Consider the following 72,089-nt stretch of genomic DNA (forward strand, 5'->3'; position numbering starts at 1 on the left):
ATGACATCTAACAGATGTAAAAGACAGGGATTTAGCATTAACAACTCACACATGTCTGTAGCACACTGACTACAAAACTCTGTATTTAAGGCAAGCACCACAATTCAAATCTGGCTTAGAGAGTGTCAGACAACAGTTTATAGTTGATGACATCAGCAGTGTCTTGTGAGGGGAAAATTCTAATAACAGTGTCCCAGATGCTGGTGTAAAATGCTCAAGTGCACATACACACACACACACACACACACACACACACACACACACACACACACACACACACACACACACACACACACACACACATTGACTGCAGTGAGAACAGAATCCCTCCCTATCTCGAAAGTGCTAATAGCAATGTCCCACACAAACACCCCAGTGAAATTAGAACTCCTATCTAACTAAGGACACAGACTACAGAACTCAGTATTTTATGCAAGAGCCCTGGGATAAGTCTGACTTTTATAAGGCTGCAAGACAACTTATAGTCGATGACATCAGCAGTGGATGTTGGAAAAGCAGCATGAAATGGATGTGTAGGCATGTGCAAGTGTCAAGGAATTGGCAATACATAGGATTGGAGTGGTAACTGCAGGATACACACTTATGCTGTTCTGATTAGAGAGACACACAGACCTCCGAGTTGACTGCAGTGAGAGCAAACCCCCACCTTAGCACACAGGCTAGGGAAGTCTGTACTTTACACAAGAACCATGGCACAAGTCTGACTTTTACAAGGCTGCAGGACTACTTATAGTGTATGACATCAGCAGTGGATTTTGGAAAGTCAGCATGAAATGGATGTGTAGGCATGTAGAAGTGTCAAAAAACTGGTAATAGATTGGACTGAAATGGTAACTGCAGGATACACACTTATTCTTATCTCACTTGATAGACACACACACCTCACTGTTGACTGCGGTGAGAATAGAACCCCTACCTATTTATGATGCATAGACTGGAAAACTCGGTACTTTATGCAAGTGCCACACCACAACTCTCACTTTTTCAAGGCTGCAGGACAACTTTTAGTGGATGGCATCAGCAATGAATGTTGGAGTGAAGATGTTGGGAGACCAGCATAAAATGGATGTTTAGGCATTTGCAAGTGCCAACTACTGGCAATCTATGGGATTGGAGTGGTATATGAGTGTGTGTGGATTATGTGGTGGTTGTGTTGTGTTCCAATGTGGTATATACTAAAAAGAGTCTTACAAACTATTTGCAAACATGGTATATCACACAATATTTCTTATTATTTATGTAGAGTAGTTTATATATTTGTGAACAAGTAGAGACACCAGGTTTACAGTGCACTGGGGAAGGTAACACATGGCCGCATTGTAAATATGTGACATATTCTTAGATAGGGCATATATTTTTTAATGTTTCCACATGTAGTTTCATGGCATGAAGACTAAATGGACAGTAAACAGAACTAATACTTGCTATTATTTACAAAAAACACTAACACAGAAGAGATACTAATGAAAAACCTTAATGTATCTGGCAATTCAGCCAAGATTGCAGGAACATGTCAGAGACATTGAAAGAGGTCATTTGGAAAGCCCTTTGTGTTTGCATTTTCAAGATTTTCATGGAGGTAATGTTGAAATACTTAGAGGTTGTGTTTTGGAACAGGGAGTGTTACATGTAGAGAATATGTCTACTATAAAGGAAATAGTTTTAGATTAAAAAGTTACGTATATTTTGAAGTTTAACCTTCATTCCTAAAGGATTAACACTGAGTACACTTGGAAGCATTTAATCAATTACTATGTAATTGATATGTAATTGATGGTTAAGCTTGTTTTTTCGGTGTTATATAATGTGGTGGTTTGTTATAATGAATTGTACTCTTTGAAAGCTGTTTAGCTGAGGCACTAGATACATTAAAGTTTTTACTAGTCTCTCTTCTGTGGCAGTGTTTTTTGTGATAGTATTCTTCAGTCGTTTGATATCTCTTGGACTTTGATGGCCCCAGATCCTTCCTGTAATTTGCATTGTATTTTTTGAGAATAAGGATGGAAGAGTCCCAGGGTACCATGGACCATTACATTCTACAGACTGATGAAAGGTCAAATAGAAGTTCAGAAGTTCAGAACTGCCTAACTGTTTTTGGGAAAGGATTATGCTTAGGGTTGCACTCTTCTGTTTTTTTTCCAGACTATCCGGAAATCAAACTGATTCTCCGGTAGCCTGGAAAACACTGTACAAACTCAAGTATTCTGTTTCAAAAAAGGAAGCAGACTATCAGAGTTTGTAAATCGGCTGATTTACTATGCTTTTTTAGAGAAAAGCATAGTAAATCAGCCGAAAACAGGCATCAGGAACAGAAAAAGAGGGCATTTCCTTCCATGTGATGTCATTGTGATGGCACAAAATGGGTAGATTATGGGTGGGAAATTGGCTGGGGTGGGTGGGGTTATTGGTGATGCAAGGGGTGTGGCTTTACTCTGGTTTTAGCCACAACAAAAGGTGACAACCCTAATTATGGAAGAAAGACACTGATGGTCAGATAATTCCTTTGCTACTATTGGTGCCATTAATACTGCATCTTTCTCAACTGAGCTACAGGATATGTGCAGTAAGCTGGAGAACTTACTTTTTAAAGAGATTAATGTGCACTTTAATATCTTTAATTTACGCAGATACATAGAACTGGATGTAGCTCCCAAGAGCTTGCTACTGTTTATGAGCCCTAGCACACCTTTTTTCTGAGTAAAACTGTGCTGAGTACAGAGAATATAAGAACCAGCAGATAGTGGCAGCCCATTGCTGTTCACTTGAATGGGTCATAGGATCATATGAGGTTATTAGGCTAATGGCCCTGGGGCCCTTATATGCATAGCCAATAGGTAATCTCCAAAAAAGAAGCCTAAGTCAGCACCGGTTGGCCCTGTCAGTGAGGGACAAAGGTGGAACCCCTGGGACAAATTTGTGGTTTCCAATCCACTCATCAAGGTTGCACTTGAAGAGGGTCAGCAAGGTAGTCTGTTTGACATGTATGGGAAGTCTATTCCAGAGACAGGGCAACCTCTGGGAGATTAACCTGTCTCTTCAGCAGGTTTATGTTTGTTGATGTTGCATATTAGATTTAGGCCTATCGAGCGGGTAATGCGCGAGGAGTTAGACTTACAGATATGGAGCACTCTAGTAGGGCAGGGTCTGGTATTCCCTTGTAGGTGAGACACAGATCATCTCTGAGCAATCTGTATGATACTGAGTAGAGTGATATTGATTTGAGCCTATCCACATAGGAGAGATATGGTGGCGATGAATTCTCTTTGTGAGGTATTTCTGTGGCCATTCCAGTTGGTGCAGGTGTTTGGAGAGATACATACCAAATGAGGCATTATACTCAATTATAGGCCTAATGATGGAGGAATACAGAGAGGTAATAACCTCCATTTTTTAATGCAATTCTTTTACTTATGAGATGAACCAAGTAAAAGGCTTTTCTGACCACTGCTGCCACATGAAGATTGAAGGTGAGATTCTTGTCAACCTGACTACCTAGGTCTCTCACCACAGGTTGTGTGCTTAGGGGGTTGCTGTTGACATGATTAGCAGTATGGGCTGTATTTTTGCTGAATGGTATGATAAAACATTTTTTTTTTTGTGTTTAACTTAAGGCCATGATTTGGGCACCAGTTATTTCTAGCTGTGAGACCATCTTGCAGTAGTTAACATCATTTGGGGAGCCAATGACAGCACCAAACTTACAGACATCTACAGACTTGGTCAGCCACAGTCCCTTTGCCTGGACCTCTGAGAAGTAGACACCAAACAGTAGGGGTCCCAGGACAGATTCCTGGGGAACACCACTAGTGACGGGTCTGCTGTCGGAGGTGGTGGTGCCAATTTTGACCTCATGGGTCCTATCAGTGAACCAGTTGGCCATCCACCTGATGAGATAAGGATTTGCACCAAATTGTCTTAGCTTTTTGATGATGCCCTAGTGGGCGATTGTGTAAAAGGCCTTGGCCAAGTCAAGGTAATCTGTATGAACTGACTTTTCCTCATCCAGGGCCTTGGTGTCAATCTCAAAGAAGTCAACCAGGTTCAATAGGCAAGATCTGCCCCTGACAAATCTGAATTGGGTAGGGCCAAGTGCTTGGAGATTGCCTATGTCCTTGTTTATGAGATCCATAATAATACACTCCATGGCTTTACAGATTAGACTTATCACGCTAATGGGTTGATAGTTTCCCAGGTCAGTAGTGGCACCACCTTTGTGCAAGGGGGTGACAATGGCAGTTCTCCACTCTGCTGAAATGAAGCCTACAATTAGGCTGTGGTTGAATAGGATGCTCAATGGCGAAGCTAGTTCTTGCTGGAGATGGTGCAGAATACAGCCTGGGATACTATCAGATCCAGATTTTAACACTTGATCTACAGAGATATGAGGTGTGGGATAAGTAGTGGGGATATCGAATGGGTCTTTATGGTCAAAGTTCTTATAGACTGAGATATGGTTAAACAGCGTCAACTAAGAGAAGTTCATAAAATGTGCTCTGATTTGATTATACAGTTAAGTTCTCCTCATTTTGATGGGTTTTTGAAGCTATAAATGACAAATTGAGAATATACAAAGGAGACTTAATTGACCGCAAAATAGAGGAGGTTACAACACATGATCTCCATGACTATGGTAACAGCAGGGAATTCTTGTGGCATTTTAAACCTAGAGGGCAAAACATGTCGGTACGTCAAATCGTATGTCTTACGAAGCAAGCTACTGTGTTGTTTGCTTCTTCTGAAAGTTTGGAAAAGTGATGAAGGAGCTTTCCCTCCCTTACCTGCAGCTTCAGATCCTGAGGGGCATGACAGAGATTTCAAAGAAGCAAATAGGATAAGGAAGGACAGCCAACATATGGAAGAAAAAGAGGAAGAACTGAACAGGGATAATATTCCGCTGCAAATGGATGTAAACAGTATACAAAAAAAGGTAGATGCCACTAATGAAATATGCATAGAATACAGTTTAATAATTAACATCTTTGGTCAAGAATTATAACATGCTGCTATACTGTTTTGAATTTAGGTTTAAAGTATGTGCTTACGGTCTTACCTAGGCTTCATGTTTTGAAGTGTGAAGTTTTCTGGTTGGTATGGAAACTCCATCTTGCATATTTTTTTTAATAACACTATGACTGACAATGGGGAATTTGAAAATAGCATGTCTAGTTTAAAAGATAGTTTTTATTCTTGTACCTCAGATGTTGAAAATGAAGAACACGTTTTTAGTACTTATTGTAATTTAGGGGGGTTGAATGTAAAAGTTAGTTCATACCCTCTTTTACTAATAAAATGATAAGGCAATTTTCAATTTTTTTGGGGATTGACATTGAAAGGTTATGCATGGATTTTGACAAACAAAGATGAAATGTGCAGTATAATTTAACTAAGGAAAAGTGGCAAGGTCTAAGAGATTTAAGTACAAACCAACAGTGATAAAACTGACTGATAAGGAAAATATTTGTTATTATGAACTATAAACAGTATATTAAAATGTGTTATGATAATTTAGACAATATTAATGTGCATGAGAGATGTCACATTTCACAATATGAGGAAGCCCTTTTGGGATACCAACAATTGTTGAATAAGGGGTGTAGAGTGGAATATCTTAATAAGAGGGATGTTGAAAAAAGTTTGGAATAGCTGAATGTGGTATGGTTATGTTATATTCGCCACCAAAGATACATTAGGGCTTAAACAATTTAAATGGTCACCCAAAAGTATCTGCCTGCAGATATTTTTTACACAATATTGGAATATTTTTACATAAATACCTTTTGCCCTTTGTTTTAAGGATTCCTTCTTACATAAGGGACACGTCAGATTTTTTAAGTAAAATTGCTGGTGTTAGATGAGAACAAGATATGTTTTGGATGACACTTGATGTTTAAAGCTTTTATACCAACATTCAACATAGACATAGGGTGGAAGATTTGCAATATTTTTTTAGGAGACACTACTTTATCTCACTTTGAAATAGAAATTGTATTTTGCTTAAATAATATATATATTTTTGTTTTTAATAATGAACTTTTTTTTACCAAAAACAAGGTACAGCTATGGGGGCCTCAATTGCCCCATGCATGCAAATTTTGTCATGGAAAAACTTGAAGTTGAATATTTGCATTCACATGATTTTTTTTTTAGAAAATATGTGATCAAATATTACCGTTTTATTGATGATTTGATTTTTTTTGTGTAAAGGTAGTATTAATTTAGTTGACCAATTTGCCACGATTTACAATGTAATAGGTTTCAGTTTACATTGGATGGTTTACAGATAGATCCACAAATATTTTTTTTAGATTTGACATTAAAGTGGTGTTTAGAAGGGAGGGTCATTATTTCAGTTTACAGAAAGTTTGAGGAATGGACTGTTTATTTGCATGGCACTAGCTGCCATCCCTGGCATCTCATTATCACATTGCCATATGGAGAATGTTTAAGACTCAGTAAGTCGTATAACCAAGATGCAGATTTTCTTGATGAAGCTCCTAAAACAGTAGATATGTTTATTAGTAGGGCTTATGCTAAAGGGGTTTTAGACTCCATGGGTAGAGTTATTGCTGCTAGAAATAATTTGGTGATTGATAATAGAGAATGTAAGAAGGATAGATCCCCAATAATTTAAGAATATTATGGAGATTATATTAGGGAAAGGTATCTTTATGATGGAAACCAGACTCAGGGGGATACTAAAGATATTTATATTGTAACTATAGACAATGTTTTAAGTGATTACATAGTTAAATTGTTAAAATATTATTGTCCCCTATTATTGAAGGATAAAAATCTGGTTAATTTAATTAAGCCATGTCCTAATATTTCCTTTAAGAAAGGCTGTAGCCTATTAGGCTTTTTAGTCCATACTAAACTTGTTTTTCCTAGTATGAGTATTCAAAAACCAGTGAAAGTTAAATTGGATATATATAGTTGTGGTAAGTGTTTAGTATGTAATTTAGTGACACATAATTTTAGTAACATTTATGGAAAACTTGTTTTATATTGGGGAAAGCCAGAGGGATTTCAAAATTAAGCTGCAGGAACATGTCAGAGACATTAAAAGAAATAATTCTGGAAAGCCATTTAGGTTTGCATTTTAAAGATTTTCATGGAGGTAATGCTGAAACACTTAGAGGTTGTATTTTGGAACAGGTAGTATTATATGTAGGGGAAGTGTCTACTATAAAGGAAAAACTTTTAAGTAAAGACATTATGTATATTTTGAAGTTTAACACCTTTGTTCCTAAAAGGTTACATACTGAGTGCAATTGGAAGTATTTAATCAATAAATATGTAATTGATTGTTAAGCTTTTTATTTGGGTGTTATATAATGTGATGGTCTGTTATAATGAATTGCACTCCTTGAAGGCTGTGTTTGGCTAAGGTGCTAGAGACATTAAAGTTTTTTACTAGTATCTCTTCTGTGGCAGTGGTTTTTGTGATTGTATTCTTCAGCTGGCATCACATGATATTATTTACTTTGCATAGTGCACCACTGAGCAGTGGGTTTGCACGATGATTGGCAAAATGTTTCCACATGTGAGATGCACATGTCTACTGTTTTCCATTTGTGCATAGTTAAGCAGTGTGCAAACATGAGGCTCATTGCTAAAATTAAGAAAGTTAGTACTGAGTGTCTGAAATGTACCTGCTGCTTAGCTGAATCTGTGGCAGCAGGTGTAAATGCACTGACACATTCTTATTTTTTATCCCAGAAGATATTGGGTTTGAATCCAGGTGTATGTAATACTTTTAAATAAGTATTGACAATGCAGTAAAATTTTACTTTTTGTACTTTCACCATATATGTTAGTGTATTTTAATGAAGTGCAGTTTGTTTAAGTGGCATTGCACAGAGGTAACCACACCACAGAAGAGACACTCACCATTGCTTGGCATTGGTGAGCAATGCCAAACTCTGTGCAAACATAGAGGCCCAAAGGTGAAAGGCTACATTTTTTTGGTACTTATGTGTGTTGTGTGTGATTCTATTTTTGACCAGATTATAGGTGTTAAAATGGAGTAGCTAGAAAGTGGTGAAATGATGGGCAAGCAGGGGGAAGAACAAAGGGAAATCAATACAGTAATGTGCAGGATGAAGGTAGAAAACAACCACAGTTATCCATTTGTTCAACAGGTAAAATGAGAATATATACAGAATAGTAGCTGAATTTGAACTGTCACCTAAAGGGAGGGGGGATGACAACAATGCAATCATGTTGTATAGGGTATATATTATATATATGAAGTTTCAAAAATTTGAACCTTGTATGTTCAACAACAAATGAGCAAAACTTGAACCTTCAAATATATAATAAAAACGTAACAAAAAATAAAAAAAACTTACCTTAAAAGTCTGAGCATGGGGGCCAACCCCCTGGCACCCCCCTACTTAAATATACCAACTCCAAGACTGCACTTCAGTGCAGAAAAGGGAAATGTTCCCATTTTGCATGTATGGAGCCATTGCCTTTCACCTTCGAACTTTTCAAAGTTCGATCATATGGTGTCGACCATATGACATTTGAACTTTGAAATGTTCAATAATTTAATACGGACCTGTTGTATAGCCAACTGGACCAAATCATTTGTGAATAAGACCTTTCTGTAAAATGAAGATCTTTGTTTGGGACAATATATATATATATATATATATATATATATATATATATATATATATATATATATATATATATATATATATATATATATATATATATATATATATATATATATATACATATATATATATATGTATATATATATATATATATATATATATATATATATATATATATATATATATATTTTTTTTTTTTTTTTTGGTTCAGTAAGATAGGAATGTTGGGTAAGGGATGTTGGAATTTCTACTTCAGGTTAAGTTGGGTAAGTGAGGAAGCAAATGTAAACAAACAGAACAAACAAGCCAAGACCCAGAGATGGCGAGGGACACAAAAAACTGGGGGACACCATGATTTGTGTGAGGGAGAGGGCAAAGTGAGCTCATGCCCATCAAACTATTGGTGTGCCTGCTATCTTCTCCTCCTACAGACCATTGTAGAGCAGTCTGTCTATCTGCTGTAAGCATACACTAATGGCGCAGTGCACGACACTATGCACCAACCCTAGCATCTCCTGGCAGGTGATGAAATCCCTACCTCCACCAGTACTCCTAGAGGGTACCACAACATCAGTTGCTAGGATAGTGCTATCTGAGGGTGCAGGTAGTGCAGGGGCAGCAGAGGCAGTACTGCCAGGTTGGGTCCCAGATGTGCTGGACATCAGTGCTGGAGCCGGTGGATTGGGGGCTGGCTGACCCGCTGGGGTTGGCCTACCTCACTGTGCTGTGAAGCATTTAGTGATTTGGTACAGATGGATGACATGGAGTCATTTTGACAGCACATAACAGAAAATAAAAAAGATAGATAAGGGTTAGTGAGAGAGAAAAAAGAGACTGAGAGATAATTAGTACCATCATATTTATCTGAAGTATTATATTTAAGTTTATGTTCTAACAACTACACACTATAATTATGTATTGCTCAAAATATTCCTTGAATGGCTATACACTGCACATATGTTTCATCCAATTATATAGATTACAGTTAACAGCAGGGCCTTTATGCCACTTGTATAGAGTTTAATTTATGTAATATTATTAAATAAATACAATATTGTATAGTTGTTACTTGTGGTATTTGAACCTACAACCTCTGACTATAGTCATGCACTTGACTCCTAATGTTGGTTTGTGCTACAGACTCATGCATGCATACTTGCTTTTATAGTTAGGATATTAATGCTCAATTTGCTACGAATGTATAGAAAAAAACTGCCTTTAACTTTGAAACCCACAATAATACTTCTCTTGTGCTGCATACATAACACTTGCTTCACTCAGTCTCTCCAAATGATCAGCATGAGAATTCTGCATACTAGCTTTGCTAATATTAAGCTTTCTATGTATTCTAAACTCTCTTTATTAGCATACTTACACAGCTGTGGAATTTCACTGGTTTGAAACTCATCCAACCACTGGTTGAGCATATCCCTCTTGCACCTTTTTAGGTCAATGAAATGGTGCCTACATTGTTGTCCACTGTATGGGATGCCAGTTGCACTGGACACAGCCTTGGCCAGACTATTCCAAGCTTTAGACTTATACTGATAGTCAGAATAGTCCCCCTGTAGAAGCCTTTGGCTGTTGCAATTTACCAGGAGTGCAATAAATATCCCAGACTCCTGAACACCCTACCTCTGCACCCTAATATCGGCACTTTCCCCTCTAATGCCAGACATGTCTAATCTCAAAAGTAGAGCAATGACAAAGGATGGTTTCCCACCAATTCCTATTATTGCATTTCTTGATAGTGTGCAAACCCGGGAAATGATGTCAACCATGTTTGCAGAGAGCAACAGTGCCAAGCAGGTTGGAAATCATTTTTTTTTTAATTGGAAGGTTAATCTGATACTTGACATTAATTTGAGAGCTGTCTGCTATTGTAACTGTCAGGTGACTTAACTTTGCAGACATGCACTAGAGGCTAAATTTCATGGAATTGCATATTTTAGTTTGGCTTTATAGACTGATAAAATTGACCTTTACAGTGTGGGATTTGCATAAGGGACAAAATATTTTCTTCCACAGCAGTGATTTTCCACCTTTGCCACAGAAGAAGTGCTTCTTAGATGCAGTCAAGTATCATTCATACATACAGATGACAGTTTCAGGTGTTAACCATGCATGTGTGTGACCTGACAAGGTCCTTATATATAGATTAATTTGTGTATGTGTCTTATTTAAGTTGTGAAGGCCATCCAAATCCATATAGCAGAATTATACTTACAAAAATATAGTAGACAGTATACCCTCAGTCATACATCTGAAAACACAATAAGGGCATCTTATCCTTTATAAATATAATTCGTATCACCTCCACTACCTAAAAGTATCAGCAAATAAAAACAACGGGAACCATGAACAATCTTAAAAAATGCAGCCAGACACTTACACTTGTTTCCACAAGACTGTTGAAATAATAATTGTATATTTTGTGTTCATTACTATAAACTACACTGTGGTGGTGGTGCTGCGGTATCGTTGTCGCCTCACAGTAAGACGTTGTCCTGTTAGATTCTCAGCTAAAGTGTCTTCTGTGTGGAGACATGCATGAATGGGTGTACCTTCATTGAAGGTTGTGCGTCAGGGCTGGCAACTCGGTATGTAAAAATCTATTGCCAATTGTTAGCGGACCGGAGTTCCGCTGTGGTGACACCTAACCGGGAAAAGCCAAAAGATACAACTATAAACTAGACTGTCACAACAGTAAAAATATGTTGCATTTCCTATATTAGAACCTAGGACCATTGTATTACAGCTCTACACTTACACCTGCTACCACAGGACTAGTTAAATGACAGTTGCATAATTCCCTATTAATTTTTAAGTACTATTTGTTAACTTCCATGCAACGCTGCTTTATGTGTTTGCATGGTGCCTAACAGAATTAATGGCATGCATCCATTTTAAATTGTTGGCTGTCTGCATCCTGTCTGAAGGTGCTCAATGGCTGAAGGTACTGGGGAAGCTTGTTAACTGCCATGCAACATTGCCTAGCGGCATTGCCCTATGGAAAGCAAAAACTGCAACAATGTATGCTGAACTTGATGCTATCTATGCCCTGTTTGCAGATGTTCTGTCTGCTTCCTGTTTGGGCCAGTAGTCCAGGTTTGTGTACTGCTAAGTATCGTGCAAAGGATATAAGCACAGCTAAATCTGAAATTCATTGTTTTTCTCCATTTCCCTTGTTTGCGCTAAGCCACTCACCATGCAAACATTGGCAATTAAAAAAAAGGAAAATTAGCTGAAATGAAGAAAAGAAATCTATGAAATAAACACTGCCACATTTCTGATGGCACACATGAAATATTTTTTACACAGGACTGGATTTGAACTCTCACTCCAGTGAATCTTCAAAGCACAGTAATGATGTCTTATTTATTGTTGCCACACAAAGAGTTTTGCAGCAGAGAACTGAAATTGTGCACACAACCATCTGCAACATCATCCACAGTACTAACAAAACATATGACACTTATTTGTACATGCATTAATTTCAGATGTAGTACACTGACTGACCACACAACCATTTATGACTACTGCTTGCAGAAATGCAGGTCTGTCTTATCTCTGTGTCATTGTTGTGCATTCTTGTCTTATCTGAGCAGTAATGTGAGACATGCAGTCTGTAAGGCTTTTTGTATCTTTGTGCTTCAAATGAATGAGGATATTTAATGGCAATAATATACAGTTATGAACAAATAAAGGGGAGGTTGGATGTTACTGAACAGAAACTGTGAAATGTGTACTGCTTAATTACATTTAAAACCTTGATACAATTCCTTATACACTTTGTAAGTCTAACCTGGCTGACACACCCACTGCAGGTAGAGCAGGCTGAATTGCTGTTGTGTCTTCCTTCTCCCTACCAGTAATCATTAACAGTTACAATCCATTATCAGCAAACACTGAGGGAGTGTCTACACTATTATACATCTACTACATGGAGTCAAGTAATTGGGATTCATCAATTCAAATGAGTTCACACCTCATTTGCATATTCACTGCGCCAACAGTGCTGAATCTACACCATAAAAAGGGAACTTTGTAGCTAGGGAACCTAAAGGTGAGGAGACTTGTTTATGTGGATAGTATAACAAGGATATTACTTTGGGATCTATCTGCACAGAGGATACTAAACTTGATAAGTTATGCTTGCATTTTTCAGCTATGTACTGCATATGGTGAAATGCTGTTAAGAAAAATATGTTAAAAAAAAAAAAAAAAATATATATATATATATATATATATATATATATATATACACATATATAGATATATATATATATATGGTTCTACCTGACATAGCCGAAACCACACAACACCGACAACCACATCACCGACACCACATATACCCATACAATGCACACACACACCTACAAACCACACACACAACAAAAATTAAACCAAAACACATCACTACACACACAACCACACACACAAACAACACACACAAGCCCACACTAAACCAAGCCACAACACTAAGGCACACTAACCTTACCCTCACACCACTAACCCCCGCCTACCTCACCTAACCCTAACTCACTTTCCTACTACTTCCCCCTCCTAACCTAACTCGCCCCCCCTAACCCCTCCCCCCCTAACCTACCCCACCCCCACCCTAACCCTAACCTACCCTACCTCCTAACCATAACCTCCCTCCCTAACTCCTTTAACCCCATAACCCCTTCTCCTTAACCCCCCTAACTCCACCCCATCCCTATCACATCCACACACCCTGCCTCTTACCAGACTCGCCCCTTACACTACCGCACACACACAGCCTTTCCTTCACCCGGCATCCGGCGGGTCGGTGTTGTCATCCATCGGTGTGTCGGTCTCGGTCGGTCTTCTGCAGTTCACTTTCTGCCACTCCCACTCGCGTCTTTCGTTTCGTTCTGTTTCTGAGCGAATTCTCGCCGTCGGTCTTCTCTGGCGCTTGTTCGGTAAGTCAGGAGTAGAACCATATATATATATATATATATATATATATATATATATATATATATATATATATATATATATATATTAAATATATATGTGTGTGTGTATGCATAAACACACACGCACACACATATGTGTGTGTGTGTGTGTGTGTGTGTGTGTGTGTGTGTGTGTGTGTACATATACCATATGTACATATACCATATGTACATTAGCAACTTTTATCTTAATGCATTTCTTAGAAGTGTTTTGATGGCATGGGCATGTTTGTCATGGTATTTCATTTTCTCAGATACACAGCCTAGTTAACTGCCAAAACAAGTGCTAATGTTACAAATGATTTTTTTTCTCAGTACACTCTTCTATTGTTATTTCCATGAAATGTAAATGTCCTATATTGCCAATGACACAGTGGTGTTAGCCATCTAGAATTCACCATACACACCTTTAGGGGAGTGTTGGCTCCAGGTAGACATGGCTGGCAATAGCTTAAAATGGAATGTTCTATGTTTCTAGCATTTCACCAATGGTTTGTTAGCAGAATGTGTTATTTGCCTTTTCTTTTGGGGGTGGGAGAGCAAAGTTGCATTTCTGTTTTGACACAAACAAGATTTTTGCTATTGTTATGCTTCTTGTTTTTGATTCAACCTTGCTTTCTGTGTAATTGTAATACAACACAATTCCTTTTTTTCATTTTTGAATATTCTGACAGGTTTATGTTTCTCCAGTAGGTAATAGTGAAATGCTATTTTTTGTGTGTTATATCAAAACAGGATTTTAAGTTATGTGATACTTATATGTATTATACTTCTGTTGTGTTTTAGGTCAGTTAGGACTATGGCACTGAGGTATCTCAATCCCTGAAACCTTCCCCTTCAGTGACCCTGAGAATAAGGTCATTGTGGAAGCTTTTAGGCAAAATGCTGCCTTTCTGCTTGAGAAGGGACATGGAGATATGTCAGCCAGAACGCAAATTTGGCAGCAGATAGTTGCTGATGTGAACACAGTAGGCAGCCACAGTAGGACATATGATCAGGTACTTCATAGAGCCACTAACATCATTTCCTCTGCATGGAGGTGAGCAGCTGCAGTGGCCCATGAGCAGATGGGTCCTGGGGGTGGACTGCTACAGAGGCACCACTAACAGCAAATGAAGGTTTCCTGTCCACTGTCAGGGATCCAGACAGCTCACTGCAAAGTGCACAGCATGTCATTGATGTTGGCGCTACTGTTTCAGGGAGAACAAGCATGTCCCAGAATGAGCTTCCAGGTAGGCTTATCTGTCTCAACTGTATAGTAAAATATTGACAGCAATACTTAATTTCTGTTTAACATTAAGTTTGTTTGGGAGGCATAGTTGTAGACTGATACAGTTATCAACACATTCTGGTTGATTACACATGGGCGTAGGGTGGACTTGTCATCCAAATTCTTGTTAAAAGTATTGTTAATGCGCAAATAAATGGCAAAATGTTTTAAGGTGGAGGGTGAGACACTCGATCAGTGAAGTGTGGTTACTGCAGTTTCAGTGCCTGTTGACTCTTGCCATAGCCAAAGTGTGGGTGAGGTGCCAGGCAGGATGGTTGTTAGGGGTACTCAGAGGAGGCCTGTTGTTAATCCTCCACCTAATCCATGTGTGTCTTCCTGTGCCACTCAACATTTGTTTAGGGCAATCATGGAGGTGCAGGCACATTCCTATTGGTCCTCCAGATAAATGCTTAGTGTTGTAGATGTGGCACAAGTGGACATGCGTGACTGCTGAGTCAATGGGTCAGATGAAGGACGCATTGGTATGGGCAGTGTCTGTGATTGAATGTCTGCTGGGAGGGGGACAGTATCCTCATGGGCATAAGTCAGCCACATCATCTGCTTTTATGCCATGTGCCTGTGCCCAATCACACTCCCATGGTGCCACTACTTCAACTGCTCCATCAGTCGTTGAGGTGTCCACACACAGAAATGGCAGGCTATGGGGTTATGGTTCTGGGCATCCTTGTGAGGGGAACTTGTCCAGCAGACATCAGTCACATTCAGGCAGCAGCAGTGCATCTGACCTTGGGAGTGGATGTGGCAATGCAACTCCTGGCAGAGCCAGTTCTTGTGGTCAAGTACAACAATGATGAACTGCCACCTCTACCATGAATGGTTCACACCTGTCTAACATAGCAGGACATAGAGCTACCACAGAGCTTTGCTGTGTTCCTACAACACTCACACAGACATTTCACCCGGAGGACCCATACAGACACACATACACAATGGTTCAGCCATGAAGATTAAAGTTAATTTTGTCTCACTGGCCATTGGTTACTTTATCCGAATGTCTGCCTGCTTCTCTTTCATACTCACACACACTCACCTACCTTTTGAATCAGCCTAGCCTTCCTGACCCCCACCCCCCCAACACCCTGTGCAAGTGATGATAACTGTGCCAGAATCTTGTTTTCTATCTTTTGAATTCAGGGGTACACAACATTTGTGTCTGATGTTCAGGGTGCATAGCTGACTTAGTGCTTAGTACATCTGCATTTGGGATGTTGTATTGCTAATTGTACTTTTGATGTATTCTGGTCTTAGAAAGTTAGACAGCTGACAGAGTCAATCTGTTTTTGCATCAGTATTTTTAATAATCTTCTGATGGTTGTTTAGTCTGAAACTGAAAAGTGTCTCATTACTTACTAACTTCTCTCTGTAATGATTTTCCAGTACAAAAGTATGATGCCAAACTGAGGACATTCGGTCACTATCAGTACTTCTGAGGAGCATGAATGTGTGAATCCTTGATGCCTGAGGCCTACTACTTGATAGAAGGCACATATATTCACAAAAGTCTCTGCTGTCACATGTTAAAGTAATTTCTGTACAAATCACCTACCTTTTACTTGCTTACATTACCAAGTAACAACATGCAAGGAGGAAATGCCATTCATTCATATTATTAAAAAATATTCTCCGGGTTCATCACTTACCTTGTACATCCAACATTTGCAACAGTTTTAGTTCAGGGCTGACTCTGCCTGATGCTAACAGTGCACAGCCTTTACATGGGTAGGTGATGGTTGTGAGTGTTGCCTGGCATCAATATTATGATATGTGTGTGCATAGGATAAAGGTTTAAGTGGTGAGTGAGTGTACTAAGCTTTGCCTCTTAGGCAATGCAAGGGCATATTGAGCATGCTTATGTCTGTCTACACCCACAGAAGTTTCTGGTTCCCCCTCTGACTGATCACCTGCGTGTGGCTGTGGTGCCCATTGGTGATGGGATGTGTACCCCTCCCCCTTGTTGATCATGCTGATGCTGCTTTCTCCGGATAATATTGTGTAGCATGGCACAGATGGTGAATATTTTAGTACATGTACATGGATTTTACTGCAAGGCTCTCCCAGATGTATCTAGGCAACAGAACCATGACTTCGGCAGCCCAAACACATGCTCTATGATATTCATCACAAAAGGTTTCTCATCCAGGAAAAAAGAGGTCATTGTTCCCCTCTACTCGTCACTCATTAGACCCATTATAGAGTACGATGCCCCTTTTGGTATGCACCTCACAAGACATCTACAACAACTGGAAAGGCCACAGAAATACCTCACAAAGAGGATTACCGGCCTCAAAGAGATGCCCTATGCAGACCGTCTCAAAAAACTGCAGCTTTACTCTGTTGCATATCGCCTACTCAGAGGCGATCTCTGCGTAACGCACAAAGCTATGTCAAACCCAGAGATTTTAGACATGCTCCACTTAAAGAAATCCCAATCCTTATGAGCTACATGCTCTAGGGACCTAAACCTCATCACCACAATAAACAGAACATGCTGGAGGGATAGATTCCTGTCCCTGAGACTTCCCATACTCTGGAACAAACTACCTATCTATATCAAACAAAGCTCCTCATTAGCATTCTTCAAGAAAAATCTTGATGACTGGATGGGAGATAGGAAATTCACCCTGGGGATCACTTCTGTGGCTCTGCTCGACAGTGGCACAGGAAAATAATTTCCTTGGGTGGCGAAAGCCAGGGTACCTTTGGCTAGGCTTATATAGGCCCTAGGGCCAATAGCCTAGTACCTACCTATGAACCTATGAACCTATTTCTGGTTTGAGCATGTGCCTCATTATGGTGTTCTTCAGCAGGTGTTTATGCATTTCTGATGGGCGTCATCAGCCATGGTTCCAGTACATAACTTGCATCCATCAGTAAATGACCTTATGAGATATCACCCCTAGTGAGCATCTGATACAGTTGGGAGGTGTGCCAGATATCTGAGTCATGGTAACTGCCTGGTTTGCCAGCTCATGATGATTATCTTGGCATTACACATGACTTGGCAGTTAATAGAGTGGAATCCCTTTCTATTTTGTAGAGCCTTCCCTATTCCATGGGTAGTGCCTTCATTTCTATATATGTACATTCTATGGCACTCAGTACTTCAGGGTAGTATGCTACAGGGTAAAACTCCCCAGGAGTACAGGGAAAATATATGTGATCACTGGCATGTTGGTGCATAGCATTCAGAAATTGTTGGAGGATCCTGGAAGCTGATCCCTGTGACACCCCCAGCATGTGCCTGTTGGTCTCTGAAAGGTTCCTGAGCTAATATTCTAAGTGCTATACATTTCTCCATCTCCATTGCTATGGGTTCCCTTTGATTTGCCCTGGGTCTGAATTGAGGATGACAGAGGTTTTAGAGTTCCTGTAGTGTGTCTCTAGACACCCTGTAGCACTCTATAATTTCCACATCATGCAGATTGTGATAAGTTAAATGGGTTTTGAAACCTTTTCTCCTTCTTGGTCATGGTCTTTGAGCAGCAGCATCCATTTCAGCCTGCTGCACATACACCTGAATTAAAACAACAGCAGCCCTCTAATTCTGTCTGTGTAGACTCCTTTCAGTGGCTGCATTCCAGTAGGTTTTGGAATTTGCAGGGAAAACCAGCACTGAGTCTACATGATTGCTTTATAGCTTGTTAAATAGCTCCTCCATCTTGGATTGGTTGATTAGTATACAATTTAGCTAACTTATGCTCTAATTAGCATGCCACAGTGTTTACCATGGTTGCGTGGCTCTACATACCATGTAGAGCCACTTACTGAATATGACACAGTGCACTACCATGTACACATCACTGGGTGATGTGCACATGGTCTTAATGGACCATGTAGGGTTTATTGAGCCTGCCTGTGTATTTTATATGGCATATATCACGGACAGAAGTAGGTTAAACAATAAAAAAGACAGCTGGGTGCATAAGTCTCAGGGTTCCATTGTCGTCCCTCTTTTTTTCAGTATTTTTACTAATGACCTTATTTCTGCCACCCCCACTAGCATCCATAATCCAATGCACAGACAACTCTACCCTTATATGTGCAGCATCTACTGTACAACAGCTTTAAAACATAACACAAATGTTCTTCAATGAAACTGAATCATGGTTGTTTAATTCGCAGCTCGTACTTAATCACAAGAAAACCAAAATGATGATCTTTCATACCACCAGATCCCTCCATCTTCTATCTCACTGCTATCAACAATACAAAAATTGTTCCTGAACCTCAAACAAAACTACTAGGCATTATGCAGAAATAAAAAAATTCTAACAGATAGTTCGAAAGTTGCTATTGCTAGAACCCACCTCTTGTCAACTGTCTTCTATGCCTCATCCATCCATACCAATCTTAAAAAGACAGACTTAGACAAACTAGGAACATATTATAACAAACTAGCTAAATTTGCCACAGACTCTACTCATAGGGCACACCACTGCCTCCCCCTAAAAACTCTCCTGGTTAGAACTGCCACAAGTGCTTGCTTGTAACCAGTTAACCATGGCTCATAGACTACTTTATCAGCCTGAGAAAACTCCTGCTGTCCTAAATATACTACAACCTTATTTCAACAGATGTATGCTTTGCTCAACAAATAAATCATTATTACAAGTTACCAAATCTACAAACATTGTAGCTGATTCTCTATACTCCTGCCATGTAGCAAAAACCTGGAAAACACTTCCTCTATCTATTAGAACCACTATAAACTTATCTCAATTAAAAAAAAAACGACTCAAAAATTATTTATTAGATTCATGGCTCTTTTCATGTAACAGTCCAAGCTAACTATGAACAACTATATCCTCTTCCTACCTTACTCATAAAACTACCACATTAACATGTTATTATCTCATCCACACATTTTTCTTCCTATCCTACCTATCCATTACCTTAATTAACTAAATAAAAACACATATTCACTAACTAACGAGTTCCATTTTTTCTCAGCCTGACCTCCTTTCTTCCTCGCTTTACCTTCTCTCCAATTCTTTAATGTAATTGAACAGAACATGATTACAGCATAATTTTGCTTTAATTTTGCTTATTCTAGTTTTTATTCACTAACAGTAAATACAACTTTACAATTACCACTCTAACTCTGCTGCCAAATGCAAGCCACATGTTACAATAGATACCACTGGACTAGTCTCTCACTATATATTGGATATCTGAATTGTTGCAACATCAGATAAACTCAGCCAACTGTAATCTATTAGCTCTTGCATTAGTACTATAAATTATGATATCATTGTCATGGCTTTTACCATTGTATAAAAAGTGTTATTATGTCTATGTTTTTTATATATTGTTACTATGTGCAGCTTTACTTCCCGGGCCTCTGCTGAAAATATATTCTGCCCAGTCGGACTTTCCCAGTTAACAAATGTAAAATAAATAAAATAAGATAAAATAATTGCCCAGTTCTGGTAGGCACACTGGTGTTAGGACCAGAAAACTTGACACTGTAGAATCCTCAAGACATATAAACATTATAATGCGGTTAGGCCAGGCTTATGGCACCCTATTATAGAAGGAAGTAGCAGTCCACAAAAAACACAAAAACTGACAGGCCAAAAGAAGAGACATAAAAATGATAGTGTGGACTATTGAAGATAAAGAAGATATTATTGTTACAATTATGCAAAAAAGCCCAAAATTTAGGGATAGAAGATACACAAAAAGATTAAGAGAAAAATTAGAGGAAAGAAAAATAATGTACAAGAGCTGTCAAAACTTCAAATGCAAATTTATGTTCATTAAAACAACATATTCATGAAAAACATTATAAAGACCAAGAAACCTTGGGCTGTTTTGAAAAAGTCACTGTTGAAGTGTAAAAATGTAAAGAACAAAATCTAGAGATTTTTGAAAAGTATAAAAAAGAAACATGGACATGGGAAAGAAAGATCTCATATGGTCCAATATGGTGCAATATTTATGCAAAGGATAAAGCCAAAGTAATCAATAAAAAAAGCTCCAAAGATACATAAAGAGAAATTCAAACAAAGGCACCCAGATATAAAAAAAATTCACAATACAAAAAAATAAAATCACAAAGAGGGGTGTAGATTAAAAGATTAGTAAAGCAGAAGTTAAGCAAACAGAAGCCAAGTTAAAGAATACCTATAAAATGAAGGATTTCATGTAGAAAGCCTAACACAGGTTATGTCACAGCATGATGGAACAATGACTCCCCAAAGTAAGGAGAAACATGAGGAGCTGGAGACATCTGAAGAAGAAATATGGACATGGGAAAGAAAAAGAGATTTAATATTGGGCAATATTATGCAAAAGAGAAAGCAAACCTAATCAATATAAAAGAGCAATACCAATGATCAAGACAAATTCATGCAAAGGTATCCAGATATGGAAAATGTTACAATATAAAAAAAATAAGAAAACAAAGAGAGCGTGTAGAAATAATTAGTTATGAAGAAGTAAAAAAAAAAATAGAACATGAAAAGTTATTGATTACCTAAGTGAAGGATTTAGTGTATAAAGATATGTTGTAGCCTTCAGTAGGAAACCTATACAAAAGTTCAGTTGGAGTTGAACAGCAAGGGAAGGAGTAGGAGACTGTGGCAACTCTGAAGCAGTGAATGTTGTGGAATGATAAGCCAGTTAGTTCCCAAATAAAAGAGCAGCAGATGACACAGGATAAAGCTGAAGAGAATACATCACAGGATGATGTTCTGGAACTTTTTGTAGAATGCCCACAGAAAACAGAGAACAAAGAATGTGCCCTTAGTTTAGAAGAAAATGATCTAAGTGAGGAGTTGCTTGATTTAATACAGATGGATAGATTTATTAAGATCAATGAAAGAAATAGAATACAGATAGTCAAATAAGACCCAAAATGTTAGAAGTCTGATAAAACACATGAACACAATTATCAAGGCTATTCACAGAAATTCACATGATATAACAGAAGTAAATATGATATGTTATAGTGCAACTAAATTATTAACAGATAAAGTTTTACTACAAAAACACTGGGCAGTAATGGAAAGGAAGGAAAGAAATCAAATGCCATAATATAAGTATCAAAAACAGAAAACTATAAAGCAGTTAAGACAAAAGTGTCACTGTTAAAGGAGTAAAGAAGAGGAAACATATTAACAAAAATACTTAGATAGACAGATATGATAAAAGCAAAGAACAGTATCAGAAAAGGCCAAGATTTATCATATACTACTGCAAATAAAAACATGAAGATATCAGCACAAGCAGAAAAAACTTAGAAGATACACAAATAAATATGAAGGAAAAGTACAAAATAAGTAATTCATTGATGACCCTAAAACATTTTATAGAGTTAAGAAACAAGGCAAAAGGAATAGAAATAAAACAAAAAAAAGAAGAAATAGACACATTTTGGAAAAATATCTATGAAGAGCCTGTGGAACATAACAAACATGTTGAATGGATAGATGAAGTAAAAGAAACAGCAAAAAGTTCAAATGTACTGGATATGAAATTAGATGAAGTAATGGCTAGTGAAAATGAAACAAAATTAGAAAACTCAAGGCCCAGATGCAGTACCTAACATATGGATAAAAGTATTAGCATTTTTACACAAAGATTTAGCCCTAAGAACTATGTATATGCTCATCCCAAACATATACCAACCTGCTTAACAACAGGAAAAACAATACTCCTCCTTAAGAACAAACCTTCAAGCTATCCAAAAAACTATACACCAATAATGTGTCTTCTATTGATGTATAAACTATATACTAGAAGTGATGCTGATAGAGTTCATTGTCATTTAGAAGAAAACTCAATCATGGCAATAGAACAAAAGGGTCATAAAAGAAAGTAATATGGAACAAAGGATCATTTGCTGTTAAATAAAGTCATAACGGAAAATTGTAAGAAGGGGAAGAATCTAAGCATTACATGGACAGATGACAAAAAAGCATTTGACAGTGTCCCACATTCCTGGATAAATGAGTTCTTACAGATGTAGAAGATACATCCTACATTGATCAATTTACATTACAGTGACCATAACATAGTGGCAAACCACTCTGCAGCTAAGCCATAATAAATGACAAATTATTACTCAAGGTAAAAACATTCAAAGGGGGATATTCCAGGATGACTCTTTGTCACCACTCCTCTTTTATCCCGCCTGTAACCCATTAAGCTGTCTACTTAACAGATTAGATCATGTTTACTATTTGGCTTCCAGAAAATAACACAGTTTAAAGACTTATCATCTTCTTTTTGTGGATGATTTAAAACTCTATAGTTCATTACATGAAGAACTGAAAGCACAACTGTAAGTGGTCAAGACATTCTCAGATGATATAAGATTGTCATTTGGTCTTGATAAATCTACAAAAGCAACCTTTAAAGCAGGAAAGCTGTAGCACTAAGAAAATATCAGTCTGGGACAGGAATGTGATATAAAGGAGCTTCAGCAGGACTGTATAAATATTTGGGAATTGTTGAAGAATCAACATTAAAACACGAATAAATTTGAACAAACTTACTAAGGGATATTTCAGATGACTAAAATTAATACTGAAATGAACCATGTCAAAGCTATAAACCAGTTTGCTGTTCCTGTTCTAACTTACAGTTTTGGAGTGATTGACTGACCACAAAAGGTATTGGATCAGTTGGACAGGAAACCAAGAATAATGCTTCATGTTTATCAAATGATTTATAAAAGTCAGTGTGTATACCAAGATTATATATTCTCTCTTCAGAAGGACATGTACACCTTCTTGAAAACGACTACATGTATAGATCTGCAATAGGACGGCATACCTGATGGGTGACCTCCCAAGATCCAAACATAGTGAAAATTTTAAAATATGAGGAGAACATGTCTAAGATGACTTTCCTGCTTAGTTTATCAAAAGCATATCAGTGTCAAGTGGGAAAGGAAATTAAACCAGTAGTAGACAAAAATCAGGTTGCAACTGAATGTGCCATCAAACAAAAGAAAGAATATGACATGAAGGATCAGATGAGAAGGCAAGATATGTGGAAAAGTTATAAATATAGTTGTAAGTACAGAAAATGCTAGGAACAACCTCATGTTGATCAGGATGTGACACAGGAATGGTTAAGGGGAGGTGAATTTAAACCAAAAGATGAAATGTTAGTATTGGCAGCCCTGAACAGTGGACTATATACACACTGGTTTACAAAGTCAATTGAACATGTCAAAGAAACAGACAGATGCAGGATTTGGAAACAGTCGCACATCTTGTTGCTGTCTGTGATGCACTAATGGCAGAGTGTGTCAGTGTCTGAATGATTATGCATTTGTATGTGTGTGAAAAAAGAACATAAACAACACATATACATAAAGGAAAAGTATTTAGTGATTTGAAAAATAATGTGGAGAATGGTGCATGTTGCAAGTTTCCTTTAGCATAATTCATATAATAAATATAATAGAATTTGTCTGTGTGAAACAAGCTACATTTACTTTACTAAAAGGGAATGCAGAGTTTTAATGGACTGTCAGTGCAAATTTTAGTTCATGAATATCAATTGATACAATTCTGTGTTGGTTCTGAAGAATCTTGTCTGAAGCCTTCACTTTTTAACCTAAACTGTCAGCCAGCTCCTTGTAATGCATTTGTGTCATTTTAAATGAACATAAAGCATCATTTTTCAATTTTGCCTACTCAGCTGCTGTTTAAAGCAGGAGTCAAACAGCACAGTTTCTTCAGAAGTGGAAATACGAATAATTAATATCCTGCCATTTCTTATAGACTTTGGTTTCTCAAAAAAAAAAAAAAAACAGGAAAATCCTACATTGCTGCAGTTGTTTCTTACTTGGGCAGACAACATGAACAAAGCTTTTGCTTCAAATGCAACTTTAGTTTGCTTGTATACCACAAGGTATGGTTGTTTTTTTCCTTTTATTTTACTTTCTTCTATTCTTTTATGTTATTTCTGCCCTTATAATAACTCATATAATTGTATGACATGTATATGCATTGACTGAAAGAGGTATATATACTTTACACTGCTTCAGTTATCATAATGAAATTGAAAATTATAGTCAATAAAATCAGCTGTGCGGGTATACGCCCTTAATTAAAAAAAAATTATGTTCACATTGTTTCATTTATATACATAGCCTGTGTCTGTGACCTCTAGGCATATTATAGAATTGCAAGAAACATGAGATAATTCAACTGCTTGAAAAGAAAATATATTAAAAACAATGGTCTTGAAAAATCTGTCTTCTTGGACTGTAAGACTGGCAAATTATCCTTCTTTTAAATAAAATTGTATTCTCATAGAGACAGTGGTATATGCTTTACTAATGCAGGCTCATTATTACTATATTGACATTCCTTTGCCCATACAGCATGCAATTGTGTGATGTATCAGCATATGAAATGTTTAAAATAGTTAAATAATGACATATCAGGGGTATAGATTTTTTGTTCTATATATTGGCTTGTCAACACAAAAATATGAAATATGCAAAATATATAGAACTGTGCAAAAAGTCTCACACAAATGGTGAGCCTGTTGCACTATTTTAATATCTTTCTAATAAAAGCACAATGTAACGGTTTAGATTGTACAACCAGTAAAGAAGACTGAAACCTTTTTTTTTTGTAAATAACGTTTAGCTAGATGCAAACCAGAATGTATATGTGGAAATAAATTTGGTGATAAAGTTGAAAGGCATTATGTAACAGTGGGGATCACTTTGAAAAAAAGCAAAGCATAGTATATCCGGGTCTATGTTAAATATTCGAACGATTAAATCTTTGGATCACTAAAGATCGACCTTTAGTGATCGAACATTTAAATGTTCGAATATTTTACAAAATTAAAAAAAACTAAAGGGTGTAAGCAGGGGGGGCAAGCCCCATATACCAACTCCAAGATCATGCTACAGTGTAGGAAATGGGAAATTTTCCATTTCCGCACTGTAGCACACTGAAGTGCAATCTCAGAGTTGGTATATTTATATAGCGGGGGGTGTGGGGGTGCAGGGGGGCTTGCCCCGCTGCTTACACCCTTTACATGTTCTTTTTTTTGTAACTATTAATTTTTTATATGTTCGAACATTTAAATGTTTGATCACTAACAGTCAATCATTAGTGGTTCAAATAATTAAGCATTCGAACATATAACATAGACACATATATCCATGGCTAAATATGATATGCAGAACATAGATCTGAAAACACTGGTATCATTCCATTCCATGGAGTTAGCCTGGTGTGCTGGAAGTATGAAGGACTGAAGTGGGTAACCACTTACAACAAGTTGCTGGTATTCATTGCATATCATGCGAAGTGTAATGCTTTGTGATCCATACACATTAAGAGTACCTGGGCAGGTACTGCATGGAGATGACAATATTTACAGTAGTTCTGATATGAGCAGTGCAGATGTCACACACAGAATACACCATTTGTGGCCTCCCCCAATGGAAATGAAAAAAACAAAAGTAGTTTTCTGTGTAAGGTATGGGAGCATTCCCAACACAAAATGAGAGTTCTGCAGAAATTTCAAAGACCACACTATTCACATTTCTGAAAAACTGAGAATATAAAATGTGCATTCCACTGCATGAGAAAGAACATTATATTCCTAAAAGCTCAGTATCAATGGCACAGGCCCATTTGGAAATTTCACATGGATACAAGTCTGCCAGCTGGGGCAAGTGCCATAGGCTGAGCTGATCTATAAATAAACAAGAATGTAACTGTTCCAGATAACTTAAGCAGAGCTGAAGAGGTGGCCACATAGAGTATCCATGTCCACACTGTATAAGAACCTCAAACAAACAGGTTTGGTCTCTCGTAATCTTGAATAATAATGAGTTAAGAGAAATAATTTCCATGTACTAGTTATAACAACTGTTCACTGACTGAGGGTGTGAAGTGTAACTTTCTCAAAAGCTTAGTTACAGTTATATATTCCGCAATGGATGCATTATGCACAATTCATGTCTTTTGTTACATGAGTAAGTACTCCCTTCAAAAGGCTGATCTATTACATGGAAAAGGAAAGGAGTATATCAAAAGCAGGAGAGGGAAGAGGTTCTCGGACAATGACTAAAGGTTGAGTAAAGGGAACAAACTGACACCGAGCATAGGAGAGAAACAAATAAGGATGATGTGAAACCTACCCTAGGGTTATTACTATGCAATGCACGGAGTTTGTAAAGGAAGATTACGACCTGCAAATAGTGATAAAAGAATGGATCATGAGCATTGCTTGTATCTCAGAAATATAGAACACTAACAAGAGGGTTTGGAAAAGCAGGCACAAGTGTATAGATTATTTAAGAAGGAAATAAAAAGAAGGGATGGATGGAGGCAGAAGTCAAAATAAAGGCAGATATCAAATACAGTTTCAGCAAGCAGAATTATCTTCAGCGTTTAAATTTTGGTAGGGAATGACTATGGACAAATCATAGAGTAAATACTCGGTGCCTTTTTTAGTGCACCTGTCCAGGAGTATCAGAACCTCTAAATGTCAGAAAAGATGCAAGACACAAGGCAAGGGGAAAGGGGAAAGGGGAAAGGGGGAAAAATGAAGAAATGAATTACAAAACAGACATTTTGAACCTAAGTGACTTTGAACTTAATTTTGATCACATTAAAGTGTTAAACGAGGGATTTTTGTTCATCCCGACACAGACAGTGCATCTTACTGACACCATTGTTGACATCAAATTATATGTACGATAACTTAACCTACATTACATATTACAAGATGTCCCCAACTTAAACAAAGATCCCAAAACACCACAAAAAAAAAAAAAAAAAAAACACTTGCAATTCAAGCTTGCACAATACTCTACAAATATTTCATGAAGGTTGTGAGTTAGACTTTAAGTTACAACTTGGGAGGAAACCAAAGAAATATAATATTTCAGTTTCAGAAAAGAAAGCCTTCCATGAATTGTCTACTAAAAAAGATATCAGAACCATGAGGGCTGATAAGGGCAACATGATGGTGGTAATGAACAGCAATCATTGCACACAGGCCATCAACAGCATGTTACTTGATAATAGTTGCTATGAGGAAATCTCTAAAGACAAAATTCAAGAATGTTTTGCAGTCAAGACAGCGCACATTTTGAACTATTCTGCTAGGGAGATTTGGATCAGGAGGTGTACAATTTTTTGCAAGTGTAATTATCCAAAATGGCAAGATTTTTTGGGATTCCCAAAGTACACAAAAATCATACAACATCTCCTTTTATGCCAGTAATGGCCTCAGACCACTACAAGACTGAGCTTATTTCCATATTTCTTGATCACTTGCTAAACCCAGTTGTACAAGCCTCCAAATATTACCTTTGAGACTCTTAGCATTTGCTTGAGTTACTTCAGGAGATTCAAGCACTACAAGAAAAATGTGTGCTTGCCTCACTAGATGCAGTCTTGTTATACACCTGCATTGCTCAAGATAGTGGCGTTGGATCTGTAAGGGAATATCTGACTTGTTTTAAAAGGTTTGGGAAGAATTTGATCGGCATTATTTGTACACATCTCAACACAGTGTTAGAAAACAATTTCTTTTCCTTCATTGGAAGACTATACAAGCAAAAAACAGGGGTGGCTATGGATGCCAGAGTAGCTTCATTTTTGCAAACTTGATTATGGCACTTTGGGAATAAAACAAACTTAAACCTCATTTTTTTGTTCTCAAAAGTCTTGTTTTATCAAAGATACATAACTGATTTGATTTTTATTTGTAAAGGTTCTGAGGATGAATGAGATCAGTTGTTCACTTTTGTGAACAACAATGCATCTTTCCTAAAATTAATGAAAAGAGGCTTTGGTAGAATGATTAACTTCTTGGACATTACCCTTGCCATTGTTGAAGAGGACACATCCATCCAAAACATGATATTCAGGAAAAATATATTTGTCAATTTATACCTTCAAAAACAAAGCTTGGATCCATCACACATGAAAAGAGGAGTTGTGAAGAGATTGTTTATTTGGTAATGACAATGATTTCCAAGTTTAATCACAGATGTTAAAGAACTTCTTCCTTGCCAGAGGATATGATCTTAATTGGTTATCTAAAATCCAGCAAGAAGTCTTATTGCTCAGATCAACCAAGGCCAAACCAATCCTCAAGAAAAGCAAAAAGAGTTTGTCATTTGCTGTGACCCACCAATATGAAACAAGATATTATTGGGTACAGAAGAGCCTTTCCTCTTTTAATCACTATGGATTTGCTTTTAATCAAAAATATTTTAAATGACAAATGGAAATTTTAGGCAGCTTTGACTTGGCCAAATGTCTAGGTCACAATTCTCTATTCACATACAAGAGTCCGCAACATCAAATTGACATTGGAAAGAGGCAAATATTGGAAAAATTCGTAAAGACTGCACTGTAGGTACATTCAAGTGAAGTAGATGTAAATAGTGTCAATTCATTAACAATGCCTCAAACATTCACATTAATGTACAAGATGTCACAATTAGTGCAAAGGACAGATATGACTGTCAAACTAAAGGAGTTGTGTATCTTGCAATGCGTGAATCTTGTTATTGCTTCTATATAGGGAAAACCAGAAGGAAGCTGAATAACAGAATTTAGAAACATAACCTTGCAATTAAGTATAAAGATTCAAACAATGCATTGGCTTAACATGCAACTAGCTATGTTTCATTCAAAAAGCTTAGCTTTTTTATTTTAGATGCTGTCAGTGTATTTGAATTTACAGGGGATTATAAGGTGTGGCTTGAATGCTGTGAGTCCTTATGGCAAATTAAACTAAATTCGGACAAACATCCAGGTCTCAATGATAGCATTAATATCAAGTGATTTCTTTTAGCACAAAAAACTTAAATCAACAAATTCATTCAGTTATTTTGCTAGACACATTTCTTCAAAATGTTTTATGTTTACATTAAGTGTTAACACTTCATGGTTTCAATACTACTGTCCGACTGGTTTAGAAGTAAAATTCTTTTATGTAATTAGACACCCAGTTTAAAGTCATTAAGTCCGATGTTTTTTTAAACTAGCCTGTATTATTTTGTGTTAAATTCTGATGAAGTTCTGTTTTTTAAAGTGATTGCAGAACGAAAGTGCTAAATCTTATCTAACCACTTGCTTATGGTCTCCCTACTCTCCACACAGTAGAACATGTGATTAAGCATTTGGTAATTAAGTTTGAAAAGGACATGAATGTTTATAAAATGTTGCAGTGCAATGGCCCTCAGGTGCACCAAAGAAGCATAGAAGAAGGAGATGAGAAGCTTAGAGGTGGGAATAAAGCAGTGTCACAGGAGGAACAGAGATTTACTAAAGAAGAGCTGAATTTATAAGGAACATATTGGAATAGCATAAGCTCTAGATACAGAGAGAATAGGAGGCAGCTGACATCATATTACATGAGGGGTTTATCCAGGGTTACACAAAAGTACCAAGCAAGGCAGAAATTTTAATGTAGAATCATGCAAAAAAAGATGGAAAGGGATGTTCTGTTGATTTTAGTATGGTCTATAAATGATCAAATATGAGGAGGTACAGGGCTCAGGGGATGCTAAAGTGCCAAAGACAATGGTGATAATGTGTGACTTGACGAAGGTCGAATATGAAGACTTGGTGATGGTCAAAGACGACTTAGTGGTGGGAATATAAATGAAGCAGCTGAACAACTTATTGGAATGGGCCAGGGATTCAGAGACTGAGTACCCAGGAATTTCGATGAGGATTTTAGGAAGAGGCTCACAAGGAAAAAGAGGAGATGTGAAATGTGGCAAGATAATAATGTTATACTTGTTACAGTGGCAAAACTGATGCCTCCTAAAGTTAAAACATAATTGGTGTGAAGAAGTTGGAATCACTGTACAAGGAAATAAATAAAAGTATGCCAAAGGAGGTAGATGGCAAATACACAAGACAAAGGGGAATGGCAGAAAGGGGTTCACTACAGGTAAGTAAAGATTTTAGGTATATAATCAAGTGATTTTACATGTATCAAGGAAGAAATAAGGAAAGCAAAGATATTAAATGAATATGCTGCCCCAGTCTTTACCTAAGAATGAGAGAGGCAGGTAACCTTGCAAGGTGGCTGTACATAGGGAATTCAGAATAATGGACGACTGTGGAAGGCCTAAAGAATAAAAGTGAGGAGTCATTGAGGAAACTATTTTCTATGAATAATAACACTGCACAAAGACCAAATGCGCTGCAGCCAAAGGTCCTCAGAAATCCTCATGGTGTATTGGCAAATCCTCTGGTTGAAATCTTCAACACATAATGGCCATTATAGACTTTTCTCAGCTACAGAAGATGCCAAGAAGAGCATTTGTCTTTTAGGGATGAGTTGGAAAACTCCATATTATTTCATCCTTTTAGTTTAACAGTACCAGGAAAGATTATGCAGGAAATTCTGAGTGTAAGGCAACTTGCCTTTTTTGTGGACAGCAATCTTCAGGATAACAAGCGTTATGGTTTCAGTGATAGAAAGAGTTAATCATCGATGCTGTTCCAGTTTTCTGATTGTGTTCCCAGCAAAACTGGCAGAGGAGAACTCTAGATATGGTCTACTTGCACTTTTCCAAAGCCCTTGACTCAGGCCAGAACAGAGAGCTGCAGTATTTCAGGGTAGGACTGAAGATGACAAATGAACTGTTGCATGATGGAAGAGTAGAGCAAAAAGTTTGTGATGAAGATGGAAACATTAGAAGTAAGGGGTGTGACTAGTGAAGTACCATGGTGGTAGAGGATTGTTATGACTTTACTAATTTTGAGGATATTATCTAACTTGCTTATAGAAAAGGACCCAATCAATCTCATAATTTAGGACAGAAGGATTAAGTGCAACACTGAAGATGGAAGAAAAAGACCAAGCAAAAACGTGGAAAGGTTAACCATGTGAGCAATAAAAGACAGATACTTTCATTGCACATGTACACAATGCATTACCATTGAGCACAAACAACCCTACTGTAAAGTATCAGGCAGATTGAATGGAACAAGTTATGGCAAGAGAGACAAATCCAAAATCAAAGAAGTAATGCTCCCCCGCTAGCAGTAAATAGACAGACTGCACCTTGAGTACTGCAGTTCTGGAGGCTATGCAGGGCAAGGGAGATAATGTTACTGAAAGGATGGCAGGGGAAACCACAAAACTGTTTAATGGAATAGAAATTATATTGGCAGAGAACAGAGGAGGTGTGCCTATTTCAGTAAAGGCCAGAAAAAGATGGCTGAGTCCTTATATGAGTGCCGAAGTTCATGTCAGGATGTTATAATGGGTTCACATATAACATGACAGATTGTCTGAGAAGGTGAATGAGTGGCAGTTTGCAAGGAACACCTGTACCATGGCTCTGTGAAACAACTTCCTCTTAATGTGGTTTGTGTCATCAAACTCACAACTGGCATGATTGGAGGACAGGATAGTCACAAAGCATTCAAGATATATTAAGACCCGTTAGGAAAAAGTGAGGAAGAGAGGTGGTAGAATGTTAAAGATCCTTAATGGGAAAAGTAGAAAGTCAATTTGTTTCCTTCTTTCTTCAAACAAATCTGGAATAAGCATGTGCAGTATGTATACATACATTTTCTTTAATAAGCCAGTTCTTAGCTACACAAAACACCTGGAATTATATGCCATGTATTGCACTTCCTTCTAAAGAAGCCATAGTAAGGTGTTCCTCCCGTGTCAAGCAATCCATCAGCAAATTGATTTTAGCTGGAATCATCTTAAAATTTAATAGTGAATATTGTGTAGCATAAATCTGTAGCCTTTTTAAGTAAAGATAATGTCTAAGAGGCAATTACTAGTACCTTGCAACATGAAAAAGAAAACTACAAATTATCAGTATAACAAGTGGTGATCAACAAACGCAATTTTGGCATTCCAGTTCTCTGTAGTACTTGGCACACAAATATACAGAAATATCTTTCGTTCTGCATGTGTGTGTGTGTGTGTGTGTGTGTGTGTGTGTGTGTGTGTGTGTGTGTGTGTATGTGCACTTATCAGTGTGCATGCACATGATTGTTTGCATGTGTGAGTGTGAATGAGGCAAGTAACATATCCATTACATTGTTGTTTATTGGGAATCCTGACAAACATCCAAATGTTAAAAGCAAAATAAATGCTCATGAAAGAGCAAATAAATATTTTCATTGTCATGAGTTTGTGTCTCTAACAATATAGAAGTACATTTCACATTTATAGTGGTCCAGCTACAATTATCAGGAATTTTCCCACTGCAAGACAATTTTCAGAAAACTGGAAGCAATAATCAAACATTTTGAATAAATGTGAATTGCAAGTGGCATAACTGAGAAGCATGCAAAGATATATTGTGCCACGGTACTTTGAGTTGCCAGAGTAGAAGCTTTGAATGTATTTTTCATTACTTTAAACTTTCAATACTAGGAGAAAAGCAAAAAAAAAAAAAAAAAAAGCCAGTCAGGAGTCACCAGTACTAACAAAAGGAGGGAGGCATGGACAAAAGAAACAAGGAACAATAGTCTAATATCTGCTACTATTTAAAGCATGATATAAGAATTCAGAACAATGCACCTGACCTGCAATACTTCAGAAAACATCATACCTTGAATTTTGGCAATGTAGTGAAATTCTGGAAACAAACCAACCTTGGGATTCATAAAGAACCCCACCTCTGGTGCTTAGAATTGTTGTCAAAAGGAGCTGTTTCTGTGATTACAGAAAATGGGATACAGACACTTCAGCTGCAATAATGGAAACCTTGTTATATGCTAATTTGCATGTTTCTGAATCAAGAGATATGACTAGGAGTGCTAATTATCACTTTCTTCCAGTAATCACTTCTGACTATCTACGCATTGTACTGGCACATGCATCCTCCCTCTGTAATACACATCCAAATTCAAAAACACACACACGTGCGCACGTACAAACACACACACAAGCACACATACAGACAGAAATACACACATACTGCCAGACATCTAATGTGTCTCTTACGTTAGACAACGTCAGTGATGTACCTCTGATTCTTTTCTCTGCCGTCCATTAATTACAGATGGTTACAGTTAGTCAATAATGCCAAAGATCGAAATCTCATTCTTCTTAATGTTCAGAAAGTGCATCATGATGTACCTTGTGTTTAGTGTTATCCCCCACACATCTTATGTCTTTCATGCTGCAAAGCCTGTTGTTCTAATAACTTTTTTAAGTGCTTCAGGATAATATTTAATGAGAGTAGTGTCTGGGGTCTAGTGTCCATCCTCCATGTCTTAAATCTTTAGTGTTGAAAACCATTGTTCTGTCAACTTATTAAATGATTTTAGAGTAGTATTTAAAGAGCATCCCTTATGTCTTGTGCTCTTTCCCCAGCATATATCTTTCATGCTGCAAAGTTGTTAGGTGTCTTTAGAGAAATATTTAAATTGTCCTGGTGTGTAGAGCATCCCACTCCAATATAGCAGGATTTTCTCATTAGTTTAGGAAAGCTTACAGATATAAGAGCCCACCCCCAAACACACACACACGCACACACACACATACACACACACACACACACACACACACACACACACACACACACACACACACACACACCTGAGACCACTCATCGCTATGCATCATGCGCTCACACATGCAGTCACATACACATGCACACACGCTCACACACACACACACACACACACACACACACACACACACACACACACACACACACACACACACACACACACACACATATGCAAACACTCCTGTGGTCATGCTTGCACACAGACACAAATGCATACAAACACACATAAACCACCACTAACTGTCTGCTGTAACATGAGCTCACTGTGGAAAGTAATGGGTGGACGTGAACATTTGGCTGAGTTAAATAGCCCCACTAGCTGAGCTGACTTACACAGCCAAATAGTTGTTTCATAGGTTCTTAGTTTTATAGGAGTATAATAGGCTAACAACTATTAGGGCCTCTATTAGCATAGCATTGCAACCCAAATGTGTCCCACAAATGATATGTTTTAGATGTTTATATAAGGTGTGATTGTTGGTTATGACATAATTTACTGACTACCTCTGTCTATCAAAGACTTAGGTGCAAGACCAGAGTTGAATTTCCAATTTCCCATCCAATGGACCAGGTTAAATAGGGATAGTGAGGGACTTTGTTTCACATCGATGGGGAGCTTATTCTAGGGAATGGGAATTCTCTGAGAATCATATCTGTGTCTCCACAGTATGTCTTATTTATGTTGCAAGCAAAAGTTAGATCTCTAGATCTAGTAGTTCTGATGCTGTCTGCTTTGTGAATGTACAAAAAGTTCACTAGATCGTAGTTCAGTAGTACCTTGCATGCCAGGCATAGATTGCCTCTCAGTCTGTAGGAGACAGGGTACAAAGACAGAGCTTTGAGGCGATCCACATAAGAGACTGTGTCTATGCCATGTATTCTTTTTGTAAGGAAACTTTGCTGACATTTCAGTTGCTGCATGTACCTGGTCAGATACATACCGATGAGGGCACTATACTCAATGATGGGTCTGATGAGGGCCAAGTAGAGTAATACATTGACCTCCCTGGACCTAGATGCCATGCTTTTACTTGTAAGTTGAGCAACATAGAAGGATTTCCTTACTACCTTGGTCAAAGGCCAGGTTAATTTCTACATGTGCTCCCAGATCCCTGACTTGTGGATCAACATTTAGAGTATTTTATCAATGAAATTATTTCCTGCGGTGGCATACTTCTCAAAAAGTATTACAATGCATTTCTTGACATTGAGTTTTAAGCCATGGTGTCGGCACCAGTCATTTACTGGTGTTAGACCCTCTAGTAAGATGTCTGCAATTTGGGGGATTCTATGACTGTTCCTAGTCTGCTATCATATGTGAACTTGGTCAGCCAGAGGCCTTTGACATTGGCCTTGACTTCAGATAAGTAAATGTCAAAGAGGAGCAGGCCCAACATCATGTCCTGAGGGACTCAATTGGTGACAGCCTCTTTGCAGAGGAGGTTTCACTAATCCTAACCTCTTAGATCTTATCTCCAGTGCATTATATATGGGCTTACACCTAATTCTGTAAGTTTGTTAACAATGCCCAAATGGGATATTTTATCAAATGCCTTAGCCAGTTCAAAGTAGGCAATATGCCCCACCTTAACCTCCACCATCAGTAAGCATGACCTTCCATTGACAAAGCCAAACTAGGACAGATCCAGTGTCTGAAGGTTGCTTATGTCTTTGTTCATCATTTCCATGATAAGTCTTTCCACGGCTTTGCATATAACACTAGTCAGACTAATGGGTCTCTAGTTTCTGGGATCTGTTGATTGTCTACCTTTATCAAGAGGGGTGACTGTTTCAGTTGTCCATTCACATGACACAAAGTCTGTCTTGAGACTGTAGTTAAATAGTAACTCCAGTGGCATTGATCATTCATATTTTAGACTATTCATGAGGCATGCTGGGTTTTTATTGGGGCCCACTGAGGTTGTGCTCTTGGCTTTAGCGAGTGTAGCCAGGATGTGCACTCTTTTTATAGTTGTAAAAGTTATGTTTGAAGGTATTTCTTGGGGGGTGGCTGGGTGTGAATGTGGGGTAAAGTTGGAACTGAATTTGTCAGCCATCAGATTCACTGTATTACCTGGCTCAGTGAATGTGACACCATTAGCCATCAGTTCAGTACACTGTTGATTACTGCCTTTAAGGTTTCTGACATAGATGAAGAAGGTCTTTAGCTTGTCTTTTGCCTGGAGGATGTCTAGACATCAAAACTAGCTTTATCAAACTTAATTAGCCTTTTTAGATGCTTGTTTAATTGCTATGGAGATGGTGGGGATCAAACCTAGGACCTCAACCACAGAAAGCATTTGCCATACCACTGAATGACATAACTTGACTACATAAATCCCTTAAAGCAGACATTTCTTGAGAAAGCACATGGCTAATTAAAATAGTCTGCTTCCCCAAAATATCTCATTAACATTTATATTTATTTATTTATTTATTTTATTTTATATTTGTTGATCGGGATAGACAGACTGAATATATGTCCATTTTCAGCGGAAGCCCTGGAAGAAAAGCTCCAGATAACACTGATAGAACATAACAGATATGAGTCAAACATATTTACAAAGCCCTCTAGTAGGTACTCACAATCTACACAGTGTGTAATAGTATACAAGAACAACAGGTTGCAGCAAGCTATTATGACCAAGAGATGCGTACAATATTAATTTAAATAACGCATTGAATAAGTAGTGATTAATCAGGGTTAGTACAGGGACAAAGCCAGTGCTCTTTAGAATACTGTTTGAGGCCTTTTTTGAAGAAACTTTAAGAAGGTTCAACGGTAAGGTTAGATGGAAGTGAATTCCAAGTTTTACCAATGATGTTGGCAAACGGGGAGTCGTCAGCTGAGTTAATGGCTTTGTGGGTTTGGACCAAGAGTTTATTGGATGGTCATAGTTGCCTTGAATTACTGCATGACTTTATGATATTTTTGAGTGCCAGAGTATTTTCAGGGTGGTACAGAATTTTCTGTGCTACTATAAGCTGATTGAACAGAAGTAGGCTAGGCAGTTCTAGCCACCCGAGAAGACTGAGATTTTGACAGTGATGTGTCCTATATGTCGTGCCTATGGCAAATCTTGCAAAATATGGTTGTAACAGTGAGAGAGCTTACTAATTTCAGTTTTGCTCAAATTGATGAGTATGGGGGAGGCATATAGAAGGGCAGAGAGTAAGTGTGAGCGGATGATTGCAGTCCTAGCTAATGGAGTTAGAAAAAGTTTGCTTCTGTATAATGAGCCAAGCAACTTGTTAATGTGTTTTATAGTTTTATTAGTATGCAGATCAAATTTGAGATTATTGTCCACTATTACTCCTAAAAGCTTAGTATGGCCATCTGGAGAGCTAGAGGTACCATTGTTGGATGTTATGGAGAAGGAAAATGGGGTGGATCTACTGGTGGGGGTAAAGAGGAACTGTTTAATTTTGTTGGGATTTAACAACAGACAGTGATTAGAGCCAGTTTTCAACTGTGTTAAATGTGTTTTGTGTTAAAGTTTGCAGGTCTAAAGGGGAGGAGGCCATACAGATTAGGGTAGAATCATCCGCGTATTGAATGCAGGTTGCATCAGGGATACCAGTATGAAGATTGTTGATGAAGATAGAAAAGAGTAGAGGGCCTAGAATAGAGCCCTGAGGGACACCAAGGGTGAGAGGTCTAGAAATAGGGCTGAAGATAGCCTGTTGTTGTTCCTATTTCGGAATATGGTATTTGTAAAAGAAAGGAGGGCAGAGGTGGTGCTGTGATGTGGCCTAAAGCCATGCTGAGAGTTGGCAAGCACATGCTGAGAGTTGCCACCCACCTCATCTCCTATCTCTCAACTCCCACCTTTCTCCCTAAAAGATGTTCCTACTTCTACCATCAAAAAACTCCTACAAAAACTCAAACCATGCACCAATGCCCCAGATGACATTCCCTCCTCCTTCCTCAACATAGCTGCCGAAGCCATTGCCTTCCCCATCAGCATCCTAATCAATCGCTCTATCCAAGAAGGTCTTGTACCTACACTCTAGAAAAAGGCTTTCATCATTCCCTTGCACAAAGGAGGCAATAATAACAATATTACTAACTTTCGTCCCATAGCCATCCTCTCTCCTATATCAAAACTCCTTGAGAAATGTATCCATCTTCAACTCCTTCCTTATCTCTTAAACAATAACTTACTAACTTCCACACAACATGGATTCAGACCCAATCACAGCTCCATGACCGCCCTCCTTTCTTTCCTGGAAACTGTAAATATAGCCAGAGACTCTGGCTGTACTGTATCTACCCTCTTTCTGGACCTCTCTAAGGCTTTCGATACCATCTCTCACAACCTTCTCCTAACTAAACTATCTAACCTAAACCTATCCCCTTCCTCTCTCAATTGGTTTAACAGCTATCTCTTCAACAGGCAACAAGCTGTCAAATGGAAAAAAGCCATCTCCTCCTACCTCAACACACCAAATGGTGTCCCCCAAGGTTCCATTTTAGGTACTCTCCTCTTCAATATATTCATAAATGATTTATTTCACTCAATTCCTCATGCTAAACTTATTCAATATGCAGATGATTCTACAATTATCTGTGCAGCCACATCAATTCCCACTCTCTTAAAACTGACCCAAGAAGCCTTCTCTACCACAGAACAGTGGATGAAGGACAATCATCTAGCACTCAATGCATCAAAAACCAAACATGGTATTTACCCCCTCAAAAGCCAACACCACTGATAAAAAACTTTTCTCCATCACTAGCCAGAATAATACACCTCTTGAACTAGTATCCGAAACCAAGCTACTGGGAGTCCAGATTGATGACCAGCTCAAATTCAAGAGCCATCTACAACTAACATAAAAAAACTCACCAAAAATTTGTCATGCTCTACCGACACAATCAATTTCTCACTGCAACTACTAAGCTTACTCTAGCTACTACATTTCTCATCCCTTCCCTCCTTTATGGAGCCCCTCTTCTAATAAACCTACAATCAGCTCTCAAAACAAAAATGTCCTCCTGTTATAATAAAATTGCCAAATTTGCTACTAGCCACAAATCATCTACCCATCACTGTGCATCTCTCCACAAAATTAACTGGCTAGAGCTTTCCAACTATAATCCTATAACAGCTCACTTTTGCTCACAAACTCATCTTTCATCCCTCCTTCTGTCCCTCCCTCAGCTCTACCTTTAAAATGCACCTGCCACAAAGACTCCTAAGATCCAATAACCAAAACCTTATTGAGCTGTACAAACCCTTTCACTCTCCGGGACAAAACCTCCTGTGCTTTGCCCTGGCACGCATATGGAACTCCCTTCCTTCCTCCATTCGTAGCACCACCAACCTCCCTGTTTTTAAAAAATCACTTCATTCACATCTAACTTCTGCATGGGAATGTTCCTGCTCCCACCCCTCATAGCCTATTCTCCATTTCCTAAAAACAACTACTCCATATATTAAGAGACACTAAATAATAAGCCAACAGTAATAACATCTTATAATTCTCTAAGCATACAACTCCATTCGAGAAATTATATATTCACTACAGCAATTCTTTGTTTTTTTCTTACAAGATTTAACGAACAAATTTTTTTCATGCACCTGCTTAATTCTTAGCTTTCAACAAATGAAACTTATCATGACATTGTAACTGCTTAATCTTTGCTATGTCTAGAAGCTACAAATAACTGAAATTGTAAACTTCTGTAAACTTTTTAATCTTTGTTTGGTCTTGAAGGTACAAATGGCTGAAATTGTAGACTTTTGTCACAATTTTTCTGTAGTTTAGTCTTTAACCTACAAATGATTAAAATTGTAAACTGTAATCTTTGTTTTGGAGCTTTTCTCCCCAGGACTCCATTGAAAACGGGTTCTTCTTGGCCCAATGGACTATCCTGGTAAACCAACTGCAAATAAATAAATAAAATTAAATAAATGAGATAGTCCATAAGCTGCTTATGAATGCACTTCTCCATTAATTTGGCTAGTGGTGTTTGAATGGCAATGGGTCTATAGTTGGACAGTTCTGTTGAACTTCCAGCTTTGTGGAGTGGAATAACATGGGATATTTTCTGAATTGAGGGGATAGTTCCATCAGTTAGTGTTCTATTGATTGGGATAGAGATGGAGAATGCTATGGCTTTGGCAGCTTTTTGTACGTACAATGGAGGAAGGAGGTCAGCAGAAAGGGTGGTTGGTTTTAGTTTTTTGATAAGGGGTCAGATAAAAGTGGTAGAGACAGGTTGGAAGTTAAAGGGAGGGATGAGAAGTGGGTGTGTTAGTGATAGAGTTAGAGTGGGTGGGAGTAAGTTGCTTAGCTAAGGACTGAATAATTTCAGTGAAAAAAGTTATTAAACGCAGTGGTAAAAGTTTCTGGGGATTTATGGGTGTAGTTTGATTGTGTTGGGGTAATAGATTGTCCTGGATGAAGAAGTCGGTTAATACCTGCCCAAAACTTTTGGGGATTGTTTTGGTGTTTAAATCGGAGGTTCTGGTAGTAGTTATTTATTTATTTTTTTTGTCTAGCAAAATTATTTTTTTGTATCATTTCTAAGTTGACGATATCTCACTTGGTCAAGGGGGGCTTTAGTTGTTCACCATTTGGCCCAGGCTATATCTCTAAGTTTGATTTTTATCTTAGTTTCCTTTGTGAACCATGGAGCAGAATTAGACTTAGCCTTTATAGTACGTGCAGGACCATGGAAGTCAATGATGCTCAAGAATTTATTGTTAAAGAAAGTTAGAGATTCATCTAGTGATAGATTTTTTAGGATTGACCAGTTGACCAATTTAAGTTCATTTAGGAAGTTAGTATGATTGAAGTTATTATTTCTGATTATTTTGTATGTAGTCTTGTGGTGGGTTTCTGCCTTATGCTTAATAATATAAGTTAGTGAATGATCACTTAGGTCATCAAGGAGAGTCTCAGCTGTATACAAGCTTGGGTGGCTACTAAGTACCCAATCTAAGATACTTTTCCTGTTGGTGGGTTTACTAATCCTAGTGGGAGAGGTTATTATTTGTGTGAACCCAAACAGATTTATATGGGTGACAGGGGATTCAGCTGAGCAGGTGCACCAGTTGGTGTTAAAGTCACCAAGAACAATGGTTTCTTGGGGGTAGGTTGTGGATAACCATTGGAGGATATCTTCCAGAGTGATTATTTTATTGCCTGGGGTAATGTAGACACAGACAATATTTATACTCTTCTTATTGTTAATTTGCAGTTTGATAATGAGGAATTCTTTGTTATTAAATGGGGGCGGTTGAAGTGGATCTCTATTAACACTTAACATATTTTTGTAAAGAACTGCTATCCCACCTCCCTCTTAGCTGTTCGGTCTAATCTGTGTATGTTGTAGCCCGGGGGTAATACCTCATTATCGGCAGTAGTAGGTTTAAGCCAGGTTTCTGTAAGACACATTATGTCTGTGGAATGGACTGCTAAGAGGGCATGCAGGTTGGAAATTTTATTATTTATACTTCAAATGTTCAAGTGAAATGTCAGGAGAGCATTTGCAGTTCTGTTAAGGGGTAGTTTATTGATGAGGTTGGTGGTGTAGGTGCTATTGTCACCAGGTGGAGATGGGCCAGGGTTGGGATGGATGTCCCCATCTGTAACGAGGTTATATTGAAATCTGATTATGAGCTTTAGAAACTTATGAATAGGTCTTAGATACTGCTTGTCCCTTGGATTAGATTTTAAGGTTTTAATTGGGTGATGAGGTAAAGAGGATGAAGGTTTGTATGTGTGGGGGATAGTTAGGTGAGCTAACTTGCAAGAGAAGTCTGGGGTGATAGTGTGACATTTTAGGTAGTGAAATCCATGGTGGTACTGTTTTCATAGGCAGTGAGGAGATAAAGGATGACCATCAGGGGGAGTAGAGAAAATACTAGTTTTTTTGTTGATGTGAGCATAGCAAGGGGCCTGGCCATTATAGGGCACAGTTTTCAACCAGGATTTGGCAGAAAAGGAAGGAGAAAACTTGGGTTGTAGAGAGGGAGTGCCACTTGGTGATGTGTGAAATGCTGTTTGGGAGGAAGAAGCAGGGGGAGTGGCTAGGACAGTATACATTTAATAGTACTGGGGGTGGGTGGGAATAGGGGTCAAGGTGGGGCGCAGAGAGAGCCCAAGCACAGCAAGGGCGAGCGGGGCTAAACTGGACCACAAGATTTATACAATTAAGTAAAACATAAGTTTATAATGGGGATGTAAGTTATTTGCCTTACTACATTTTAAAGATGGCTCAAAGAAGAGTGGATATTGATATAGCCTCCTATGGGAATGGCTCAGGGGAGGGGGGTAGCTATTATCAGTGTGAGATTGGGTGGTTAGAACTGGTTGCAGAGCAACCCCAGCAGGAGGGAGTCTAAAAAGAAAAGAAAAAAAAACAATCAGGAGCCAGGAAATGTAAGTAAGACACTACGTTAGAGCTTTTCAGCTTACAGAAACCAAATGTTGTTAGCAAGCTCTTAAAGGATGAGTTGAGCTAAGGGAATTGGGACTGAACTAAAGGTTTGTTTTGGAATAGATTTAACCTTAATTCCTGGAGCTCACCTGTTTGCATACAGAGGGATTAAGGAACTTGTACAATAGTGACCAACTTCATTAAAGCTCTCCAGGTTGGAAGCTGAATGAAGCTCAATGCAGCTGTGGTCACTTCACAATGATAGTCACAATGTAAGAGAAAATTGTTAAAAACAATTCAATAACATTCACCTAATTAATTCTACTGGAAGGCTCGTGTATAAAAGTTGAGATTTCCCAGTGCTGATTTGAGCTTTTGCTGAAAATTTACTTCAGAACCAAAGGTGGGGGGGTGGTGCACTATCCTGAGACTTGTGGACGTGTATCTTGGCCAAGAAGACAGCCCATCACTGTGATCCTACTGCATGTGTTGGATCACTGCTGTGGGCCCATCTCCTAATGAGAAAGGGTTGCTGCCAGAGTTAACAGCCCATGTTCAGGCTTACTGGTTATATGTTGATCAGGATACTATAAATCAAGGAAGTGTGCTGGCCCTCCTGTAGACAGATATATGAATACATGACTAACACTGATGAGCAAAGTAGTCTACACAGAGAGCTGGGTAATGCTGGTTGTTGGAGACATGGATACCACCCTCCCATAGAGGTTGCAAGGTCAATGGTCACAATCTAGCATATGTCAAGCTCATTGCAGAGACACAAACTAGTACCAGCACAGCCATGGCAGAAGAAGTGTGGGTGATACTGGGTGTGCATGCTGACCTGCAGGACAGCATGTCCCCAATGTGTGATCTCACAGATAAACTTAATCACACACACTGGCATGTATAATATCTTCATTTACTCATCTGCAAAGGATGAGAATCTGTCCTTGGAGCCATTTATCTACTACTTCCACAAATTTTAGCCAATGTGACAATGGGCATGTGAGATCTCACTCCCGCAGTGGTAGCACTTCCAAAACTACTTTTATTAAGGAATAGTCTACTCCCAAAGAAGCCATCCATGTGTTCATGGTCATCAATATGCTGTCACATAGATTAGCAAACAATGCTCAAGGTCATGCACCAAACCAGCATCTATCCAGGGTCATGGTATATCTAGTGCAACTCCAAGAAGACCCAGCTGTCATAGATAGGGCAAGCACGGGATGATGAATCCCTTGGCATGCATGCCATGGACCTTTTCAGTAGGCTGGGTCGAAATGCTGCACTGGCTGCTGAGGTTATGTCCCAACAGGCCAACACTTATACCACAAAAGTCCTCAGCACATTACACACATCTACTGACCCCAGCCCTTCTTGGCATTTAACCATCCCCAGACAGGCTCTGCCATTTCACATAACAAAAAACACTTTTTATTTTTATACCCTTTAGCACTTGCACTCATGCCCTTCCCTGTGAAAAACAACACTGCTATACTCTATTCTTCGCCTGTGCAAATGATGATGAATGTAACCTGCTATTTGCATGTTGTTACTCAGGCTGCCTCTAGCTGGTTGTCAGGGTCGCTAACCTAACCTATGCCTGTGTAAGCACAGCCCGGTGTTGGTTTTGCATGGATCATTTTTACTGTAATATGTCTACTTAACACTTGTTTACTGCATTGTGAAGCTGTTTGCAGTTCACTACCACTTCGCTAGTGCCACAGAATACTGTTCCCATTTACGTCTGACATGACAATCCACTGCTGCTGGCTCGTCCTGTGACTCCTCATCTGACTCAGCCATCATTGTCCATTATGCTGGGAACTACTTGCCCTGCAAGAAACCACCCTGCTGTAAATGTTTCCTAAGTATAATATTGTGTAACATTGCAGACACAGTCAGTATTGTGGCACATGTGGCACAGTCATATTGTAAGGCACCACCAGATGAATCCACACAGCAAAACTATGCCTTCAGCAGGCTAAACATGCTCTCAGTAATATTTACAGTCTGTGGTAGTACACAGCTGTATCCATGGTTTGACTGGTAATGTGAATTTCTTATGAGAATCATGATCTGGTATTCTAAGGCATTTCCATCAACATCAGTCATAAAGCAGTGGCACAAGGCACTGAGTGAATAGCTTGCACACAAATTGTAGATGATATCCTGTGTAGTAAAGACTACCAGTTCATACACCTGTTTCCCAGTTTACTAAGTGGATCTTTTATTACAATGAGGGTACATTTTATAGCTGCCAGAACTTTAGGAAAATGGGTAATATCATAGAAATCCTGCACAGTATTGGGACACTCCTCTAGTGTATGTGAGAACCACATATGCTCCCCCGCAAGCCAAACCATGGCATTGAGAAACTGATGGAGTATTTCATTGCCAGAAGCCTAGGACACCCCCCACTGTATGCCCACTAGGATGCTGATAGGACCCTGTAACTAATATATATAAAGCCATGTGTATCTTGGCATGCAGTGGGATAGGTATTATGTAACTCCCACAATGTAGAAAATTCCACAATTTGTTGTATAGTGCCCTTATCAACATGGTACTGGTTTTCAGTGCTGATATCATGGAGGCCATGAAATGTTTTGCAAGGTTGGATAATCCTGTGCCTTGAGAGGCAACATCATGCACTGTTTGATATACCAGCACCAATGAGAGTCTCCTGCAGATAAAATTTCTGTTGCTGTAGCATCTGCTTACATAATTCCTCAGTTTACTCCATCTAAACATGGGCAGACAGCCAAGTTCAAATATACTGCAGGGAAATTTTTCTTGCACAGCATTTAAACATTTCTGAATTGATCCACCATCTTCTTTTCTCACATTGCTTCATTATATGGTCTTTAGCATATAGCATAACAGACCACAGTATTTAGGTATTCACATCATCTATCTTTATTTTCTGAATCACACATACCCTCTATGCTGCTGCTTGTCAAGCAGATTCCCTTAGTGCAATCAGGCAAAGTTTTCTTAATCTGGCCATAAATATACCAGACATAACCTACCTGATGGGTACTGATGACTGCAAGCTGCATAATGTGATAGCTTACTCTTGAAACACCAGTGTGCCTCTATGACATGAATATCATTAATTCCTACTGATGTAAGGTGTAAAAACTGTTTCCTCACACTGCAGTATTCTACTGGTAGTCTACTGAGTTTTTCAACTTCTGATCCCTGATACTGATAATTTGTTTGGAGTAAGTTGCTCTACATTTTCCGCCATTCTTCTGCACCAGTATATTACCATTCCTAGCTTATGAGCACCAAGGTTACAGTCCAAACATAGACCACATGCTTTCAGGACATAGTCCTCAAAATAGAAGAGATAGTGTCTGTTGAGCCACCTGATTTAACTCAACATGACTACTTGTGTTTCTGTGATTTACACTGCTTGAGCAGATTAAGTCGTTGACTCGTATATACAGCCACATTGCACTTGGCAACATGTCAGTTAACTTTGTAAAACTCATTACCAGTATTTTGTAAATTAGTTTAAATCCAGCACTACTATTACAGCTCAATGCACATTACTGAATTACATCTCCTTGCTATGACAAATGCAACACTAATATTCTTGCATGTTCTGCAGTATTTAGTTCAAGTATGGCAGACAGCATAAAATAGAAAGTATTCTTAAAAAATGACTTTATTCCTCTACAGATGAGACTATTAGCAGATCATTCACTAATAAAGTAATACAGTTGCTCATCTTGTTACCTAAAATCCTTTGTTACATAGTTGCAGTGGGAGTATGGCATCAATATGCCAATTCTTTGAAGAGTAGAAATATAGTTCTATTTAAATAAACAGCTTTGGAATGAACACCTCAAAAGCATTTGACAAAAATTCTAATCATGGCACTACTGTGCATTTATGAATTGCACTAAATCTTTATTATACATACCATATTTTTCTAATACACTACGCAATACTTAATTTAAAGCACTGCAGACTAAAAAACAAATTAAAGGTACTCAGGGAAACATTTTTACTAATACAGTGACATACTATGAGTCTGATTCCAAAAGATTTGTGGATGCTGGTGCACTCTTTTGAGTTCAGTGAAGATATCCCAGGAAATCAGGTAATATGCTAATGCATAGTAGTAAAGGAAGAATACCTCAGCAGAGTTAAACAAGAACAGGCAGTGGGTTATGTCATCTCAGTGGTACACTTGACCTAAAACTGCATGTCTAACAAGCAATGCCCTTAAGTAAATATGGTCCCTCTCACAGAGCACGTGTGTGAGATGTACAGAATACTGTCCATATTTGTCTGCCAATGCGTGGGAATGATATAATAGAAAACAAATAATCATCTGTAATAACCCCTGCATACCACGGACAGGTGCAAAATTAGTGAGGATTCCATAGTAAAATACAAATAAAAAAGGAACTATTCAGTCTGTATACTTGTGGAAGCCATCAAAATCCACAAAAAAAAATCTACTAAAAATATTAGTTTGGGCAAAGTGACATACATGACTACATCATCATCACTAAAGTAGCTAACAGAATTACGACACAGGATGTGTGGGAACAGAAGTAATGCAATATACCCCAGGAAATAGGATGATACAAAAGCAGATGGAAAGTGAGGGAAAAGAAAAAGGGAACACAAGAAGAAAGAGTGAATAGGAAGGTATGTTGTTTTGTTTTGTTTGTTTGTTTGTTTGTTTGTTTTTTACTAAAACAGTCTGCCATTTTTTATTTTTGGAGAAGAGAAAATAAGAAAAGGGTGGATATGAAACATAGAATAAATTCCACACCACAGGGCATACAAAGATAATTATCATGCAAAATGGGCAGGTATTGTACACAGGCAACACTCATATGAACTGTATAACATGAGTCTCCACAAAAATGCACCAAAGCAAAAGCACTGCTGTACTATTGCCAACTGAGTGACAGCTTTACAAATAGGATTAAGACTGATGTTAGGCATATAACACAAAGCACTATCTGGGAAAAATGTCCAGTGCAGTACACTGCAACCAACAAATGTGGCTACTCATTATATTGTTGGCAGAGCAAATGTAACCCACTCAGTAGCATGGCAAATGGGGCACACAAATTCAGCTGTAGGAGCACACAGGCAGACGTCAGATTAGACCACCCCCCCAAACAAAGCATTCAAGAGACACAAATCGATCCATAAAACCAAGCAGTGGTACTGTGGTATATAGTAATGAGAAAGTAAGCATAATGAATGCACAGATAGTCAGGGGACCTGTGAAAGTGTTGGTGCAGGGAACATCACATGCCAGTAACAGCACTGATAGTGGTCAGATATTCAGTGAGGATGTGAGTAATGCATTCACTGTGTACAACAGGAGCTTCCAAAATGCCCTAAAAGCACAGGTCAAATAATGGTACATAATGGTATGGTAGTGTATGTGATGTTTATAGTGATGTGGGAGATGAAAAACGTCAGTGATGTTCAGTAACAGAAAAGCATAAATAATGGCAATTAAGCTGCAGACATTCTTGTGACTCCAATCCAGTTAACACATAGGTGGAAGCCTTACAATTTCCAACATAGTGTGACTGCATATTGCAAATAAGTGACTCCCCTATCTGGATGGGTGAAGTGCCCTAAAAGTGCAATGCCTGCCAGGCCAGGGATTCAACTCTGTACAAAGATGCTCATACATTTCTACACATTGTATACATATGACATGTAGAAGTGCATCAAATAGTCAAACCCAATCAGACGAAAGAATTGCTGTCATACTATGATCCAAGTAGTAGTGCGCAATTATTGTGATAAAGCCATATCATACATACAAAGGACAGTCACATCTAAAGCAAAACATAAAACATGCTTGTGTCCCTAAAATAATACAAGGTGTAAGTGCTACAGAAAAGCAGCCTCAATGCGCAAGCAGTAAGGTAAAGGCATCCGACATCTGAGCAACATACATATGTGACAGGAAGTGAGGTATTTGTGCACAAATGATATGCATAATTCAGTCATGTTCAACACAAAATGTACATATAGCATAAATACACACAAAACTGAATCACTGCTATGACATACCAATATGTACTGTCATGCAACCCTATAACAGGTGGCACATCCACAAAACTGATATAAGTGCAACAGGTAAATTTGTATGACTGGAAAAAAAGTTGGTCTGGTGTAGGGCACCACAATGTGGAGTGATGCACACATATATATCACAAAGTAATGGGTCCATGGGGAGGTTACATAACAATGTTGCCATTTGAGGCACCACATGTATACCATGGACTGTGTAGTGGTGATAAACCTAAACAGGTGCAACAGGCATCTAAGATGTACACAGTGTAGTCAATGATCAAAATGCACAAGACATTGGAACTGTCACAAAAATGCGTGAGACTGTGGCAAAATACAACTCCTATGACATATTATGAGTATGTAATAGCGTCTCACACACAGCCCTCTAAATAACACATGAACCTGTATAATGCCATCTTTAACTGTGACTGATTTACCAATAGAAGCACATGCTCATGTTTATGTGCAGAACACACATTTGTAATAATAAATATATGGGAGACTGACTCATAATGTGTATTAGTCACACATTCAGATGACATATATGACTAGGGTATATATTGTTGAATAAGATTGTTAGGACCACTCAATGTGGCAAATACTGCCCAAATATTTTCACTTCTTGCAGCCAAACTCTATAATAAAACCAATACCTACAACCTTTGCAACTTCTCCCCATTAACTCCCTCACTCTAGATACCCCAACCTAAACTGCGTTGTACAAACCATTCCTCCTCCATTCTTGCACCCAAACTCCGACAGTCCCTCCTTCTTCATCTTAAAGAAGACTCTTCTTTTCCTACCTTCAGAGTTAAACTGAAAAGGCACCTTCATCAAAAATTTGACTGCAAGTGCTTTTCCACTGGACACATAACCTAACCCCCCTCTTCACCTACATCAGTTCTACTTTGATCCTCTGTTCTCAGCTGCTGCACCCTTTCATAATTACTACTAAAATTGATTCATGTTTGATTTTCTACTCTGTTAATATTTACATAGTGTGTCAATTCTCTGTGGGTTTATCTACTTGCTGTGATTACTCTTTGTTTGTGAATTTTTTCTTTTTTTTTTGAATCTCTTCAACTGGGCTATACTTGAAAATGGTCTATAGTGACCAGTGTACTACTCAGGTAAGCAAGCTAAAATAAATAAATGCTTAAATAAATAAATATGGGGAGTGTTACTATTATAATAAGTTTTAAAAGGTTATGCATTCCATATGCCATCACCAATACATGCTGCTCATGTGATGGCAGACTGCAGTCTGCATCACTCCTACATGGGACTGACAAGACCCAAGAGGCAAATGCACATAAAAAAGGGTCCATTAAGCAAACAAGAGAAGCAACATACAAAGTTGTTTAGCACTAAATGAGTATTTGCCTGTCTGTAACATTAACATTATTAATGACAACAGTGTGCCTTGCTGTGACAGGATGGATTCTATTTTATTGCCATGAAAGGCGATACACTGTCAACCAGACAACTGACATGGCTACATAAGAATCACAATGTGAAGTGCGTGAAACTGAGGACATAGTAAAGCCTGACTGCAACATGGATAAAGGTGCACAAATATGTGCTTATCAGTTAATCACCCTTAAAGTGTGGAGACACCATGTTGGCAGCATGACATGACTGGGGCACACAGGGAATACTTATGGTCTGGTGGTCCCATTTTGGTCAGATCAAATGTCATGTATAATCTCACGTCTGATCTCCTGGAAAAAGTCACACGTGTCCAAAGCCAAGTACTGGAAGAAGTTTCCCATCATGTCCTGCATCTGGGTCTGGAACATATCACTGATGATATTACGGATCTAGTCCCTCAGGTCATTTAGTGGAGGTGCTGGAGGTTGTCATTGTCACCCACCTGTATGATCACTCTAGATGGTCCCGACCTGTTATCATCATCATCATTGTCATGTCACTGCCCTCTTCTGTCCTTGGAATCAGAATCTGGTGGCAGTGGTCATGTTCAGTGTCATCTTCGTCTATGGATAGTTAGGCAGTCCTGTGTTTTGGACTCTTTAGCATGACAGTAAAACAAATTGCTCATAGTGTAGTAACATGCTATCACACTGCCAGAACAAATTACCATCTGAAACTATCTAATCTATCCTCATTTCAAACTAAATTTGCCTCTGTAATTGATAACCAACTAGTACCTCAACTCAACACCAAACTTAAACTGCTTATAGCTGTCACCTTCCCTGTTTCCACTATGTTACTCTTCCACACTTCTCTCCTAATTTTTCTTTTCACAGCCAATACCTTAACAGCTGTCAAAGGAAAAAACTTCAAAGACCAATTCACATAAAGTTCAAGCAAGGCACCCTTTATTAACTTGCAGCAAAGAGACAAAGCATGCTGGCAAAATGGTTTGTCTGAACATTAATAATTAGTATGGTATTTTTATACAGTTCTTTCCATGTCATACAGAAATGTTACTTCTATTACTGGCATAGTTAGACACACCTTTCTGTATTGTTCTACAGAAAATGTTACTAGACTAATTTCTGACTAGTTGAGAATAGCTGCTGATTTACAAAACATTTGAGAAAAACAACCTGGCCTTGGGGCTTATTTTAGCCCACCACAAACTTTCAATTCTTCAATTGTGCAGTTCTAATATATGTGTTACATTTTGCCTAGATTCAAGGTACATTCCTAGCTTAGGCACAAGTAATGCTGACTATGGTTTATACTTTCAAGCATCTGTTGTGTTCCTTATCAAAGCTTCTAACAGCTGTGTACTTTCTCATGGCATAAGCAGAAAATCAATAACTCTGTTAAGTCTCATGACACTAGTAGAAATGAAACACTTTTTGTTAATTGCTGACATTAGCAGAAAATAGAATGCTTCTTGTTAAGTTTCTAATAGCTGTGCAGATTCATGCTTCATTGCCACTTACTTCCTGCACTTCTTCTACTCCCTCTATCACATTCTCATTTGTCCTTTCTTCGCTATCCCCTTCTAGTGATTCCTGACTACCATATAGTCAGTCCTCACCCTCCTTGTCTTCCGTGGTTGCCTTCTTCTTCTTCCTGCAATCCTTTGCCAAGTGTCCCTTTTTACCGCATTTAAAACATTCAACCCTTTTCTTTCACCCTTCAAACTCCTCTGATCGTTGATCAGATTATTTGTTTCCCTGTGCATTTTTCTTGCCCTTTTTCCCGGACTGTACTACATAAACTTCTGCTCCATCTTCTACAGAAAATACTTGAGCTTTCTTTTTCTTTTTGCTATTAAAATGCCTTTCAGCATGCCTAGCATATTCAGATAATGACTGTAACCTGCTTGTACGATGGTCTACCATGTGTTTTGTAATAAAACTGCTTATAGGTGCAATACTGCCCTTTAAAAATGCATTCTTTAACTGCTGTTCATATGGGAAATCTTGTGTTTGATCTTCAGGAACCTGCATTCCACAGTGGTTATTAAAACATTCTAATAGTCTGGCATAATACCGGTCAATAGTTTCACCTTCTTGTTGGATGCATTGATTAATGCAAGTCCAGTCTGCCCTAGGCTTCCATTTTTCAGAGATGTGGTCTGTAAGACCTTTTACTCTGTTGTCTAATTCTATGCTGCTATGTGGGAGGGGTCTTTGTGCAGCATCACGGGGATTCCAGTTGCCACTAATCATGTGCCAATCTAGCCCCACAATTTGTCTAACTATTTTTTCTACCTCTTCTCCATTTAGGTTATAACTCAGCCTCATTCCTTGTAAGTCTTCAGAGAATTTTCTAAAATTAACTTTTGGATGGGGAATTCCCTCAGTGGCTTTCCGGATATCCTTCGGAGTCCAAGGTCTATACACTAAAATAGTTGGGTCCTGATTGTCTTGTCCTGCCTGAGGATTGGATACTTCTATAAGTGCGCATATTTCTTCTTCACTCATAGATCGTGAATTCTTAACCATTTGATATAACGCGATGCCTTCATTTGAGTTACCTGCCTTTGTTCAAGACCTGGTCTTGATGGGATCTCTAATATATGGTTATATTTTCATAATGCCTCTTTCTTCAGTGACCACAGGATATCGTGGGGGTGGACTAACCTGTTCACTTGCTTCATAGTCTGGTAAGGGAGGCGGAGGAGCCAATGCTATTACTAAGTTATTATCCTCCTTGTCTAAAAACATTGCTTTTGAATTTTTGTTCTTTTGTTCTCTACAGTTTACTTCCTCAATCCACCTGTGTGCCTGAGGAATTCCTAATTTAAGTTTTTACCCGACATTTGTAATCAGTTTTGAGCTGTTTGACAAGTTTGATAAGCGAGGATTTTTCTAATTTTCCATCGAATTCATATTAATTAACCCATTTTGAATAATATTTAATATTGTCGGTGCGCTGCGACTGCATGTATTTTGTGTCTTCTGTTAATGGCGGATTTGGGGTCTTTTTGTGCAATTATTACCCATTTTGTTCTACCTTTTTATTGTTATGTAACTTCTCTTATTTTTAACGTGGTACCACAGATTTTGTTATAGTCTCTTCCGAATGACTGCCTACTTATTCTGTTTCTCCTGATCTATGAAAAGACAGTAATCTTTTCTGTCCCTGACTTGTAAGAAAAATACAGTCCTGACAAAAACAATACAAATGTAGTCCCTGATATAAAACAGAAAACAGAGAAAAGTAGATTCACCTTACCTGAGCCTATGTGATTGATCACCTGATTCGTGGAAACCCGTCCTTCAGTCGCAGATCAGAAAGTGGCTGGCCTCTTTTTAACAACAATTCAGTCGGAGGGCTTTTCAAATAAGAAGAACCGATTTGGTTTCTTCCCCATACAGTTTCAACCACCTGGCCCGTCTGATCCGAGGTGAAGAGAGGGTTCCGGTCCAAAGGACCAATCTGTCAAAGGAAAAAACTTCAAAGACCAATTCACATAAGGTTCAAGCAAGGCACCCTTTATTAACTTGCAGCAAGAAGACAAAGCATGCTGGCAGAATGGTTTGTCTGAACATTAATAATTAGTATGGTATTTTTATACAGTTCTTTCCATGTCAGACAGAAATGTTACTTCTATTGCTGATGTAGTTAGACACAGCTTTCTGTATTGTTCTACAGAAAATGTTACTAGACTAATTGCTGACTAGTTGAGAATAACTGCTGATTTACAAAACATTTGAGAAAAACTACCTGGCCTTGGGGCTTATTTTAGCCCACCACAAACTTTCAATTCTTCAATTGTGCAGTTCTAATATATGTGTTACATTTTGCCTAGATTCAAGGTACATTTTTAGCTTAGGTACAAGTAATGCTGACTATGGTTTATACTTTCAAGCATCCATTGTGTTCCTTATCAAAGCTTCTAACTGTTGTGTACTTTCTCATGGCATAAGCAGAAAATCAATAACTCTTTGTTAAGTCTCATGACACTAGCAGAAATGAAACACTTCTTGTTATTTGCAGACATTAGCAGAAAATAGAATGCTTCTTGTTAAGTTTCTAATAGCTGTGCAGATTCATGCAGTGTGAACAGAATACATGTATTAACCCTTTTAAACCTCGATGCACTAAGCATGCATATTACTAATACATATTTTTCTAACAACAGCCTATCAGCATCTCCTAATTACAGTCTACCCCTCCCCTACAATCACAACTCACTCAATTCTCCATACTAAAGTCATACCCTTTGATATAGCACCATCAAAGTAGCATTTTTTACAAATAGATCTATACATAAGAGTACTATAGCCCAACTGCTCCATAAATATACTAAACCAACTCTCAAACACCCAAACCCATTAATACCATTAAGAACAAACCTCAAACAAAGCAGTGATATCCACTCAAACCCAGGCCTTAAAATTAATCAACAAAGACAAACATAGCACCCCCTCATTATGTCAACACTACTAGCAACAAAACCCATAAAAAATCAGACTTTCTACTTCTAAATATAACTATTAGAAGCCTATCTAATAAAATAGACACATTTCACATGCCTCTCTCACAGTACTCCCCAGATATAGCATTCCTAACTGAAACCTGGTTAAAGCCTGAGATACCAGACAATGACATTCTATGCCAAGGTTACAACATCCACAGGCTAGATAGAATAAATAAATGAATGGAGGTACATCTATAATCTATAAAAGCATACTCAAACTTAATTGCCTAGAACCAAACAGCCAAAACTCAATAATGCTGAGCTACTAGTTACTGACTTGAAATAATTCCCAATAAATACATAAATATAATAGCAATCTACATCCTTCCCAGAAATAACCCCATCATCATTAAAGATTGCCTCCACTGGTAATCCCTAGCATTTCCTCAGGAAACCATAGTTATGGGTGACTTTAATACAGGCTGGCTAACTTAGACCTCAGATAATCACACAAATTTCATTAACTTATATGGATTCACCCAGTTAATATAATCCCCAACAAGAGTCAACAAAAAGCTAATAGACAGTCAGTACTAGATTAGACATTAACTAATAAACCATCACTAGCCTACCAGTCAGGCTGCCTCTCAGATAGCATTAGTGATGACTTACCTACCTACATTCTCAGGCACTATCTAAACTCCCCCAGTTTTCCTGCATATAGACTAATACACAAAAGAAATAAACTTTGCACCTCAAACATTCACATCAAGCCTACAGCAATATGATTGGGCCTCACTAGCATCACTCCCACTGGATGCTGCTGTATCATACTTTAATAATGCATTCCTAGACATACTGAACAGTCAAGCTCCTCCTAAATCTATTAAAGTAAAGACAAACTATGCCCCCGGTTAAAATAAACCAAACAATTACTTAAATCCAGGGATAAAGCTTGGGAACAATACCAGCCCACTAAAAACCAACCCACCCTAGATTATTATTGGCAACTAAGAAATGAAGCTAAGAAAACAGGTTAAAAAAAAAAAAAAAAAATATATATATATATATATATATATATATATATATATATATATATATATATATATATATATGGGTCTACCTGATAACACTGACACGCCAAAACACAGACAATGAAATAACCGACACAACAAAAGCGAAAGAAACCTAAAGTTCAAAAACACGAAACTTCACATGCCCGACAAACCACAATCCCGACAATCAACAAAACAAATACCTTTCCTGAAAAACAAACCACACAACACAAGCACACCAAAAACCTTACAAACCTACACTAAACCTTACATACACAACTATCTATGCACTAACCTTAACCCAAACCCTAACCCTAAGGTCTGTCACTATCACACACTTCCTTACCCACACCCTACCCCTAATTCACTTAATAAGCCCCTAACCCTTAAGTCTGTCACTATCACACACTTACCTTACCCACACCCTAACCCTAACTCACTTAATCCGCCCCTAACCCTCAAGTCCGTCACTATCACACACTTACCTTACCCGCACCCTAACCCTAATTCACTTAATCCACCCCTAAACCTAAAGTCCGTCACTATCGCACACTTACCTGACCCGCACCCTACCCTAACGTCCGTCACTATCACACACTTACCTCATCCACACCCTGACCTTAATGTCTGTCCCTATCGCACACTTACCTTAACATGTTAGTGTTCTCAGCGTCGGGATTCTCAACTTTCGATCATCTCCGTTGTTGATCTTCCAGTGTCGGTGGTCTCGTTGCCGGCGTTGTGGACTTTCAGCATTTTCAGGTAGGCCCATAGATATATATATATATATATATATATATATATATATATATATATATATATATATATATATATATATATATATATATATATATTTATGGACTCATTTTATATCCTCGAAACACTGAAATATCGAAATTCAGTATGTTGAGGCTATAAATTGGAAACCTGAAAAGAACGAAAACACAGAAGAGCAAAATTCAAAATCTCGCATACTGGATATTTTGAATTACCACTTCTGGTGTACACAAACACACACCTTCCTCCCCACTCACAAACACAAGCTCTGTCCTACATAAAAGCAGGGGGGCAAAACCCCATGATCCCAAACACCCCCCTACTTAAATATTCTAACACCAAGTTCGCACTACATACAAAAACACACAAAACACCACCACACAAGCTACAGTCTCCTCGCACACATACACATCAAAGTAACAAAACACACCAACACACACCACAGCCCCTACCCCAAACCCTTAACACATAAACATTTACATGAATCAATAACCACAGCGAAACACCAGAAGTGCTAAATCAAAATTTCCAGTATGCAAGATTTTGAATTTCGCGCTTCTGAGTTTTCATTCTTTTCAGGTTTCCACTTTATGGGCTTGAAATTCTGAAATTCAATATTTCATTATTTTGAGTTTCTAAAGTGAATCCATGTATATAATATGTATACTACATTGCAGCCCAACACAAACACCAAAACAATCACAAAAAATTATTTGCTACTATAAAACAGCTATTATAGCAAGGTCAATCTTCGACCGCAACAGCTACAACTACAACTACCACAGACAGTATAGCCACCATATACAGTACTTACTTTGCAAACTCCATATTAACTCTAAAAATAAAAGTAATACTCCCCCCCAACCATTCCCAAAGGACCCCAGGAAATCCTCAACCCCCTCTGGTTCAATCCTGTACAAACCAGCTTCATAAAAAATTGCTCAACAAACTCAAGCCCACCTCCCTTGCCCCTGACAATCTTCCCTCTGAATACCTTAGTTTAGCTGCAGACAATCTACTGTCCAGTCTCTGTTCTAATCAATCACTTCATAATAGAACAGTGTGTTCCCAATACCTGGAAATTATCCTATAACATACCCTACATAAAGGTAGGTCCTGTACAGACCTCTCTAACTTCATGCCAATCACAATGTTATCTCCCATATCCAAATTCCTAGAAAAAGTATCCATTCCTACTTCATTAATTATTTGCTTTCCAATAACCTTCTAACAACTCCAAACATAGCTTCCGACCCCACCATAGTGCCACTACAGCTATCTTAACCTTCACAAACACTATCAGCCAACTCAGAAATAATGGTCAACTAGATTCCTCAATATTCCTGGACAAGTCAAAAGCATTTGATACCATCTCCCATCAAAAACTTCTCAATGGGCTCTCATCTCTTAAACTAAGCCATTCTGTCCTTGTATGGTTCCATGACTACTTATCTGACTGACAACAAGCTGTAAAATGGCAATGAGATCTCTGCTCATTGCTCCCTGTTACATTATGTGTTTCACAGGGCTCAGTCCTAGGTCCACTCCTATTTAGAATCTTCACCAATAAGTTCCATACTGCTACCCACCTCATCACAATCATACAGTACACAGATGACCCCACACTTGTCTGCTCAGACCCCTCAATATCAAAAATTCAAAAAATACCCCAACTTTCCTTCTCAGCAGTAGAATCTTGGCTCTCGGACTCTCAGTTGATTCTTAAACCCAATACAAGTAAATTAATGATGTTTTCAAATAACAAACCATCAGAGCCCCATACCTGTTTCTAATACCTTCATCCAACAATACCAAAACAGAACCTGTTTCACACACTAAGTTACTCAGAGTCACAACTGATAACAACATGGAATGTAATAAACATTTGTCCCTAACCATAAAATGTTCACATAGAACTAGGCTGTTTCTACAGAGTTAAATCATACCTTGCCAATTTCAAAAGACAATCCATTGCCAGGATTCACCTACTCTCTACTCTTCTTTACATCTCTGATATCTCCACTAAATTGAAGAAAACAGAGCTTGCCAGATGTGCTCCAACTCCCCATATAGATCTCATCACTGTACTGCCTTACGTTATCTAAACTGGCTTGAGTTACCAAACCTTATATTCACCCAACTTATAATGGCCCATGGCATAGTATACCAAGCTGACAGGTGCCCAGCAATTCATAATCTACTACAACCTCAGTCTAATAAAAGACACTTGAGATCTTCTTATAAACTTCTATTACAAGTCACAAAAGCTAACAATTGTTCTGGAGAATCTCTCTACTCCAACCAGATTGCCAGAACTTGGAACTCAACCCCCCCCCCCCAAGCACATCCTAACCACTACTAATCCCTCACAGTTCAAAGGTCTTCTCAGACCTTGCCTATCTAATTCTTGGCTCTGTTCATGCCTAATTCCTGGCTGATTATCATCCTCTAGCAACATTTATGTCCGTACTATCTCCTTTTTAATCTCCTTACTTGATGTTATCCTAACTCAACTGATTTATTTATTCGCTCATAGCTATATTCCTATTTTCTTTCTCCCTACTCTGTCTCTAAGCCACTCACTCTCTTCCTATTGTTACCTTGATTCCTGAACTCCATATGAATTACTTTAGACAAGGTTTAATACATGCTATAAATTGGTACATTACCTAGATAAATTAAAACAGAAATTTATAGCCCTAACAAAATCCTATACTTATACACTGCTTGTAAATGCCTTACCTGTAATATATACTATCAACAATGTTTCCCGTTCAAATTGTATTCCAGTGTACTTACAACTGCTGTTTGATTTTTATTGTATAACTTGTTATTAATCTGTTTTACTTTATTTGTTTTCCTAATTTGTTTCCTTAATTTGTTTGTTTTTCTATCTTCTGGGGCTTTTCCTCAAGGGCCTCCACTGAAAAATGGGCACCTGCCCAGTCAGACTATGCCAGTAAATAAATGACAAATACATGATAATATTCTATTGTATCAGTTTTTAAATACGTACAGCTGGAAGTTACCAATACATGTGTTGTGTATTTTGAATAATATCCCATCAGTAATTGTGATGCACCAATTTTACTTATAAGAAACCTTAACCTAATGCATGTCTTACTCTTCTATAGGCTAAAATGAGAAGTACAATACATGTGAAAAACAGCAGTGTCAGTAGTACTACAAACATAGAAGGTCATGATTAATACAGACTCCTTCACAGACCAGCTGAGAAAATACCACACATGATGTGCCACAGTTGAGAATGTACAGTCTGAGAACAGTACAGATGTGTTCATACACACATTCAATTATGTGCAGGCTACCATGTGTACTGTATGTGTAACAAACAGTGCAATGATGTGCTATGAAACGTCAGTACAATACCTATGGTGGCATGCACACATTCACACACAGTACACATATGGGTTAACAAAACATGCTCAAGACCAGTATATATAGTTCCATAGCATGTGCTAATGATGTAGGTAGAAGTGTGAACAAAAGTAGTCTAAAATTACAGCTCAGTGACATCAGTTCCATTTCAGGTATACAACAGAATGTCACCTGCACACTCAGTAATATGATCACAGTTATCCCATGTAGAATGTACAGTACAGTGATGTGCATACATGTACTATGTGCATATTAACCTAAGAATCTCAACTCGTGGATGGATAGCTAACAGAAAAAAAAGTTACTGGAAATTGTTATGTCTGCTTAACACACATGTATTAAATAAGGACAAGTACATGGCCTTCTCTCTATGCAAAGCATAAATGGATGGCATCTTTTTAAATAAATATGCCTAAAAGGTGACAGTGATTCCAACATGTAATACAATGTTATATACTAAAAACACAGTTTGTAGTCCCCTGTGGGACCGCAGGAATCATAACAGGATAACACATGTATAGACACAGGGACAACATGCCACATATCTACACAACACATAACAGCTGTCCAAAGTAGAAAAACATTGCCATGACAAATACAGAACAGAAAGACATAATAGATAAGTCATGCAACAAACAACAGCTAAGTTAGCATTACCCGCCTTATACACTGCCATTTGAATGACAGACCCCCACATACATTGTGAAGTTATTAGTACACTATCATAGGAAAATGTGACAATGACATGTAAAACCCATATGTATATATATATATATATATATATATATATATATCTACCTGAACTTACCTGAGGGGATTTGACCGACGAAAGAAAGAGAAGGAAGAAATGAGAGACAGAAGTGGCAGAACCGAATGAGAGCAGAAGTACGAACACGAGTGGCAGAACATCCAGCGCCGAGGAGACCACACGACGATAGTGGCAGGAACGCCAGGATGTGGGGCCGGGGAGTGGAGGCGCAGAGGTGACGGTGACGGGGGTGGGTGTAAGGAGGTGGGGGGGATTAAGGGTGGGAGGGGATAGGAGGGGTTAGGGAGTTAGACTAGGAGCCTAGGGTGGGGTTAAAGGAGTTAGTAGGGGGAGCATAGGGTTAGGGTTAGGAGGATAGGGTTAGGTTAGAAATGAGTTAGGGCTAGGTTAGGTTAGGAGTGGGTTAGGGTATAAGGTTAGAGTTAGGTTAGGTGTGGTAGGTAAGTAGTGCATGAGTAGGGTTAGTTAGGTAAGGTTTAGTGGAAGCTTGGTAAGGATTTTGGTGCTTGTGTTGTGTGTGTGTGTGTTGTGTGAATGGGGAATGTGTTTTGTTTAATTGTTATTGTGGTGTGTGCAGTGTATGGGGTTTCGTGTTTGTGTATCAACCGGGTTATTTTTTTGTCGGTTATGTTGTGGTTGTTGTTATGGACTGAATATGTGGTGGTGTCGGGTGATGTGTTGTCCGGTTGTGTGGGTTTCGATTATGTCAGGTAGAACCATATATATATATATATATATTATATATATATCTATATATATATTTATATATATATATATATAGAGAGAGAGAGAGATGTACATCAGCTTGAATGTGTGGTAATACACAACATTCAAAATGTGTAAATAGCATGGGGCTATTCTGATGTGTATGCAAATAATTACAACATTGCATTGTGGGTAGTGTGCATCCTGCAGTCATGTTAAGATCACATTGAGAGTAAAATGTAGTATTCTGAGATTTCTGTATTGTTATGAGAAAATACATCATAAGTATGTGAAGCAATACATACATAACACGTTGTTACATATTAGTCAATGCTAAAAACTATGGCACACCAATATTTAGCACTCAGTACATGTAGGTGTCACATCACATATCTGTCATTTGGCACAAGGCAGTATATGTTCATGTTTTATCATACAGGGCAGAGTACTTGTGCATGGACTCATACCAAAAGTATACTTTGATACAAGAAAATGTCAATAAACACAAAATATTTAAAAGTAAAAATAAATACCTTCAGCTGCACATAAGGTTGTGTAACAACTGCAAAACACAATGACAATACAGTGATATCCCTCTTTCACTATGTCTAAGAAGCCAAAAAATGAGTAGGCAAGACATAAATACCATGAATGCAAATTAGCACTGCTATCATGCATATAATATACATAGATAATAAGCAATGGCAGATATTGATACTGCAGTCACACCAAGTGCTAACAAGGACACACATGCAGCATATAAACAATACAAACATATTATTCCTATAAGAAGTGGTATATAACAACTAACAACCATTTATGTTGCACCAGAAATGTGAGCTTGTAATTACAATGGACATTGCTAATGTTCATCAAACTATAATTGTCAATGGAAAATCTCTACATGAACTTAACATACACCTTAGCACATCACAACTGCAAATACGTAAAACAAAAGTGGTGTTGTATTATGGGAAGCACACATACAAATTTGCAAATACTGAATGAAACTGAATAAACTGACATAAAGGTGAATAATGAAAGTTAATTAAAAGTTAACGCCTAGCCAGAGAAACATACCACACACACACAAAACATACCTCTTTCTCCTGGTGGTGCTTCTTTAGTCAATGCATATGCTCTATAAACATCACGATTCTTGACTACTTCATCCATACCTGCTCAAAGATACAAAAAAAGAAAATGTGAAACTGCAGTAATATAAGTGCTTTAAGCAGTCGTGCATGGAATTCACTAAAGGACTGCACAATGACAACAATGTCAGCAAATAAAATTATAATTTTATATACCAATGTGTTAACACTTATCGTGTGTCAAAAACTGAAGGTATGTGCCAATCACATGTGATGTATTTACTCAGTCTGATTATCATGACCATGTAAGTATACCCATATATACACATGTGGTATTATCCCACCCAGAGGGTTAATTCACACCTTCCTGAAAGATGCTGGATTCAAACCAATACTGGCAATCTATTTTACCATTAAATACCACAACCCTAGCTTTCTAGCTACACATACAATACTATGCAAAACTGCTGAATGAAGTTCTGTTGTAATGACATGTGTCAGCTGCTATTAACCATTTAACCATACAATACTGTCACATAGATGCTCTGTGAGTCATACAATGTGCAATAATGAATGTTAGCCACAGAACATATTAAGATGTGATGTCATATGATGGGAAAGTTGACCTTCTCATCATCCTGAACAATAGAGTGTATCATAAGCCCATGTTATTGCTGTGTGCACAGCTAGATGTATATATATATGTAAACATAGAGCTGTATCTTCTGCTTCATAAGTAGCTATATGAAATGTAATGACTGCAGAATAAATGTCTGCAAAGGTACATAATACTCACACATGAAAACTCAAGCACACACACACACACACACACACACACACACACACACACACACACACACACATAGACACACACACACACACACACACACACACACACACACACACACACACACACACATGCACACGCTCACAGACACACAGATACAAATGTACATATGGAATTAGCCGACATCTATAGACTTCAACACTTTTCAATGAAATGGCTCTTTAGTCAAATGTACATTCAGTCATATGTACTTTCAGTCATGTTTTATTAACATGTGTGCTTCAATCAAAGCTACTGTCAATGAAATTCAACACAACCATGTGTGGTTCATATGTATGAAAAATACATATGTACAAAAAGTGAAAATTGAGATAAAGATGTGGTAATAAGCCTAAAACATTTTACAGAGTGTCAGTACCAGACAACTACTGTTAATAAATAGCCATGTGGATAACAACAATGCATTATTCATTAGCGGTTTACAGGGAAAAGGTGCTATAGCATAGAATGCATCATAGATTACAACTTACAGATAAATGTGTGTTTTGTAGGTAATGGAGGCATACCTTTTAGAACTATACAAAAATACCAAAGGGAGGCCATTATACAAGACTTGATAGATATTTTTTTTTTATTATGTATTTATTTATATTTGTTTACCAGGATAGTGCACTTATCTTAATGGACCATTTGCAGAAGCTGTCTGGGAGAATAGGATCACATATGAAATGAGCAAAACATATTTATAGGTACAAGGGCATGCTAAAAAATAAATATATACATATTTATAGATAAATGAATATGCTGCAACATTTAGTTCAAGAAGCCTTTAGCAATGTCAGAACAAGGATGGAAAAATGGAATTATGCCTAATAAAGCTTTATGGATATGATGCAGCCATAATAACCAAGATGGCTTATGCTACAGGGATAGCAGCATACCATTATATGGAGAGGTATGAAGACATTAGAAGAGGCAGCTGAGAATAGTTACAAGAAAAGGATACCATGGGGAGAAGACAGAGAAAATGTGAGAGAGGTATGCAGATGGGAAGAGGAGTAGAAAAAGAGGTAAAAGTGGGAGAGAGATGCAAAGAGAAGAAGGAAGTAGGATGAAAAAGAGGCAGTAAGTAAAAGGATGACATGACTTGATAAGGAAGGATGAAATATAGATAAGGCGGTGTGTGAGAGAGCTGTAGGGTTCATATGTAACATGACTTCATTGAGTGTAACTGCACTTTGCTTGGATGAAGAGGTGTTCCTTGAGCTGTTGTCAGAAGTCCAAGTACTTTTGGATGTCTCGGAATGAGACAGGAATGTAGTCCTGTATTTTAGTTTCCAGAATGGAAGATGCATGGTCAGTACTCTAAAGTTTACTTTTGGGCTTAGTAGGGTGGGTCGAAATTGAGAGATACCCCTGAGATTATATGTGGGGTTTTGGTGAAAAGCTTATGAGTGAGAGGGACAATGTTTCAGGAGAAAGGGCTTTGGGAATTAGTGATCCTAGTAGGCTTGGTATCAAGTGTATTGGGAGACATTGAGACTTGGTGCAAGTTAGGCAATGGTGTTCATTATTAGGGAGTTAGTAATAAACTTGCAGATTTTTATTGGTGATTGCTTGCAAGGTTGTGGCATTTTTCTTTGAGTTTGCAGCTATAAGGGGTAGTCTGGATTCAAGTTGAGATAAGACAATTCCTTTGCCTATTGCAGCTTTGGCTGGCTTGGACAAAAGATTAATTAACCTCTTCACCTGGAACAGTGGTGTGTTGCTCTATTTGCATGTGTTTTGAATGTATAGTTAAAAGTTAAGAGACTGGTCTAGCCAAATGCCAAGATAATTGAAAGATGTAGTAGTTTATGTGGTTGTATTCTTAGCACCTTTAATGTTAAAGGCATGGAGACTTCTCCATTAGGGAGAACAAGAGATTTTCTGAGGACCTGTAACAACATAGCAGAAATCTTTCACTATTCTCAAGGAGCATTGCACCATCCAACACCATGCTGATCAGTAAGTGGATACAATATGGAAGGCACGAGAGATGTGTGATAAGCCCTGCTCTGACATGATTCTCTGTATGGCAAACAGAATCCAACACTACAAGGAGGCACTGGTGAAGGACCACCTATACCTCCTCCTGATGAGACAACATTAATCCCAGCATCAGAGTATAACACCTGCTAGGGGAGGGAAAGATGTTGTAGTGGGAAGTCACAATGGTGTATATATCATTCCATTATGTGACAATGTCAAATGAGGGTGGTTTTGTCTGATGATGATGATGAGGGAACTGGTAAGAGTGTCTCTATTTTGGGTATACTGATTTTTAGTTAGGTGTTACTGTGAGCAGACTGTCTGATGATGATCTACTCCTGTGATCTTCAGATATGTGTTTGTCTGCTCAGACAGGTTTGAATGATTTACTAAACATGAACCTAGATGACATGTGTGTCATATTGCTTTTTACTTATTTGCTGAATATATTTGTATGTACTCCACAATGGCATTGTAATATACACCACAAAGGGGTGGAGTTTAAGAAGGGTACATCTGGTATGTGTGCATGTATGAGTACTTTTACATTGCAAATAATATTTACATATGTGATGCCTACAACTGACTTTCACTGTTGTCTAGAGGCATTGCATCTCCCAAGGCCATGCAGACCAGATAAGTAGATATCTGCATTCCAGCTGTGTATATTTAGTGATGTGTCAGGTTATTTTCATGCATCTTTTATCCCATGCATCTGTTTTGCAAATATCTGATATGTCACATTTTTCTAGTCACAGCATATCCACTTTCTGCCTTCTCCACAAACCCATCCAGGATCTGAGGAAGGTGCAGGCAATGACACATAGGGCATTGCACGGGGTAAATTTTGTTATGTAATGCTCTTCTCTAGGGCAAGAATTCCCAGAGGGATTCTTAGTAAATTAGGCACCACTTTAATGTGCAGAGTAATGCATAGACTTTGCCAGTGTTTTAAAGTGAAACAATTAAGGGCATTTGCAGACTTCCCAGAATTGATAGCCTAGATGAATGCTTCAATAAAACTTTAAATTCTATGTCACAAAAGATTACACAAATAGATGCAATAACTGGAGTCATTTGCTGCCATATATTTTCTTTGTTGGACTTAAAGTGGGTTCATACCATTTGAACTGCTGTATGGCAGACATCCTGATTTTTGCTAGATATAACAAAGTAAACAGGAATGAAAGAAAAACTCCAGTTAAAAATATAACAGGACATTATTCCAATTTGTAAGCTGTGATTAGAAATGTGATGCTTGTAACACAAGAGCATATGGAGATGACAGAGCTGCCACAAGAAAGAGCATATAACAGAAATGATAATGTGAACATTGTCAGAGCAGGAGGTAAGGCACTTATATTATTAGTCTGCATACATATGGTCCATCCAAAGCAGAATGGCCCTTTTGAAGTACTACACAAAATAAGTAAAGGGAATTCTAAAGTGAGAGGGCTATAAAAGGGAGAACAGAACATTTATATCTTCTAAATGCTCTGAACAGTGGATAGAAATCACTCTTACTGAAGCAAGCTCAGTAAGTAAGCTTGCTGGAAAGGTAAGGCTCCTGCAGGATATCCTGAAGATGACATAAGGGAGATACTGTCAGTGCCTCAGAAACAGGTATTAAAAGAATTATTAGTCAGAAATAAGAACATGTTCTGTGAATTTATTGGTAAATCTAATTTAATTCAGCACAACACAGAAATTGTACCCGTAGAGAAATCATCATCATCACCATCATTAACCTTTTTTTTCTCATTTTTAATAGGATGGGGCATTGTGCAAACTGTTGTTGTTTCTCATCATGTACAGCAACACTTTTACCCACCTCAACAGTCATGCTTAGCTGTCTCATGTCTTCTGTCATGCAGTTCATCCAACCCTTTGCTGGATGTCTTCATCTCCTCTTGTTTTCTTCTAACTTTTACCAAATCTGTTTTTTTTTTTAAATAGGTTTCTGCATATGTAACTGAGCCAAAATAATCTGTTCTTCCTCTTGACTTTTTCTACAATGTGCTTTACATTTGCTTCAGTTCTGATAATCTTATTTTTTTTCCATTATGACCCACAGTTTGTACCCTCAGGCACTTCACTTCTATCACTTCAGGCCTCTTCGGCTGCTCCAATTTAACAGCCTATGTTTTTGTGTCTCATCAATATTTTGTGTACCTTACATTTCAGCTTCTTTTCCATTCTTCTGTCATATGCTACCCCTGACACTTTGTGCCATTTGGCTGTAATACCTCTGATTATAGTTTAGTCATCCTCATCCAGACTACTAGTATCCAAGATTGGTGGGTCTATATGAGTTTGCAGTGATTTCGGAAATCTAATCAACATATCTAAATTTGATTCATTTCCTATGCTCCAAGTAGGCAAAATGGTTGAAAATCTTGGCAAGATAAGGTTTTTGTCCATTTTGGACTTAACAAAAGAGTAAGTGGCAAATCCCACTAGCCTCACTATACTATGGTACTATGAGCAATGGAAATTCCTACATCTGATGGACTATTCAATGATAACATCTTGACTTTTGGTCTCCATTAGGTGCCTGCAACATTCCAGATGCTGAAAGATAAAATCCTTGTATTCCACACCAGATATGCAGCAGCCTACCTGGGTGACACTGTAATAATTCCTTGAAGGTTGAGAAAGCCATTTGCCAAAACTCCAGGATATTTTAGTCAGGCTGGATTGATGGCTAATAGAGTTAAGTGGAAGTTAGGGCTAGTAGAAGCCAAAACAATAAATAAATAAATAAATAAATAAATAAATAAGAGCCCCATTGTATATAAATTATGAATAAAATAGGACTTCATCAGAACAATGTATAACCAAAACTCATAATTTAAAATATGTTTCTAGTAAGCACTTGTCAAACACATTTAAAGTGCAAGAGCATACTCAATACTTGAATCAAACATATACAAGATAAAGAAATGTGGCTTTAAAATGTAAAACACTCTAAAGATTAAAATAATGAATAACTATCATGCAGAAACTTTATGTAACATTTCTTAAAGTTTAACAGGAAAAACTTTTAATACGTTGCTAATAAAAAGCACTATTCAACTCAAGGGGCTGTCTTGCATTATGGATTTGCTCCAAAAATACAAATTAAAAATGTTCATGCTGGTTGCACAACCTATGTTTATTAAGCACTTTATTCTAATTATCTTTGTTAAATCATAACATTGTACATTTATATGCTTGCATAGGATTCTTTCTGTTTTCATCACATGAAAAGAATAACATCAATCAGAAAAGCTCAGGGAAAACTACCTATTTGTATCACGTTCAAAAATTCCATGAAAGATAAAAAATACAAGTGAATTTTAATGTTAGATCATGACCCTCATAAATGTGTGCATGCTGTTTCCTGTACTACATCTAACCATCCCATTTTTATGGGTGATAACCTCAACCCTTTCAACCTCTAGTTTCCTTTGAGGTTCATATTTCTTTTATAGTTAAATACAGGTCTATCACCTAATACTTCCTGAACCTCATTAAAGTTTTGGGACATTTTGCAATTTTCCTTAATGAGTTTTTTAATATTATTTATTTATGTACCTACCTCAAAATCATTATACTTCCAAAATGAATCTGCTTTGTTTTAGCATCTCAAATCACGTGCCTCAGCCCTTCCCTTATAATAGAATGTCATTGTGTGGTTCTAAATTCCAGTATCTCATTCTAACCCCAGGATTCAGCAAGCTCTGCATGGCATGCAGGAATAGTGCAGGAGCTGCTGGAGGCAATATGGCCACCGAGAGATCCAGGAACAAGCTCCAGGGACATTCACGAGTGCTCCTGTACTATTCCTGCATGGACACAGCTCCTGTATGCTAATTACCCAATTTGCAGGTGAAAAACATGCAAATGAGGAGAATTAGCGATCCAGGAAGCTGGCAGACGTCCATGCAGGACTAGTGTAACCTGCAGAAATGAACTTGGTTAGTAACCGAGTACATTTCTGCAAACTACAAAACAGAGCCATGACAGCTCCAAATAAATGGGTATATATAATGTGTAAAGCATGCCAGTGGCCAAATATATGGCCACTGGCATGGAAAACAGTTGCAAAAAAAAAAACTTTTATTTTTTTTTTTTTTTGGCCAATTTTGACCATTTAAGCATAGGGCAGCAGCGCGCAAATGGGATCGGGCAGTAAAATAAAAGAAAAACCCTGAAAAAAATCTTTTTCTGCAAAATCACAAATTTGCCATTGTAGTCAATGGCAGGCAGTAGACAACAAGGCCAGTGAAAAGTAGTTGCTAAGGGGGAAGGCTCAGTGTGGGACTTGTAACTAGGCATTAGCAGGCAATTATTATGCAAATGAGGAGAATGATACTGAATCACAGATTTCCCCTCATGGCTAGCCTGCACCCAACCGTGTAGGTTCAGGAAGACCATGGTGCAAGCCTAATAGCTAACTGACATCATAGATGAGTATGTCAGGCATACTGTTATCTTGCTGGAGCCCTGTGGCTCAGGTTTGCCCTTAGCTTAGCAGAGCTAAGTAAGAGGGTGTGTCTGAAGCTGCCAAGCACACTTTACATTGCCTAAATGAGTGGGCATGCCTCGCAACGAGTTTTTTAAAAAAAAAATGTAAACTAGGAAATAGTAGCTCTGTGCATATCTGAGCATTGTGTTTGCAAGGTGCACCTTGGCTCTTAAACAGAAAGGCAATGGGAAGGGAAAACAGTAGTAGGAACATAATCAAGGAGAACTAGCATAGCTGGCAGGTGAAATGTATCAGAATCAGGCAATTACACAGGCAGCAGCCCAGCCCAGTAGACTACTATAAACTATACAAACACCTTTCCTTCTGGTTTTTCCCCACAAACTCTATACCACCAGTGTACACAAATGGGGAAAATTTACCTAACAAAAGCAACAAAATTATAGGGGCTCTCATAAGTCAACATGTGGAAGAGGCTGAAGGTGGTGAGGATGAGAATGCTGATGACCAACCCACAGTAAGGAGAAGGAGAAGAGGGTACAGACCCAATGTAACCTACCAGGGGCTACATGAACTGGAGATTGTAGAGTGCTACAGGGTGGACAGGGGCCTCCTGCAGCAAATTGTTGAGCTGTGCCAGCCACGCCTTGCACAGAGAGCTAACAGAGGGGAACCCATCTCTGTGGATACCAAGGTATGTGTAGGCCTAAGAATGCAAGCCACAGGTACCATCCAAAGGTAAACTGGGAATACCATCGGGATCTCACAGGCATCAGCATCCAGGGTACTCCACCAGTTCCTGGATGCCATGTCAGCACATGCCGGTGAGCACATATATTTCCTCTCAACACCCGTGAGACGTTGACCAATAATATGCGTCTCTTCCACCAAACAGCAGAATGCCCTGAGGTAGTGGTTGCTATAGACTGCACACACATACACATCAAAGCACCACCTGGTGAGCGGGGTAGGTTCTACATCAACCACAAGGGCTTCCCCTCCATTAACTGCCAGGTTATGTGTGATGCCCAAGGAATTATATTGAATATGTGTGCTGGCAGCCCTGGAAACTATCATGACTCCCACATCTGACATATGATGCAGCTGTACCAGAGATTTGACAATGGGGACATCCCATATGGCCAGCTAGTGGAGGATGCTGGTTAAGCACTGGAGCCGTGGCTGATGACACCCATCAGAAATGCACAAACACCCGAACAAGAACTCCATAATGAGGCACACACACAGACCAGAATCATAATAGAGCATGTGTTTTGGATGCTCAAGTCACGGTTCATGTGCCTGAACATATCTGTTGGAGTCTTGAAGTACTCACCAGCTACATTTACCCAAGTTGTCATCATATGTGTGATGCTGCACAATATGATCCTGCAGAAACAGCTGCAGAAGGAACAGCACGCGGCAGGGCCACACAGCCTCCCCATCATTGCCAAGGCCTGCACAGGCACAGAGTGACTCGGAGGAGGAGCAACCTGAGCCTGCCCCAGTAGGCAGAAGGAGGCATGCCCAGTATGCCCAGGCCTTAGCAAAGAAGCAACGCATAGCACATACATTGACATGGTAGGAACCCAGGGAATTACATCTCTCTCTGACTTGCACATACAGTAAAAGGGATGCCAAACATGACACTACCTGTGCTTAACTATGTATAGGGAGTGTACTATGTACATCCAACATAGTCAGCCCTCCAGCTCCATCCTCAGTACTAGTACAGCCACAAGGTAAGTCACTCTCCCTATCAATTGCTGAATGGAATAGTATGTTCTGTTACTTGTATCTGTGGTATGGATGTGAACATGCAAGGGAATTGGGTGGCTGAATGGGATGCCAGCAGATAGTAGACACCTATATTGGCAGCATGAAATCTGTAACAAATACTGGTGTCACCATAATAGCCAGTACTAGATAAGGTGACAAAACCCTTTGCAGGAAATGTGGTCGGCCAAATGTGTGTCCATAGGACACACACATGCAAGTCAGTGAGACTCAGATACCCAACAACAGTCTCAGCCAGCAGGACAAGCATAGAAAAACACAAAGAAAGGCTGTGCTAAGGCCTCTGATTGATGGTTATGGAGAACAGCCCCCCTCCGGACCTACACAGACAGACTACAACAGGTCAGGTAGTGGAATGTTAGCTCTGAAGGGTAAGACATCTGAAACTGAAATGTAGGTCAATAAAACCTAAGAACTGTAGTACACAGTTATGCCGCTAGTCTGCATGATAGGTCAGA

Source organism: Protopterus annectens, chromosome 2.part1 (assembly GCF_019279795.1).
Source record: "Protopterus annectens isolate FY-2018-M chromosome 2.part1, PAN1.0, whole genome shotgun sequence".
NCBI lineage: Eukaryota > Metazoa > Chordata > Ceratodontiformes > Protopteridae > Protopterus > Protopterus annectens.